Genomic DNA, 72,089 nt, shown 5'->3' on the forward strand with positions numbered 1-72,089 from the left:
GCAAAATCCCTTCTTTCCAATTGGCTACATTCTTCTGCCTGCTTGACTGGAAAAGGAAAGGGGACGAGGCAGAGGGAAATAAAAATATTAATATTTTTAAAAAATCAAGGACTCCAAAGAAGAATCCAAGAACTGCTCTGTCAAGAGTGTCCTCCCTGCCATCAACTCATAGACAATGACAGTTTTTGTCCCCCATGTAGCAGGAATATTTTATCTCAGATCTGCTGTAGATGTGTCTTCTTGAGGCCAAAGGAAATGCTTGCAAGTACAGATTTGCATCTATAGAGAATTTCATGATTGCCTCTATTACAGAGGGGAGGTGGGATGGGGGTAGGTGGGCATTTTCAATGCCTTCATTAACCTGCAGTTGCTAGAGCTGGACGATTGCCTGAAGGGATAGTTTTACTTTATTTTATTTAAGTTTTCATGGCTGGTCAGATTCAAATTTTACTCCTTTTGGCTTAGCTGCCTTTTTTTCTTTTAGAGAAGAAAATTTTGCTTCCATGGGAAGTAGATGTATAGAATTATCTTTATAACTCCCCTCTCTTCATATATATATATATAAATTTAATCATCCATAATATAATATATATTTATGTTGCTTCTATAATATTTCTATACTTCTGTAATATGATTTACTTAATTATAAATAAGTCTGTGATTATAAACTTCTATAAAATAAAACATTCAAATTATTATTATTTTTTAAAGATTTTATTTATTTACTGACAGAGAGAGAGAGCACAAGCAGGGGGGAGCAGGAGAGAGAGAAGCAGGGGCCCGATGCAGGACTTGATTCTAGGACCCCAGGATCATGACTTGAGCCAAAGGCAGATGCTTTACCAACTGAGCCACCCAGGTGCCCCTAAAACATTCAAATTATAGGTACGCAATTTTGTAGGCTCAATAACATTTCTCGGATAAGTTTCTTAAGGTGGCTTCTTAAGAACAGAGTTATCTCTTTCTATTCCATTTTCTCTTACAAAGAGATGCTATACTGTAGAATGTTCTGAGCCAGCCTGCCCAGGTTTTAATCCTCACTCTGCCACTTGCTAGCTCTGTGGTTTTGAAAAATTTGCTCAGCCTCTGTACTTCGGTTTTCTTTTCTACAAATTGGGAACCATGATAGCAGTTCCCGCCCCACTGGGGAGTGGTGATGGTGCGGTGAGTTCATGCACACATCGTGCTTAGAATGGTGCCTGGCCCATTTAGCAGGTGGTAACTATTATCCTTTGAACATCTCTGTTGTTTGATCTGTATTTTAAAATATATAAATATAACACAATGTTGGAGAAAACATATAAATAATTGCCTCACTCTTCTGCTGGAAACAAGCAAACACACCCAACAAACCCCAAGGGTCTCTCCTGAACCCAGCATGCAAAGTCTGCGGTCACGATTAGGACGCTCAGAGCGCTTCAGGACCCCTGCTCAGCCCAGGCTCTGGCTTAGGCTCACGTCCACCTCCTCAACCCCACGGCTTCACCTCCATGCACACTCAGTCATTCCCCAAACACATCACCTATGTGACAGCTTTCTGCTTTTCTGACTGCTGCCCCTCCGTAGGAGACTACTGCTCACTTTGTCTGCCTCTTATTTTCATTTTTTAAGGATATATATATATATATATATATATATAGCAATTCCTTTGTGAAGTCTTCTGTCTCCCCACATCAGAGGTAGTCACTCTCTTCTGTCATCAGCCCAGATAATACTGAAATGAACAAGCAAAACTCCAGAGTTGTGTTTTGACACTTATTTCCTCTATCTTGTTTTATAATTAGTTGTATATTTGTCCTTCTCATTCAGTTGGGGGCCACAATATCATTTTTCTATTGCGGTTTTTCCAATTTTTTCGTGTGAGAATTTTCGAACATATAGAAAAGTCAAAGGGATAGAGTGAAACCCACAAACACACCTTTTATCCAATATATGTTATCATGCGATCTCATTTACTTTATGTGACGTATATTTTATTTCCACTGAGCCATTTAAATGTAAATATCAGACATCAGGACCCTTTATTTACCCCTAACTACTTCAGCACACAGCTCTCAAAAACAAGGATGAACTCTCTCATAACCAGCGTGCCAAGATAGCACCTAAGAAAATCAATGGTGAGCCTCTAATGCCACTTAATACACAGTCCCTAGTCAGTTGCCCAATTGAGCGAAGACCGTGTCTTCATTCCTATTTACATCATACTGGAAAATAGCATTTTCCTTTGAATTGAAGAATCTGAGTACTGCTGATGTCATTAGGAGTCATTTTCTTGCAGAAAGTAGCCACTTCTGTTCCACTTTGAGACTTGTTTCTCTAGGCCTTCTTAGCCTTGGCTTTGATCTTCTTTCTGCATCTCTCTCGGTTTCTGTCTTTCTCTGTCTTTCACTTAGAGATGGGGATTTTAGGGAGACTGAACTGCATTTTCTTTCTACTGGTACAAAAATCCAATTCACTTTTCAGAAAGTTCTAGTGTGTGTGTGTGTGTGTGTGTTTGTGTGTTTTGTAAAGTAATAGTCCTTCAGGTTGTGACAATACAATCAACTCTAATCTGGGGATTGGTTATTCAGCCTGTGGATTATACAGAGATTTTTCTTCTCTTGTTTCCTTCTGCCTGCCTCCAGGCTATTTCACTGCCTGGAGTATTTTTGCAACAGTGGAAATCAAAGGAAAGGAAACAGTGGGTATGCATTTCCTTCGGTTTTTTAGCAACTCTGGTCAAAGGGCTGGTAGTGATGGCGTCTCAGGCTGAGTTAGGTTTGTGGATTATGATTGAATTTTCCTTTCCCAGAATTTCCTTGTTGCCAGTAGTAAGAATAATTAAGAGTTACTTTTCATCAATAAAGTACATTAAGGAATTTGAAGAGTTTGTGTCAATAGAAGAAATGATTTTGATAAGAACTGCTGATCGGGAACTGATATTGTCACTAAGGGAACGAAATGGAGTCTGTCATGATTCAGAGATATCCTTCGTGTTTGATGTGTCCAACGCTAAATCCAGTTCCTTAATTAGGCTAATAATTCATTTCTCTGCCACCATTTTGCTTTTTTGTTTTCATGACTTTGTGACTTTGTATGAAGTGCTTTAAGCAAAATATCCAAAATATATTAGAATTACTGAAAACATATAATTATGTCTTCCTGGGTAGCTTACTGAAAATGGATTTTTTTTTTGTTGCATTGTATTATTTGTAAAAGCAAAGGCTGCAATCAAGCTTTTACACCATGGGATCATTGACTCTAAAATTCCTGTCTTAGTTTACTAAAACATAAACCCTGAAATAAAAAGTACCAAAGTGCTTTGAGATCAATTTAGAGTCAGACAGTCCATCCCAGAAGAAATGCAGTCATTGTTGATCTTTATTCAGCTCAGAAAAGCAAAACGAAAGGCTAACATGACAGAAAAGGTAAATGACACTGGAAAGCAGCGTGAAAAATAAAGCCAAGATTTATTTCATCAAAGTATAGATATAGCTAAGTAAGCATCAAAGAATATATGCTTTATCATGCTAATCTGTTTGTTTTCTCTAGCTCTCTTTTCAAGGCATGAAAGTTAGCATTAGTTGGTTGGTAACATGTCCATTGTCTGCCTTCCTGTCCTGAGAGAAAGCCCGTGAAGGCAGAGACTGTCTTATCGGTCACCATGTCACCATGTCCCCAGTGCCTGGTAGCCAAGGGCCTGGCTCATAGCATGTGCTCACCAAGTGTCTGTGGAATAAATGGATTCCTGAATCTTGTGTAGCTAGATTTTTTTTTTTATCTTAAAGCTCAATGATTAAATGAGTTTATGTTAGATTAGTTAAGATAGTTCTTAAGTATAACTCAGTTTTTGTTGTTGTTTTTCAAAACTTACTTTATTTTCCCTATTTCTGAGGTAATCTAGCAAGATGTTATTATGTTCAAAGCTCCCAGAGTTAGGTGTAAAATAGAAAGCAGGCGTCTCAGAAATCACCCCAAGATTCTTTTTTTTTTTTAAGCGATGCTCTTTTTTTTTTTTTTTTAAGATTTTATTTATTTATTCGACAGAGATAGAGACAGCCAGCGAGGGAGGGAACACAAGCAGGGGGAGTGGGAGAGGAAGAAGCAGGCTCATAGCGGAGGAGCCTGATGTGGGGCTCGATCCCATAACGCCGGGATCACGCCCTGAGCCGAAGGCAGACGCTTAACCGCTGTGCCACCCAGGCGCCCCCCAAGATTCTTTTTTTAAAATAAATATTTTATTTATTTTTTTGAGAGAGAGAGAGAGAGCACGCGTGTGCCACACAAGAAGGGGAAAAGGGCAGAGGGAGAGGGAGAAACAGGCTCCCTGCTATGTGGGGCTCAATTCCAGGACCCTGGGATCATGACCTACGCTGAAGGCAGCCGCTTAACCGACTGAGCCACCCAGGCTCCCCCCAAGATTCCCCTTTAAAATGAAAACTGCTCATGGATATCCCTGTCATTCCAAACGTTGAAAGAAACAGTTGAAGCTCAAGAGAGAGGCGTTTCTGCCCAAATGTGTGCTTTGAGTTACTCTGAGTTGTGCTATTGTCTGTGTCTGCCATGTAGGAGGAAGGAGTAAGAAGTTGAGCATCTCGTGACCAGTGGGACACGGAGAAGTTCTCCACCTTTTCCGTAACTGGACCGTAATGGGGCTTAATCGTTGTGTCTGCGGCACTTCCTCCATCAGCACACCCCTTGGGCTGTGATCGTGGTTTAAAACATGCTGCTGAAAAAATTGTAACAGGCGTTGGATTATCCAAGTGATAGATTCTCCCTACCTGTAGTTCTCACGATTAGAAAACAGCTGGGAAACCTGTGACGCGGATGCGTAGTTCAAGGTTATTGAGCACTGTTGTCTTTTCTCTGCTCCGTGAGCAGTCATAATATACTTTTTAATTCACAAAAAAAGGAAGTCTAGATTGTTTCAGAGAAACAATCAGCCCTGTGTTAAGGACTTCAAAGAAGTGTATTAAGTTTTGAATGATAGTCATAAAAATAAAATATTTCATATGAGTTTTGCTTTGAATTTCTTACAAGAATATGGCTGGCCCTTTAAAAAATTCCATTTTCACCTAGGTAAACATTCAGCTTCGTTGACAGGAGCTGGTGATTTCTGGGGTCTCCCTCATCTTTGTTCATTTTAGCAGCTTCCTTATTCTTTCAGCAACGAACTATTCTGAGCTCTCACTGGTGGAGCTTGACCTTGCAAATGACAGAAATGACCTTAGTGGTTTTCCCAGGCTCTCAATCTCACAGCTGAGGCTCATTGTGCACCTAAAGGAACATCAAATTGCTCCAGCTCCAGTGATGTATGATCCTCTGGAAGCCATTGGTCACAGGATCAATGAGGTCAACAGAAAAGGTATGGCTCCCCCAGTGTTTATTTTATTTTATTTTTTTACATTAAACCCAAGTAGTGCTTTGGAGATAAAAACGTCCCCTCCTAGATCTCCAGGGCCAAGGAAGCTCCAACAGAGAAAACTGGGCAGCATGAGACGGCATTCCCCTCCTACCCTCCAATTATACGATCTTCCTTTCTTCTCTGTTTCACTAAAACAGCACATCCCTTTAGATCTGAGTCTTTCAGGCTCTGAAATTTTGAACCAGGAAGAGAGCATACCATGCCGGGTTCATAGCCCTTTGCTCTAAGAAACATCCAGCTTCCTCTGAAAGCAGGGAGGCAGTATGTGGACACTGTGGTTTACCTTCTTTCTCCCACCAAAGAAGATTCCTTTGTGTTTGTCTGCTAGATGCCTATACATCAGATAGGCTGCTTGCTGTCCAGGTCTGTGGAGGCCAAGCTGGTGATGTCTTGGTTTCATAAAGAAAAGGGCTCAGGTTTCTAATTCCACTCAGACCCTCGAGCAATGCATGGTTCAGGCAGATAAGCCTTAAGGATGACAAACAGGTGCCTGTTGCCCCAAGGGTGGGAAATAGGGAGAATGAGCATCAGAATGTCAGCTTCCCTGGCTTTCTTATGCATCTTTTTGATTTATTTATGCCGCAAGAACTTATCAATTCCTCCTCTGTGTCCAGCACTGAGCTCTGTTCCTTGTCAGTTCAGTTAAAGATGTTGAGCCCCATGAAACTCTTATCAGCTGTCTTCACCCACCTCCCATCTCCTCCACCAACATCAAGAGAAGTGCTCTGACTTTACTATCAGAGAACCTGGGTTTGACTCCGGTTTCTGCCACTTCGGAATATCAGAGATACAGTTTGTGTGTTTTGCTCATCCTCCTTCCTAACAGTACATGATTTCCCTTGAGGGGGCATCTTCCCCTCTTTGTGATTGCTCTTGATGGGAATATAAATCTAGGTGTGCTGCCCTAGAGGGGAGGTGTGACTCAGGAGGCTGGAGCTGTCCTCCAGGAGTGAGGGGTGAGTAGGGGGTGGAGGTGAGGAGGCAGCTTACGTTTGTACGTGCTCTCTGTTCTCACTGCCCTACGTGGAATTTTGAGCATGTCGTTACTTCAGATACGTTCCCTGTGATTCTGCTAGTGGACAGCTGGCTGCATTTCATTTCTGCCTCAATTATGTCTGTGGAGATGGATATTTTCACTTAACTAAAAAGCACTGGTCTCTTTCTTATTTTTGCTTTTTAATCAATGGAAATAATATCTTTTCGGTCTTGCTTAAGTGAGACGTGGCACATCATTCTCATCTTGTTTTAATTTTCCACTGTTCTTCTAGGCATAGTAAGTGCTAAAACTGCTTTTTTTCCTAGAGACAACTTCTCAAGGGGCACAGACTCAGAGTTTATCACATGCACATTTGAACTAGCCTACCTGGATTCAAGTGCAGCTTTCCCCCCACCAATTAGCTGTGTGACTTTAGGAAAGTAACATAACCTCTCTCTGCCTCAGTTTTCCCATCTCTAAAATAGGCTGGTAAAATAGTGCTACGTTGTGGAAATGGAGAGATGAAAAGCACAGTTAGACTTACATTAAGTGCTCAATGAATATATTTGCCAAGATTATATTTGTTGCAACCAACAGAAATGACTATTGTTTAACTTAAGAAAAAAGGAGGAATGGATTGGAAAGATCCCGGGGCATCCTCAGAATTTAAGGCAGAGCTGGTCACTTTGAGTGAAGAAACAGGGAGGGACCCTCAGAAGCAAGAGTTGTTGGACAATTCGTTTGGGCCCTGGCATGAAAGTGATGCCAGCTCCCCCAAGTCTGTAGGGCTCACGGCCCCTCCCTTCACATGTGCGACATCATAAATACCAAGCCACGGGAAAACTGCTGAAACCCCGGATACTTATCACACGGGGGAGACCATTTCAGGCCCAGATGCTGGTTTAGCCTTTTGAAAAAGCATGAACTTGGCATCTCTTTTCCTGCTTATCAAAAATGGAATCGGTGTTAGTAAAAGGCAAAGCCCAGGTCGAGCCTGGGGAGACAAGAGGCCTGCAAAGCCCTGGCTCCTTTTAGATCCTTACTCAAGGCAGACTCCGCAGAGAAACATGATTTTATGAGCCCTGAGATTATGGTAGGAAAATTCAGAAATCTGCAGATTGTCTTTGATCCTCAAGGCATTGACCAAACAGAAAGTTTCCTATCTTCTCCATGATACCGCTACGCGGTAGTGTCAAAATATCTTTGTTTTATATTGTGCTGTTTTAAACACAGTCTGTACTCTGGGGGTTGGAAATTTGGATGAAGGGGACAGATTTGTAAAAAATGTTCTGAATTGCTTTGGAGTTTATAAATAATCGAGTAGATCCTTTCAATGGGTGATTTGCCACTATAATTTAAAACCTTTGAGGGGGAAGCTTTTTGCAACAAAAGTACACTGAAGCAATATTTTATTACATATCACAGTAGTGGTCTATTGAGCTAAACACAATTTTCAAAAGTATAAAAATGTTCACTCTAGCAGGTGATGGTGATGGTAGCTGACACTCACTAGTGCATTACACACACTCATTCACTGAGTTCTTCCAACAAGCCTGTGAAGGAGTCACTGTTGTTTCTCCATTTTACAGGTCAGGGAACTCAAGCGCAGAGAGGCGAGTTAACTTATCCAAAATCACACAGGAAGTAAGTGGCAGGAATGGATAATTAACTTGGGTCATTTAAGGTCACAGCCCAGGCTCTCAGCCAGCACATTCCTCAGTAGTTTGTAGGCTGGGAACATCAGGTTCCAGACCGAGGAAGGAAGAGGACACAGAAACAAAATAAACCTATGTAGTGCCCACCGTATGCCAATGTATACCATACGTACACTGTCTTATTTGTTCCTTCCAGGAAGCCTTTGATGACGGTAATATTATGCCTATTCCATACCTGTTAAAAGATAAACTGAGGCATATTAAACCTTTAAAGAATTTATTTGAACAAAAATCACCTTGAATCAGGCAGCGTCCATTCCAACAGATTGAACACAGCTGTACAAAATGAAAGACTTTAATAGGCAGGAGGGAGCAGGAACAAGGAAGTTATACTGGCAAAAAAGGCAGGTTGGTTATTGCAAAGGTCACTTTCCTTTAATGGATGGCAGGGGCCTCTCAGGCAGATGACTTAGCTCGTACTGATCAGGTGATTTCTGATTTACTGGTTTAAGATTCCATTTGTAGGGGGAGGGGGTTGCCTGGGTGGCTCAGTCAGTTAAGTGCCTGACTCTTGATTTCGGCTCAGGTCATGATGTCCGGTTGTGGGATCGAGCCCCAGGTTGGGCTCCATGCTCAGCCCAGAGTCTGCTTGAGATTCTCTCTCTCCCTCTCCTTCTGCCCGTCCCCCTGCTCGTGTGCATGTTCTTTCTTGTCTCCAAATTAGTTAAAAAAAAAAAAAAAAAAGATTCCATTCATGGGAAAGCTGAAACTGTGATATAGTTAAGTTCCACTTTGGTGACGTGATGCTTAACATGAGGGACTCCATCTGGGGCCTCTTGTCTTGTTTTTAACAAGGGGGTAAACAAGAGCTGCCCTGTGTCATGCCATCAGTGGATGCAGGAAGTGCATGGGGCTGCTATTTAAACCCAGGCATTTTAGACCCCGCATCTTGGGCTTTCTTTAAAAAGCATATCCCCCAGTCTTCTAAAAAAAACCAAAAAACAAAAAAACAGGTCAAACTGTTTCTTCAACTCCTTTAAATGTCCTCCATATTATATTCGGAGGTATTTGTTATGTGTACTGTATCGACCTAATAAAAAAGGAAGGCTCTGAGAAGCAGAGTCTCGGAGGTGTGATTTAGAGATCAAGTCGGGGCAGAGGATCTGACATACTAGCTTCTCGTAATAGTTTCAGCCTGAATTTCTGAGAACTCTTACTCATAGATTGTGTATGGAATTAGATCTATCCACGGGGAGTTTTAGCCCCAACCACTGAACACACGAGTGAAGGCATTTGCCATTTCACTAGTAAAAGGAATGAAATTGTATCCTGACAAGATCTGTGCTCTAAAAAATGAGTTAAAAAAAATTTCTAAGTAATATAAAGTTGCTCATTTTCTTTAAAAACCCAAACAAGCTAATAAAACACTAAGGCTTGCATATGCACAGATGGTTCGGGAACCAAGGGTATGAGGCCTGCAGACTCGTGGAGGATTTGGTCTTGAGACACTGCCTCAATTCTCCTATCTGAAAAATGGGATCGTAATACTGGCTCATTTTATATGACAAAGATGAATGAATGGGATGCCATAATTCTCTACTATGTGAATTAAAATGTAAGGCATTTTGGAATAGACTATCTACTTCTAAAAATAGCCAAAGAAAATCTTTAAAAATGCTCAAAGTCAGCCATAGAAACAGTTTTTCCTGGGGCCCAGAATCTGGCATTTTTCTGACCAAGGACACTCTAAAATGGGGGCTACCTCAGTGTAAGGGGCTTGCATCTGGTTGTTCTGACAAGGCCATTTTATGCTCAGAGGTGTTTTCTAAACACTAAATAACATTATGAACAGGGGAGACTGAGTTGGGCTGGCTTCAGGGTTTTCTTGCGAGTGTCTCCATCACTGTGAGCAAGGCTTAGAAATGCTGCTGGCACCAACAGTGCCTGCAAACATCCTCTCTGATCTCACTTGATAATGTTTTTGTGTGAACTGAGATCCAAGCTCAAATAAAGGAGCATTAAATGTACAAGAGAGTTAATGAGTCTAAGTAGGCCTCCTCCAAGTTAAGTCAACAAATAGACACCGGGGGAAATTTTAGAAAAAGACAGACACAGGCAAAGTAACATAGCTAGGGAAATGCAACAGAAGAGTCAAATAGATTTTAGTTTGTTCATTCTTTTATCTGTTAATTCCATTCATTGTTTTCAATAGCAGCTATTACATATCTATCGTACCACATGCTACAAATATCACATGTGGTACCTTATTTACCCTCCATAATTTATGAGGCAAGGAAGGTGAGTAGCATCACCTTATATGTAAGGAAGCAGGCTCAGAGAGGGGAAGAAACTCAGCCAAGGTCACAGAGCTAGTACGTGATAGAGTCTCGGTTTGCCTGCTGGACGAGTGCTTCAGTTTCAAAGCCACACCTATTCTGCTGGGCCAGCCTCAAACGTTTTAGTGTCAGAATTCTCTGGGGGAAGCTTCTTAAGGGAAGATTCTAGGGTTCCGCCTCTAGATATTTTGACTAGGTTGGTCTAGAGAGGGGGCTAGGGATCTCCTTGATTTGGATGACGTTCTTCCATGATTTCCTTTGATAAACATGGCCTAAATGATGTTGCCACTCGATAAATAGTAGTTCCTTTTGGAACAACTTGGAGATCATCCTCATGGTCAGTTTTGGTATCTTCACCTGAAAACTAAAATAATAAAATCCGCCTCAAGCCCTATTGGGAAAATGAAAGAAGATGCCGTATGGTAAACAGTGTGTCTGACATGTGGAAACTGCTTTGTAAATCATATTTTTCTTTCCCAGCAAAGCAGAAAGAACCAGAATATTTAACATTAATTGCTTCAAAGAGTTGCCAATTTATGAGGTGAATCACTTGCCTGACCGAAATCAGGGCTACTGGACAGAGAAGAGAGACAGGAATGGAGCTGGCCTAAGCAAGGAGTGGGGGGAATGCAAGTACGGTTAATCAGAGCAGCAGAATTAGTTGGGAAATAAACTAATCTTTATTGCTGAAGTCGCCCAGAGAAATCTCACAAGTGCCAACTTCACTGCTGGCCATTGTGTGACTGTGGTCAGGTCATTTCTCTCAGAACATCACTCTCTTCAGCTATAGAGCTGAGATATTAAAGCCTTCTGCATAGTATTGTCGTGAGGATGAAATGAATTAGGAGTACACCAAGAAAGGGGCCCTGGGTGGCTCAGTGGGTTAAGTGTCTGGCTCTTGGTTTCTCAGGTCATGAACTCAGGGTCGTGAGATCAAGCCCCGTGTTGGGCTCCATGCTCAGTGGGGAGTCTGCCTGAGAATTCTCTCTCTCTCTCTGCCCCTTTCCTGACCTGTGCTTGATCTCTTCCTCTCAAATAAATAAAATAAATAAATAAATAAATAAATAAATAAATAAATCTTTAAAACAAAGAGTATACCACAAAGTCAGCACAAAAGAAGAGTTATCTGGCACGTAGTAGAAGTCGAAATAGAAGCTCCGGACACTATAGTCATATTATGATTAGGAGAATTATTATTACTTCCATACCGTTGAACCTGAAGAAGAATACATTCCGTAATTTTTTATAGGAAACCCTGAGGCCAGAGGGGTAGCAGAACTTTTGGATTTTAGAAAAGTACTATGGTGCATAGATTGCCTATCATACAACACATTAGGGACTGGAAAGAACCCTGTAATCACACACACTCATCCTTCTGCAAGGAAATGGATGAATATTCACACTAAGTGGTAAAAGTAGCCTCATGTCAGGTTAGGTCAGGTTTTGCCATCAAATGCTTTACAAAAAGCTTTTAGTTTTTTATATCTTTTTGGATCTCAGAAAGGCACCTAGGGCGTTGTGGACCTAACATTTCCATTAACATTACTCTCCCAGGATGCCGCTTCCCAAATCTATAAAGTGAGCACAGCATTAGTAGCAAGTGTAATCTGATGTCCAAATTCAATACATCTTTTTAAAACTGGCGTTGGACAGATTACCAACCAATGGGATTAATTAGAGGATTAGATTGCACTATTCCTTCTTTCTCTTTTTTGCAAATTTTAAAAAGTGAAGTAAAATCAGAGAAAGTTTTGAAATCAGAGGGAAAAAAGTATCCCCGTTATGCAAACATTTTAAAACACAACTACTATCGTTTTATACACAGTCACTTAGTTTTTATATCAGTTTTTATCTAGACGTAAATAGATTGGGCATATAATATACATTGCTTTAAAAGAATTTGTATCTTCCTATAATATTTTCTGTGGTCACTTTAAAGTTTGTATACTATTACAAATTACCATATTCATGTAATAATTCCCTTATTGGTGGAAGTTTTCACTGTTACCAAAATGCTCTGATGAACCACATTTGCTCTTAGCCAGATTTGTTATTTCCTAGAATTAGCCTTAGTATGGTGATGTCATATTTTGATACAGAAGATGTAAAGATCTGGCACCAAAACTAGGAAGAGTTGAGAGCCAAGTGTAAGCTGAAGGCCTTTAAATTAAAAAACAAAACAAAACAAAAACCAAAACGGAGCCTGGGGGATTATGCCAACGTTAGGTGGGAGAAGAGGGTTATTCAGAGCTAGAGGTGTGAGGAGAAGTGAAATTAGAGAGGTAAGGGGTGAGCAAGGGCCACGTCACAGTGTTGGACAGCATTGCCAGCCGGGTGGCCTCTGTGAGTATGCGGATGGGCTGTGTGCTTTGGTTTACAGGCACAGAAGCAGAATGATACCCTGGAATGTTCCTTTCTTCCAGTATACATTTTGTTTCTGTTAAGTGATGGCTCAAAGTGGGCCTTCTTTTGACCTGACTTTAGTCCCAGTGACCATCTGCTCTCACCTGGACTCCTGCAAAACCATCTGAACCCTTCTCTACCATTCGGCCTAGAGCTTCTCTAATCCATTCCCACACAGCAGCCAAAGGGGCTTCTGAAGTGCAAATTTACTCATTTTTCCCCGGCTTCAGATCCTTCAAGGTCTCCCTGGTGTACCTGGGATAAAGACAAAAGTACCTAATGTGGGTTCAGACTCTTTTGATTATAAGTAATAACTGATCTAATTCAAGCTGACTTAAATAAAAAAGGAAATGTTACTGGATAGTTCTATCCAACAATCCAGGCTCAGGACTTAAAAAATTTAATAAAGATCTGCTTTCTCTCTCCCCCCAGCTTTGCTTCCTCCATGTTGATTTTTCTCAGACGAGATCTTTCTCTTGGCCACAACATAACTGCCGGCAACTCTAATTTACGTGCTGCGGGGATAAACACTTACCCCGCATTCTTTTTTTTTTTTTTTTTTTTTTAAGATTTTATTTATTTATTTGAGAGAAAGCGAGAGAGATAGCGAGAGAGAGAGCACGAGCGGGGAGGAGAGGGAGAAGTAGACTCCCTCCCTGAGCAGGGAGCCCCTTCTGGGACTTGATCCTAGGACTCCGGGATCATGACCTAAGCTGAACACACACACTTAACGCACTGAGCCACCCAGGCTCCCCATTACCCCAGCAGTCTTACCCAGAGCCCTGGGAGTCACTCTGATTGGACGGGCTTGGGTCATGTGTTCTCTCCTGAACCAATGACTGAGGCCAGGGGAATAGGATTTATTGATTGGCCAAAGGCTGGAGACAGGCTTTACCTAGGTTCCACCTCCGCTAAACCACGTGGGCTGAGAGTGGGGGAAGCGCAGATATCTGCAGGAAACCTGGAGCTCTTGCTTTCAGAACGGTGAAAATGTGCCGCGGTGGGTGAGATATGAATGTTCATTATTACGTATATATATACACAAGACTTTACATTGTTTCCTATTTCTCCTGCTTTGTCTGGCACAAGATGCCCCCTTGCTTTCTGTAATCCAGCCACATCAAAACCTTGTATCATATAGCATATCAGACCACCCCCAAACCGTAACTATTCAGCGTTTCTCATTACTCCGTGGAGCAGCTTGGGGGTCCTGCTGATCTGATGGGTTAGGTTGCTGCTGTCCTTACTTGTTCTGTGTCTGTGCTCGGGGCATCGGAGGGCTGGCTGGTTGACTAGGCCGGGCTGGGGCGACACAGCTGTGCCCCATATGATGTCTCGTCCTCTAGCAGGTTAGCTCAGGTTTGTTTGCGTGGTAGATTCGAAGTCTGAGAGAGCAAGCCCCAGCTTTTATCTTGGGGTATCTTGCGGCCCAAGCTTGGAACTGGCACTTCCGCTACAAGTGAGTCACAAACCTGGCTCAGGGCTCAGGATTAGTGGGGGGGGGGGGGACTATCGAAGGGTGTGGCTACAGGAAGGTGTGAAAATTGGGGCTATGACTTCAGTCAACCTTCCAGTCCATTTTTAGTTCTAAGAAACAATGCTTTGCTTCTTCCCCTAGCATTGTGTTTTTGCACCTGCTTTTCTTTTGGCGCAGAACCCCCTTTGCCCCCCACTGTGATTTCCCTGGTTAATTCCTACTTACCCTCCGGTCCTCTCTGAGGAGGTCAAACCACTAAGGTATGTGCATTCGCATGACAATGTAGCTATCTCTTAAAGCATTTATCACGGTTGGATTTTATATTTATCTGTGTGATTGTTTGGGCAATGACTATATGCCCACAGAAGACTATAAACTCCTTGAGGATAGGACTGGATTTTCTTTTTCTTCCTCTTTTCATTTTTCTTTTTTTCTTTGACGTATTTTTTCTTACCATTTTAGACTTGGCACCTATGCTTGGCAAATATTAGGATATCCAAACTATTTGTCAACTAAGTATGTAATTGAATGAATATTATGCAAAAGAGTGTGCTTTACAGAGTGCTCGGAAAAGACGGTTGCCTCTCCTGCCTCATTAGTCCATGTGGCTCTGGGCCCCGTATGTGTTCTTTGCTATACTGTGATAGTGGAAGAGATTGGGGATGTAACTTCTGGAGTGGGAGCTGAAAAGCTATTTTTGTATTGAGCCAAATAGGAGAGGAAATGACAAGTCCAGTTTAATATCATTAAACCACACATTCCTTGTGGTTGCTACAGTTGGGGTGGAAGTAATTTTGTTCACAGATTTCAGAAGCAATATCACCTTTCCTCTATGGTTGTTTTTGGCTGAGAATTAATGGATTCTCAGGCGTATGTTAACTCATTCATTTATTTATTTAACAAATATTTATTGAGGACCAACTATATTCCAGAATTTTTGAATATAATCACGAATCTACACGCAATGGAGTAGAATCTAGAAAAAAAGTGTTTGCTGAGGAAAATTCAACATATGAATACACTTGGAATACTGTTAATGTCCATTTTTTTTTAAAGAACAAAGAGAATCTCTTCCTGAGATTTCTAAAATATGCTTTCTTTAGATATAAGCTATTGAAGAGGAGGTTGAATCACAGTGTCAAAATGAAAAATTAAATCTTCTGCTGAAATAAGAAGAATATTGGAACTGGGGGAGAGAGAGAAATATGATTCAATGTAAATGATTCCGTCTGCTGCAGTAAAAAAATTTATATGTTTCTCCATTCTACAAGTACTTCCATATTTCTAAAGTGATGACCCTTTCATTTTGAACAGGCTCAAGCCTTATATGAAAGCCAGCCACAGAAGTATAAGAACTTTCAAAATTTATTGAGGGACTGCAGCAAGATCACTTATTGAGTGCTAGCTGGGAGAAGGAAACCACCCACCACCGTTACTCTAAGGTGGCAAAGCAAATTGCAGTGAGGGCTCCAATCCTTCACTCCCCCCCTATTCAGGCCCTTCATCATGTTATTTTGCAGCTCCCTCCTGATATGGGCAGCATGACCTCCCCTGCCCCTTGACACTGAGGTCAGCCATGAAACTCTTTGGCCAAAGGATATTAGCAGCCAATGCAAGCAGAAGAGGGTTGACTTGGGTTGGCACATTGGGGCATACTTTTTCTCTTGAACCTCTACCATCACCATGAAAACAAGTGCAGTCTAGCTTCTTAGTTTCAGGGAATGGATGAAGGACATGTGTAGCAGTGCTGGGCTGAATCAGTTGAGTCTAGCCTAGATCAGTCCACAGCCAGCCAGACCCAGAAATATGAATGATCCCATTCATAGGCCACAGATCTGCACAGATGACTCTGAGTTGAGGAGGCATCATGCATCTGGGGCATGAGGTTATGGTTGCTATGCAACAACAACTAACTCATACAGGATATACTGGCCTTCTAGACCTTCATTTGGCTGCTTGACTGAATCTGGAAATGCACTATAGAGTTTGGCAGAATATGCAGGAATTTAAACCTCATTAAGTACTAAGATCAGTGTTCTTACTGAATTCAAGGGTTAAATGGTATAATTTGAAGAGGAGTGGTCTAGGTTCCAGAAAACCTGAATTCAGGTTCTAATTTTGCAATATACTACTCTACAGTATGTTGTGCTTTGGGCAGATCTCTTAACTTCTCTGATGTCAGCCTCTGCCTTTCTAAAATGGGGATAAATAACACTTCAGGCATTTCATGATAATTAACGAGCCCTACACAGGAAAGAAGTATGTCTAGAGCAAAATATATGTGTTGGGGGTCAAATTTTATTCCCCAGAAAGATATGTTGGAGTCCTAACCCCAGGCACCTTTGAATGTGACCTTATTTGGAAATAGGGTTACTGTAGGTACAATCAAGTTGAGGCTAGGTAGGCCCTATTCCAATGCCCCGTGTCTTTATAAGTAGAGAGGGATTTGGAGACATACACAAGGAAATTGGAGTGAGGCACGTGTAGGCCAATGGATGCTAAGGATTGCCACTGAGGATTGTTGGCTATGACCAGAAGCTAAGAAGAGGCAAGGAAAGATTCTTCCTTAGAGTCTTCAGAGGGGACATGGACCTGCTTGATTTTAGACTCACAGCTCTCAGAACTCTGAGTGAATACATTTCTGTTGTGTTAAGCCACCCAGGTTGTTGGGCTTTGTCATGGCAGCCCTAGGAAACTAATATAATATGCATGTTAGGTATTGTGCTGAATTATGCATTTTACAAAGAAGGAGTCACCTTGTTTATGAGTACATGTGAGCCACCTTTGGGGACTTCAGAAATACCGAGGAGTAGCATCTTCTTTTTGGATTCTGAGTTCCCACAGGTGAACTAACTAAGCTTATGGAATCTGAGTATTAATATTAATGTGAACTCAACTGTGCGCTCATAAGAATAAAGCTCAAGGGATTTCTCATTACTTAGTGGAGCAATAGTATGTGAAAATATTTAATGATCACTAATATTTATCAAGTTCCAAGTACTGTTCTCAGTGTTTTTTATATCTTAGCTCATTTAAACCTTCCGATAACACTGCGAGGGCCTGGATCACTCAGGGTTGAATTGAGTCTGACCAGGAAAACCCTATCTTGAATATTTAAAGCGGAGGGGATCTAATACGCAGGTGATGGAATTGATAGGGGGCCAATAAGGAATGTTGAAACACCTTAGATTCACAGGATCAGGAAGCTGCTATCTCATCTGGGCTGGAAGGATGACTAGAGGAGGCATGCTGCAGGAGGCCAGAGGTGGGGAGGTGGGGTCACTGGGTCACGGTCAAGGTTGTAATCCTAGCACACTTATCTTGAGAGAGCTGGAGCTGAGGAGGAAGTGAAGACATTACAGAAAACCTGTCTGAGGAGGAAAGGGGGAAAGAGAGGTATTCTGGCTTTTGTTTCCTCTCACCCTCCACTCAGTCATGCCACCTGCTGGCTGAACCCGCTAGAAGTCAGTTGAGTGGGAGCCTGAGGGGACTACAGAGCAGAACAGGGTATAAACAGTTCCAGGATCAATTAGGTATTTTTGAGATAAAAAACAGGAGTAGAGGGGTAAACTAATATGCCTGAGGTCACTTTGCTGGAGCTGAGATTCCAACCCAGGCCATCTGGCTCAAGTCTGTGCTCTTGATCACTGCCCACGGTGGTGCTGTACTGAATTCCGGAGGAGAGTGGAGGCAGGGACCCCAGTGTGGATATTGTTATGATCGTCCATGGCTCAGGAAGTAAGGACCTGGGTTGGCTTGCTATCTGGTATTGTGAATAAAATAGATTTCTTGGAGAGATATTACAAAGGAAAGAATTAATTGCTTAGGAAAATGTGAAAGGACATAGCATTTGGTCTAATAAAAATATTTGAAAAGAGAGAGACTATTTTTATTATTTATTATTTATTACTTATTTATTTACTTAGAGAGACAATTTATTTTAACTGTAACAGTGTTCAAGTCAGAAAATGAGTGAGGCAGCAAGATGAGATTTAAAAAAAAAAACAAAAAACAAATTCCCATGTTCATTATAACAAATTTCACCTCCGGAAAACAATTCGAGATGCCTCTGAAAGTCTGCATTTTCCTTTTGTGAAACTTCCAAAGTTGTTTCTCTTTTATAGTTTCCTTTTATCATCTGCCTCAAGACACAAGCTGGTTATGTTATTCTCAATAAATAACAGTGTTCTAAGATATTTTTTTTCTTTGCAACTTGGAACCATGAGCCTAAGATGACAGTAGTAAAATTAGAAGTGTTGTTTTATGCACAATTTACTTTCTAGTCTGGGGGTACAGAATAAAATAAGGAATAGTTAATTAATTGGCCTAAGAAACACTGTTGCATTTTTCTTTCTTTTGTTAATGATTTGTTAGCTAAGTTTAATTAAGAAAATCAACAAATCTGCTAGAAACTGATAATTACTTGAATAATGGGTGATACAAATCCATTCTAAAAATATAAGCTGCAAAAAAAGGAAAAACAAGCTACAGGAAGCATAAGTGTTCTTTCTAATGGACATGGCATATGGGAGAGAGATTGCATGTACAGATTAAGTATTTCAGCTTCAGTTTAACCAAAACAAATGCCACTCTGCATGAGTTAGATAACCCTGAATTCCCTTTTACTTCGGTAACTGCATTTTGCTGTGGACCGGAATTACCAGATGATTGCATTAACTGTCTCCTTGACTTTGCTGGTGCGGTGGCTTCCATTTCATGCAGGTGAGTGAAAGCAAAACCATCCAGCAAGTGCCACTTGAGTAGATCTGAGTTTTCCTGCAGCGTCGGAGATAATGACTACCTTCTCTGTGTCAGTAATGGCATATGCAAAGGATATGGGTCTTTGGTTTCAGGCAATGGAAAATATGTTGGGTGCTGATGTTTGGGTGATTTAAATTACACAGCATTGTGAACCTCCCCATCAGTTTAATTTATTCAAGCATAGTTTGGACAGATGTTGGGCAGGACCACCGTAAACAATTCAGGATCCAGTCGGACTGACTAGCTGCGGTTCCTTTCAACTCTGTGATTATTTGAATATATAAAAATCTCAGAACTTTGTCTTTACAAGCATGATTGAATCTTACGGGATTAAAAACAGCCTTATTTTCTATGGGAGTGATTGATAAAGGGATCCTGGAGGAAACAAACATATGCCCATTTGGTTCCACTCTATTTCAGTTCCCATTATGTATATTTGGATGAAGATTCTGGTGAAGGGAATGTTTCACTAACACAAAATGTGCAATTCACCTAAGAGTTCAGAGTTTAGACTACAAATGCAAACCTAGAACCCTTATAGAGGCTCATGAACATAATTACGGGGGCTACCAAATTATATTCCACATTTTGAAAATGTTGAAGTACATTTTAAAAATAAGAAATTTGAAAATCAAAATATCCAGTTGAAAGTTATATATATATATATCTGTGATTAATAGATATTGGGAAATCCAAACTTAAATGCTGTCTTGGTGGAGAAACATTTTTTAAATATAGGGTTTCTGAGAGAGAGAGGTGAGAAAATGTGTCTTTAATGTTTAGAGGGGTTGGAGTCACTGATCTTGTCCAAACCCTTGTTTTTGTCAGATGAGATCATTGGGGGCAGGGGTGTAGAGTGGCTTCTTTAAGGTCACAGAGATCTGCAGTGACCTTGCTTATACTAGACCTGAAATCTAGAGATTTCTAGGGAAAAAAGGCCAGAACTCAACATGTTAAGAACTTTCTGAGAAAGAAATACCAAATCTAGGAAGTTCTCTTATCCTCAGTGACATAACGAATTTATCCAGGACAACTTACATGCATGAAAATATTTTGTCGTAACATTTTCAAAATTATCTCTTCCACTACTGTCAAAACTTGTCTTCAGTAGAGAGTACAAAATACAGGTGCATTTGCCCTTAGTGAACCTGTGTATATATATCCCTTTGTATATGGTTACCTTTTGTAGATAAAGCTTTGAGTGCATGCAGGTGTCAGAAGCTACAAAGAGAGTATAAAGCCAATTAATCTGTTATCATGAGTCTGTAAAGACTAAAAAGAGTATACAGACCATGAACTTTAAAGCTCCAAATTGAAGTGGATAATTGGGGTAAAATATCTACCTAAAGCGATTTATGGAAACCGTACAAATAAAGATAAACAGAGCAGTTAGACATACTTAAATATTTTCAAGGTACTATATTTCATCTCATCGAAGACATTATATTAGCCAAGGCCTATATAGGGAAAGAACCATACCAGGTATTTCTGATACAGGCAATTTAATACAGGCACTCGTTATGCAGGTGTTGGAAGGTTACAAGTGCAGAAAGGAAATGCTAAGGTTCCCATGAACAGAAACTGTAGTAAGTAAGCAGCTACCATGGCAGGGAATAAAAAGAGATGGGTTTGGGGGCCTGAGTGGATCAGTTGGTTAAGTGTCTGCTTTGGGCTCAGGTCATGATCCCAGGTCCTGGGATCGAGCCCCACATTGGGCTCCCTGCTCAACAGGGGTGTCTACTTCTCTCCCTCCCTCTGCTCCTCCACTCTGCTCATGCTTGCTCACTCTCGCTCTCTCTCAAATAAATAAAATCTTAAAAAAAAAAAAAAAAAAAAAGAGAGATGGGTTTACCAAATTTGGGGACTTGGCCCTTTGTGGCTGGTGCTTGAACCTCTGGGGGCTACAATGTGGCTGATGGGGCATGCACAGTCATCTCTCAGGAGCCTGCTCTATGGCTGGTTCTGGAACTGTCAAAGGAGTCCTGAGACTGAAGCTACAGCTGTCTTCTGTTACTGGAGTAATGCTGACAGGAGCTAGACATAGAAAATAAGTGCTTTCCTCCCCTTTCCCACCTTCCAGTCTCCCTGTTGGGTCTCCCGTTGGCAGAGCCTACCAGGAAGCCATGGGGCAGGGAAATGTGGGATCTGTGATTCCCACCACAGAGAGTCCTTAGGGTGTGTTGGTTGCTGAGAGGAAGAAATACATAATCCGCACAGATGCCACTTATCCTAAGATAACTCATTATTTTATCTATTCTTAGGGAGGAAAAACTTGACAAATCACCATATAAAGCTTTAACATCTTAGAATTTTTCATCCCAGTGTTACGGGATGAATTGTATACCCCTCAAAACGCGTGTGTTGAAGCCCTCATTCTCAGCACCTCAGAATGTGACCGCATTTGGAGACAGGGCCTTTAACGAGGTGATTAAGGTAAAAGGAGGCCCTTAGAATGGGTCTTACTCCAATCTGACTGGTGTCCTTATAAGAGGAGAGTAGGACACATGGAAGAAAGACACCAGGGATGGTAGTTTGTTACCATTCTTAAATGGCACTTAAACTCAACGCGTGAAGGGCCAAGAGTTCACGTACTAGCTGAAGTTGCAATGTTGTGAACGTCTGTGAACATCTCTGACGAGGGTCAGGTGCATGCAGGCAATTAGAACTGCATCATAGCAGTAGCCTGGTCAACGGTCAGGTGCAGCTCAATTCCTAAGATCGAAAATGAGAAAAAAAATGTGCATTTTAGGCTTAGTGCATTCCTTTATTCTTTTACCTTTCATGTGCCACAATTCCCTGTCAGTCTGATCTCTCTAGCATCTGGTTTTTGTTTTTTGTAGGCACTTAGTATTCAGTGAATTCTGAACACATGTGTTTGGGTGAATTTAAGGGCTATATTCTTTACGTGGCCGTTGACTCAGACATCCAAGAGGAAATGGATAATTTAGTATTAACTTGCAAGGTAAAAGCAACCTGTGTAGGTGTAATTTTAATACACAAATCAAGGGGCTTCTTACCACAGAAGAATTTAATCTGCCAGCAAATGGAATCCGTACGGTGCTGAGTGAGGGGGGCTATGGTTAAAGGAAGGGAGACTGCAGAGACCCAGTCTTTGATTTGACCGAACTTCGATCTGGGCAGAAACGAGGCTGGAGTCGGGGAGGGGGGCGGCTGCCCAATACCATACAGCAGAAATTTCTGTTATATTATTTTATCTAAAGGTTCAAGCTTTAACATTTAAAATAACTTGCAAATATAAGATTCTGCCATATCCATAATGTATATGAAAATATATGCTTTAAGTTTCTTTCATTAAACTGCCAACTCTTCATCTCCTTGTCCTTATTCATTTCCTTCAGGGCTCCTAGAAAAAAACATGCTTTAAAAAAAAAAAAAATATATATATATATATATATATATATATATATATATATATATATACACAAGTTAACAGAATGTTATGGAGCTATCACAGAGAACAATAATCCTTAGACAAGGGATTTCAGCTTTTACGAGTTTGAGAACAATCAGTAATTTCCTTCTCTGCAGTCCCACTGGGGTGAAATGTTACCCTTTACAAATGCTGTCCCTAAACTGTAATTAAGCAATTATCTTCTAGTTTCCAGCACTGAATTTTTGCTTTGTCTCCTGGACTCTGTTTGAATGGGATTATTTTAAGATGCATTCAATTCTCTGTCCCAGTGCCCAAAACTCTATCACTCTTTGGCTTCTTCATGCATCCTATCTGTTAGGTGTTGTGTCAGACGCTTTTGTTGCAAGTAAAAGGAAATGGGAGTCAAACGGGCTTCAACAGTAGAAGGGATTTATTGGCTCACATTACCAAAAAGTTTAGAGGTGAGGCAGCTCTCAGACATGGTTGCTTCTTTTGTGATTCTCTACACCTCACTTTCCTAGGTTAGCTTTCTAATGCCTCTGGTCATGAGATGGCCACCAGGAGACTGTAGTTTTCCATGGTTACTGAGCAAATTTGCTGAGTATCTATGCCGACTGGACTGCCCCAGAGCAAATCTTTTGTCTAAGATAAATACCTCGTTGGCAATAGCCAATATATGGAAACAACCTAAGTGACCGTTAATGGATGGATGGATAAAGAAGACGTAGTATATATACACAAGGACATATTATGAAGCCATGAGAAAGGAGGAAATCCTACCATTTGTAACAACATGGATGGACCTTGAGGACCCTATGCTAAGTGAAATAAACCAGACAGATATAGAAAAATACCACATAGTATCACTTATATGTGAAATCTAAAAAAGAAAAACAAAAGTCAAACTCTGATACAGAGAGAAGAAAAGTGTTTGCCAGGGGTTGGGAAGTAAGGAGAAGTTAGTAAAAGAGTTCAAATTTGCAGCTATAAGATGAATAAAGGTCTGTGGATCTAATGTAAAACCTTGTGACTCTAGTTAGGAACCCCTGTATTGTATAATTGAAATCTGTTAAGAGAGCAGAACTCAGATATTCTCACCAAGAGGGAGAAAAAAAAGAGAAGTAAGTGAGGTGATGGATGTGTTAATTAACTAGATGGGAGAAATCCTTCCACAGTGTGTGTGTGTGTGTGTGTGTGTGTATAAAATCACCACAATGTACGTGTTAAATATCTTACAATTTTATTTGTCAATTATACCTCAGTAAAGCTGAAGTTCTTTTATTTTTTTTATTTTTTATTTTTTTAAAGATTTTATTTATTTATTTGACAGAGATAGAGACAGTCAGCGAGAGAGGGAACACAAGCAGGGGGAGTGGGAGAGGAAGAAGCAGGCTCATAGCGGAGAAGCCTGATGTGGGGCTTGATCCCATAATGCTGGGATCACGCCCTGAGCCGAAGGCAGAGGCTTAACCGCTGTGCCATCCAGGCGCCCCTGAAGTTCTTTTAAAAAAGAAAAAAAAAAGAAAAAAGTGTATTTGGGTTATCTGGAAAATGACCTTTGACGAAGGAGTTGGGATTTCTATGATTGGTTTGACCCATCAGATCCTTCCCTGGAGCTGGGTTTGGTGGAGGAGGATAGACAGATACTGGGGAGCTAAAAACAACACATGCTTTAGGCTGATGATTATTTTACTTTCCTCTTTGTATGTTTTTTTCTTACACTCTGCAATTTTTGTTTCTGATCTTTTTTTTCCCCTGCTGATCCTGAATGCTGCCATTTTGGTTTGGTTATCAGCTAAATGCTGGGTTTTAACTGAATGTAGGTTCCTTTCCTTCCACTCTGTGAGCACACAAAGAATGAGACAAACCAAAGCAAGTTTTCATTGCTTACTCATTCATGTTGATTCTCATGCTCCCTGGACACAGAGGCTAGCGGGAGGAGGTGTGATTGGCCTATCTCAGCAGCCTGCAGCTCTGAAGGTCCTGGTTTGGCCTCATTTGGTCAGGGAAGTTTCAGCAGTTGTGGCAACAGGCTGCAAGTGAAACAGATAAAATCTATTCTGTCTATTCTCAGGGTGCCAGGGAGAGAGAGCTGGAGGTTTGCCCATCTCATGGGATATTCAAGGAAAGTCAAAATTGTTAAGAATGGCCAAGAACTGGGACTCCTGGGTGGCTCAGTCCATTGGGCATCTGCCTTGGGCTCAGGTCATGATCCTGGAGTCACGGGATTGAGCCCCACATTGGGCTGTCTGCTCAGCGAGTAGTCTGCTTCTCCCTCTGCCCCTCCACCTGTTTGTGTTCTCTATCTCACTCTCTTCCTCTCAAATAAATAAAATCTATCCTTTCTTGTATCTTGATTCTGTCAGGCTTTGACTAGTTGGGGACCAGTCTAGGGACCATGCTTTTATGAGTATCACCTAAGCCATCCAGTGGAGCCAAATAGTTATTTATAATATATTAGCACATTTAATTTATATATTGCTATATTTTATTATAAACACTACCAGCCATGTTGATCTTTTCAGAATCAAGACTCAGTGAGTCCAAGGATTAACCCTTTGTTCATTTAGTATTTTTTAAAAATCAGAATAGCATAGGTACATAGTTTTGAAATCAAATAATACTGCAAATCTAGTAATGAAAAAGATACCCTCAAATCCTCCCATTCTCACCTCTGAATATAGCCACTATGAACTCTTAGGTGGTGGTTGTTGCTGTTGTTGTTTTGGATATTTTTCTCCATATATAATATAATTATACTGCTACCTTTTGATTTTCTACTAAGAGAGTTTTGTTTTCTGACCCACATATCCTAACCCCAACTGACACATTCATGTCCTCTCTTCGTCCCTATCCCACTCTTCCTTTCTCCTTGACTCTCCTAATACAGTATAGTCATGTCATTATGTTGTTTTAAATCAATACTGTGCTTCAGTTATTATATCTATGTAAGTATCACTCCTAGCTGAGCCAACTTGTGTAGCATGATTGCATTTTTTTGCTTGGTGTTTCAATAATTTCTCCATCTTTTCTGTTGCATAGTTTAATCCTCTGCTGTCATGAAGTCTGTGCTCCCTCCCATCTGTATCCCAGTCTCTGCCCTTAGTGTATAAAGCTCTTCTCCACACAGTCCAGCACAGCAGCAACCTATTGACTCCATTTTCTCCAGAGAAGTCTGTGCTGAGCCCCGTGTCCTCTTGCTCTATCTAGGACTTCTAGTTCCTGAGGCTGCTGCATATCTGTCATCTGGGGACTTTCTTTTTTCAATGCTGGGATTCCTAAGAGAGCAAAATATTAACATTATCTTGGAAGGTGCAAATGGATTCTATCAAAAGTCTGTCCCTGCCACTGTTGGTAGTCACTGGAAAGGACTCAAGAACTAGAAAATGAATATTAAAGGCATGTTTTATCAGAGGAAATGGGACCTATGCAAGGTTCATAGTTGAAGCAAGCCAAAAAAATGTTGTGTTTTCCATATTATTGTATCTTGACCGTGGATATTTAGTGTTTCTGTTGGATTTATCCAAGTATATTACTCTTTTATTTTTCCTTCCCATTTTTTCTTCTATTTCTTTAGTGCTATCTACGCAGCTTTGTGCACCAACTTTTATATCACTTCTGTGATCTATTTGACTTCTGGACTTAAGACCTCAAGGTTATCGTATAACTTTTGTACTCCTTCAAACTTTTAAACCTTTGGTTAAATTAGTAAAGCTGAAAATAGATGACAATCTTGATGAAACAAATGTTCGTATATGCACACAATTAATATAGTTACTTTGTGTACTATTTTGAGTTCAAAATCACATGTGTTTAATGAAGCACACGATCAACATCCTAGCCTTCATTTCAAAAAGATTAGAAAGATATGTGCTCGGAAGTACATACATGCTTATGAAGTTATTCCCTGTCAACTATTAATGTCAATATACATCAATTAACAGATTTGATTTTTATAGTGTCACTGGATGCCTCTCTGTCCACTGACTGATGTGCTCCTATGAAGTTCACCTCTAGCTGAACCTACCTGAATATGTCTAAAACATACTCGAGCATATAGATGTATAAATATGGAAAGAGATAGCTCGATACATGGCACCTGATTTGTGGAGCATTTACTGTGTGCTAGGCACTGTTCTAACTGCTATATTTGCATTAACATCATGAATTCTTATAATCTAATGAAATCGGTATTGTTATGACCTCCATTTTAAAGACAGGAAAACTGACGCATAGGTGTCCAAAGCCACCTAACTAATAAAATGGTAGGGCCAGTATTCCAAACCCCAACTGCCTGACTTATAGCTGGAGTTCTCAGTTACCCCACAGTACAGAACATGCGTTACAACCTGATAGAAACCAAGAAGCTGTTGATTGGGTCGATGTGGAGTGTCAGTTTTCAAGCACCGCATAAACTGGCAGCTCAAGTCCACTGAGCACACTGAGATGTGACATAACCATACTCCTTCCAGTGGCAGTATCTGAAATTTCCAGTCAGTCCCCATCCTGGTCAACAGTTGATATGGTTGGTGTTTCTCATTTTAGGCATTTTGTTGGATTGTCAATTGTGTCTCATTGGAGTTTCAGTTTGTATTTCCCTGATGGCCTAATGAAGCCGATCATCTTTTCATTTATCTATTGGCCCCTTGGATACCTACTCTTTTGAAGTGTCTGTTCTAATTTTTTGTCCATTTTTCTTTTCTTTCTTTCTTTTTTTTTTCTTAAAGATTTATTTATTTATTTTAGAGAGAGAAAGAGAGTGCATGCAAGCAGGGGAAGGGGTAGAGGGAGAGAACCTCAAGCAGACTCCCTGCTGACCATGGAGCCCTGACACGGAGCTCGATCCCACGACCCATGAGATCATGACCTGGGTTGAAATCATGAGCCAGACCCTTAACCAACTGAGCCGTACAGGTGCCCCATCTTTGGTCCATTTTTCTATTTGGTTGTGTGGATGATAATATTTAATGGCCTAATAATAATTTAGGGCCATATTTTTAGGACCATGAAGCAATCCCACTTCTGTAGGGCTGGATATTTTGCTGTATAGAGTTGTTGCAGCTGAATGTAACTGTAGTTACACAAAGTTGCATAGGGGAAAAAAATGCCTCCCCACGTTTCTCCAGAAATTAAAAGCTGTCATGAACAATATATATTTTTGGCAACTGGTATTTAACACCTGACATGTTAGTGGGGCATTTTTTTTTCTATCCCAATTGCCATATGCTCCCAGGTGATAACTCTGAGAATGTTTACTTTTTCGACAAATGCTGACCTGTCACCACTTGACATATGGTGAGTGGTAGGTGGACCTTTGCTTCCCTATAGGGCATCTGCTTCCCACTGATTTCCTGGAGAGGTCAGCGTGCTTTTGGTCATATGCCTATCTCAGCCATACAACAGTGACACTTCCCTTCCCCTGGGGCAAGAAGCCCAACCCATGTCAGCGGCCACACCAGTTTTTTTACTTGGCATGAATTGGGAAATGACTTTTTAAAAGTAGAGGTTTGAGTGCTGTTCTATCATTAAAAGGCAGGAGTAGAAATAATAGGGACATTAGTGGTAAATATACATGAGTTGCTCAGCCTAAATGAAAGTCATATTTCTTATTGGCAAAATGGGGATAATTATACAGGAGCCACCTTTCAGTGTTGTTGTGAGGTTAGAGATACTGTATACAACAGGACCAATCTGGAGAAGTGTTTCAACTGTAAATAAAAGGCATAAAAGGCCTTGTTTCAGGTTTCTATGGTGCATGGAAACCACATCAAAACTTAGTGGCCTTAATAGGTCTCAGAAGGCCAAGGTTAAGGCTAGCTGGCATTTATCTGGAGGCTTGAGGGGAGGAATTCCACTTCCAAGTTCATTCTGGTTGTTGGCAGAAGCCAGTTTCTTATTGGCTCTCGGAGAGGGTGGAGTGGGGGGCATGGTGGGGAAGGGGACCACTCATTGCTTTTAGAGGCAGGTGCCTCTTTATCTTTAAACCAGCGAGAATGCATTGAGTCCTTCTCAGGCTTTAAATCTGTCTTCTTCTGCCACCCGCCTGGGGAGCTGGACTTTATCTTATGGGTAATGAGGGAGTGGAGACTTGTCACATTTCAGTGTGTTCAGTGGACTTCCAGCTGCCAGTAACTAGATCTCTGTGCCTGAGGATTTTTCTGGAACCGCAAAAAGCCGCTGTTCTGCCTGTGTGTGAAAATCAAGATGTACTGTGGACTTAACGGCCATCAGTCACTGGCTGAACAGCCCTCCAGCCATGACTGATGGTAGTGTATAAATATCCCACATCCCTCAGTGTATTCGTTTCTTAGGACTTCCCTAACAAACTACAATAAACTGGCCCTGAAACAACAGAAATTTATTCTTCCACATTTCTGGAGTCTAGAAGTCTAAAACCAAGGTGTTACAAGGACCATGCTCTAAGACTGGCTAGAACCCTTCCTTGCCTCATCCTAGCTTCTGCTGTCACCATTGTTCCTTGGTTTGGAGCTGTAGGAGTCCATCTCTGTCTCCATCTTCACGTGACGTTCTTCCCTCTTCACATCAACTTATAATGGCACCAGTCATATTGGATTCAGGACCCACCTTATTCCAGGATGACCACATCCTTACTGACCTAATTACATCTGCAATGACCCTATTTACAAATAAGTTTACATTCTGAGGTACTGGGGGTTAGAACTTCAACATATCTTTTGGGGAGACATAATTCAACCCATAACACTTAAGGTGGGAAAATTCTTCGGTGTGAATTTTATAACATTTCCCAGTTTCTCCAGAGGATTGAGCTTCAGTCGTCCACTGTGGTAGCTGGTTCTGTGACACTTTTATTGGCTGCCTTCCCTTCCCCCATCTCGTCCCTCCTCCCTGCTGGTGTTCCCTGTATGTCCTAAGTAAGCTTTCTACACTCAAGTCCTTATCTCAGGGGACCCAAACAAAAATAATTTGTTTCTGGGGGAACCCAGACAAAAATAACAAAAATAATAAAGATTTTTGAAGGAGGACTGACCTGTTCAAAATTCACCTTGAACTTTAGTTGACAGTGTCACAAACTTTGAGGTTGAAGGTGACACACAGAGGGCCCTGGGGTTAAATAGAAGCAGTGTGGTGCCATAGCTATTTCCACTCTGTACCGGATATAAAAGAGACAGACTCTGTTGGTGTACAGGACAGTGTCTTATTTTCTATAAATCCTGTTGGTACCTGCTTCTTAAATTCTGCTTCGAATCAGAAGGTTGTATGCCTCCATCAAACACAATGACAAACAGCTTTGAGCCCTTGATTGTGTTATCTGAGATTTATACTGTTTATAAAAACAGTCCTGGCAGTGGTTCAACTGTGGTCAATTTAAGGATCATCTCTTTCTCTGGGTTAATCTCAGGGTTTCTTACACTCTTAGCTTACCTAAGGATTCCTAAACATGTAATTTCCAAAAAACTCTCCTTGACCCAATTCCTCCATCAATTTAACTTAGTGCTTATTAATACACAATTATTAAGGAATCATAGCTTTGTCTAGGTCCCTTTTACTGGGGATTGTTTATAAGCTGATTCTATTCACTTGGTGGGCAAATGATGGGATTCCTTTGATGCATGATCTGGGGAGTAAAGAAGAAGTGAGAAAAAGGAAATGGGGTGAAGGAGTCTTGGCAAATGTGTTTTGCTCAGTAGGGAGGGATGCACTGTATCAAATGGAGCTCAATTCCTAGTGGAGGTTGCCCTTAATTTTATAAAGCATCTGTTCTACCCCCAGAGATATATGTGTACATAACTGATTCTTAGTATCACACTAGACAATTACACAGCCAATACCTTATCACTTGTGGAAGGATTGTCATGTCTCTGGCATGCTCTTCTTGCGGGATGCTTCATGGTGTTACTCAGAAAGCAACGCTATATTGCCCGAAGTCAGGAGCCATCCGGGCATAGAGGGAGTGCTCTGCTGGACATGGCCACAGACCAAACAGGGAGACCCCATTTTTCTTCCTTAGTCAACACATAAAGGAGGTGGCCAGAGGTTCACCTGGAGTGTTGGAGAGACAAAGAGTCTGTAAAGATTACCCGGAAAAATAATGTTATATGCCTGCTGATGCAGAAACCAAGGATTATTTTCAAATGCAAGAAAAGGCCCTGAAATAATACAATAGCCACCATGAGTAGAGCTCCTATTCTGTGCCAAACATTACATGTGCCTTGTAAGTGAGCCTTAGCACAATGCTGTCCAACAGGTGTGCCCACAGACTGAGATAAGAAAACAGATGTGGGGGCGCCTGGGTAGCGCAGTCGTTAAAGCGTCTGCCTTCGGCTCAGGGCGTGATCCCGGCGTTCCGGGATCGAGTCCCACATCGGGCTCCTCTGCTGGGGGCCTGCTTCTTCCTCTCTCACTCGCCTGCTGTGTTCCCTCTCTCGCTGGCTGTCTCTCTGTCACATAAATAAATAAAATCTTTAAAAAAAAAAAAAAGAAGGAAAACAGATGTGAAATGAGCTCCAGGTCACAAACTTGTAGGAGGCAGAACAAAGTGTTCAAAACTAGGTTCGTGTGATTCTACAGATCTGGTCTTCACAGGACACTACCATGTAGTGTCTTCATACAGAATAGAGCAAGAGAAGGCCCTTTGACATGTCAAAGAGGGATAGCCGGCTTGCAAAATGGAAGAATCCAAACCAGACAATTATCGTAATAGAAGTTCAGGATTGTTACCAGGTCCCTAATAAAGGATCCACCTGGGCTGGTCTTAGAATCCACTGAATGTTGTCATGCTTATAAATTAATAAGTCTACTTTTATCATTCAGGAAAATGCATGCATTTAAAGAATCTCTTCCAAGTCTTATCCCAGTTACTGATCTTGCTCAATACTGGGGATCCAAGATTCTAGTCTTTAAAGTGGGCCAAACCTTTCAATGGGTGGACGTTGATCCAGACTACGGTCAGCACAAGCCTCGTCCCTCCACACACTGAAGTTGCCTTCAACAAACAAAAGTTTCTGTCCTCAAAGGACTTCCACTTGATGAATAACCACCTTACATTTACGAGAACAGACCAGATGCCTCACTTTTCCATGCAAACTCTGGCAGGTTGTCACACAATGAGATGAAGAGTCTGCAAGTTTATAAGGGGCATGCGCTGGACTTCTCATATTCCATAGAACATGTCATTGACTGATGTGACCAGATAGTCTGTAGCGAAATGCTCAGCGAGATTTATAAAAGGGATTAGCATTTAAGCAGGTAAAAATAGCACCTGTGGTCATGTCAGGGAGACCACAATTTCTAAACATTATTAGGGGTCATCAGTCTGTTTCTAGACGTAAATTGCTCACTAGCTAGGTCAGGAAGAAGTCTCCTCTGACTACTGCCAGCACAAGATATTGCAAGTCTCCTTTCCCTGTCCTCAACCTGGCCTTGGTAGTTAGGAGCTCCTGCTCCATGACCCATAATTCAGTGTCTGTAAGCAGCACCAAATAGAAAGTGTCTGTAATCAAGCTTGCGGGAGCTGTCCCAAGGCTGAATTTACCAAAGGGAATCTTTAGAAAGGGCAAGAAGGAAAGCAAAAGTATGCAAATAGAGCCAGGCAGGGGGAAAGATTAAATGTTGCTATTTGAATGCATAAGTCTCTTCATGTTTAGTAAGTACTCACAGATCTAGGAAAGAAAGTTTCAGAGAAAATAGTTATAAATAGTACGCTATCTGAGCAGCTTGTATATCCTGAGGCCAGCACTGGGTCTCTGTATTTACATTAGCACAGGAGCCCTTGCTTTGATTTCTGATTGGGGATTTCAGTGTTTCCGGATTTAGGCTGCTAATCGACACTCTTTTACTCGGTGCCTACTACGACCCTTTCTGATATTATCCTGTTGAGTTTCTTTAGGTAACTATTCTGCATCCCTCCCATGTAAATCCAGGTACTTTGGGTGAAACTGTCCTATTCCTTGCTCCCTGATCCAGGAGGGCCACGAGACTCAGACTCAACCACTTGGCATGTTCCACAACTGCTTAATTTTCTAACTCCGATTAGTCACAGAGGCACACATGATCCAGTTGGTCCAAAAAGACTCAGCTGTGAGATTTTTTTTTTTTTTTCCTTTTCTTCACTATAACCGTTGAGAAGGAGAATCTCTTTCCTGTCAGATTGGCTTCTGAGCTGGTAAGATGTAGACCTGGAGTAGTAAGCACTTTGCCATCATGCAGGAAAGTGGAGTCCAACAATGGAGAGTGAATTCTGATGACAGCGTTTGAGCTCCTAGATCTTGCTATACCTGAAGCTGGCTATCTCTGCACTTTTAGGTACTATTCTAATAGTTTCTCTTTTATTGCTCAAGCCATGGTAGGTTAGGCCATTTTCAACGTATAGGTAAGTTGCTAATATACTTCTCAAATCTTTTCTGGAGACTTGAATTTGTCCCTAAAGCTCAGTCACCTTGCCAGGGTTCCTGCTGTTAGACCCCCCTGATTCTGAGGATCTCCCTGGATCTTCTACCCTGTTCTTTTACATCAGTGGTTCTCAACCAAGAGTGAGTTTGCCCCCTAAGGGACATGTGACAACATCTGGAGACGTTTTTGATTGTCAGTTTTGATTGGGGTAGGAGGGCAAAATCCAGGGTGCTATGAAACATCCTACAATACACAGGAGAGCCCCCTACAGCAAAGAATTATCCAGGCAAATGTTAATAGTGACTGTGATATAGTAATTTATAATAAGAAATACATATTTGGTCTTCTTCCTGGTTCCTAGCACAGAGCTCTTAGAATTTCCTAGGTGGTAAGAGCAAGGAGGGTGTCTTCTGTTATGTTAATGAGATGACCTTTGGAAAGCCCCTACCTGGGTAGCTTAAGAATGGGGGCTGGTTACCAGTGAAACCATCCACGTGATTAGAAGGTTGGACCTTTCAGCCCCATCTCTGATCTCAACAGTGGGGAGAGGGGCTGGAGACTGAGTTCACTGACCAGTGGCCAATGATTTGATCAGTTGATGTCTACATGATGAAGCCGCCATACAAACCCCAAGCGTTCAGGTTTGGAGAACTTCCTTTGGTGAATGTGGAGATGCAAGGAGAGTGTCCCCCCAGAAAGCATGGAAGCTCCACACACTTTCCCACGTACCTTGTCTTATGAATCTCTTCCATCTGGCTCTTTCTCGTTTTTTCCTTTTATAACAAACAGATAACCTTGTAAGCAGACTCTTTTCCTAAGTTCTGTGAGCCACTCTAGCAAAGTGATCAAAGCTGAGGAGGGGGTCGTGGTAACCTCTGATCTATGGCCCTTTGCTCAGAAGCATGGGTGACAGGCTGAACTTTAAATTAGCATCTGAAGTAGGGAAGAGGGAATCTTGTAGGACCAAGACCTTAACTTGTGGGATTCAGTGCTTCTAGGTAGACAGCGTCAGAATTGAGTGCAGTTGTCTGATACCAGCTGGTGTCCCAGAACTCGCTTGGTGTGGGGGAAAATTCCCATATCTGGGATCAGAAGTGTCAGAGGGAATGTTGTAGCATTCAGAGTATTGTGTGTAATGTACATGAAAACAATGATGTGTTTTTTTTTTCACAGTACTGCTGTTGAGAAACTGCTTTAGATATTATAGTCTATCTCCCAGGCACTGGCACTTGCCTCCATTCATTGATTCTTTGTTCAAAACCCATACATTAGGGGCCCTGAGCTGAGTTTCATATGGATGACACCGAGGCAGCATGGTCAAGGCCCAGTCCTTGCTGTCAGGGAGCTGATAGAAGTATTGGACTCCACTAGCCTTGTCCTCTGGCTGCTTGCCTCAGGGAACCTCCCAGAACCTCAGATCCACCCTGGGACTCTAGTCTTGCGGCGTTGGACATCCTGACGTGGTCCATGCTGTTGCCTCTTGAATCAGATCATGACAAGTCACATTCATCATCCCAAGTAGATATTTGGAGCACAGCAATGCATCACTTGTAATGACAGCAGAGAATTTTCTCAGATTGTGTATGGTCTCAAAGAATTTCAACTTTTTCAGTCTTTCTTCTTAGTGTTTTGTTGTTGTTGTTGTTGTTTTGGCTTTGGCGGGAATCTTTCTCAGGAGGAGCCGCAGACCATAATTACATCTTTGTGCCTCCATGATGTGGTGAGTAATGGATGTTAGTTGAACAGAGACCATTTACAAATATAGAGGAAATGAATGCAAATTTGCTGTTCTGTCTAGAGTCTCTGTAATCTGTAATTTTGGAATGCTGCTGGCTAATGTCTGGTAGATAATTCTCCAGGTGTCCCTTTAACCTGATTATGCTGATAGGGTATTTCCAAGCTCAGAAATGTAATCCAAAGACCTGGCTTTCTGTGGAACCAGGGGCTGTGGGAAGAATCACAGGCGTGGAGGTATTTTCCTCGGTGAATCAAATGGACAGAACAGGTTGCTGCGGAAAGCTTTCTGACTGCTATTTTGAAAACCTGGCCGTGTATTTTTAGCCTGCACAACCTCTGTGCTGACACGTTTCCTCCCGGGGACACGCAGCGGCTGCTAGGGGAAGGGAAGCCCCGCACCGTGTTCTAGTCCTGGAACAGCAGGCCGCGCGGACAGGCCAGGAAAGCCCTTTTGAATTCTAGCCGCGATAATCCTCGAGTTTACATGGCCATACACTCCAGCTTTGCAGTTATTTTTTTCACATAAAACAAAGGTGCCCTGGGGTCAGGCTGGCTGCTTAGCAAGTGAGGGCAGTGGAGGTTGAGGTAATAAAGGAGAGGACGCTGTGATCTAATAAAGGCGAGTCAGGGCGTCACCTCTTTAGAGCAGCGTGTTTATAATTCACAGCTGGAGCTTCTGGAGGAATGACCCCACTGGGTTTCTTCATTTGTCATCATTAAGTGGCCCTGCATCCCATGAAACCAGAAACCTAGCTCAGCCTTCCATGATTTCCATGGTGTTTCAGGGAGGTAGGGACAAGGGTCCTCATGGGCTTCTAGCTGGATCATTTGTTATGACTTGAATTAGGATGTCTTATTGCTTTGATCGTTTATGTACTCCAAATGGTCCAAATTAAAGAGATCTTCCTCTTTCCTCTCTTTCCTTTTATTTTGTGCTCATGCACAGCGGATGATTAAAATGTAGTCCAGTTTTCTCTTCTTGAGCTGGGAACAGTGATGAAGATACTAAATTATAAAAGGTATAAATAGAGTTGCCTGGGCAGCTCAGTTGGTTAAGGGGCGCCTGGGTGACTCAGTTGGTTAGGCATCTGCCTTCGGCTCAGGTCATGATCCCAAAGTCCTAGGATCGAGCCCCGAGTCAAGCCCCGCATCGGGCTCCCTGCTCGGTGGGGAGTCTGCTTCTCCCTCTGCCCATCACTCGGCTTGTGCTCTCTCTCTCTCCTTCCCTCTCTCTCTCGATGTCTCTCTCAAATAAATAAAATCTTTTAAAAAAAGGCATAAATAATGACTAAAATATATTCCACACCTCCTATGTACCAAGCATTAACTTGTGTGTACTATATTCATTATCTAATTTAATCTCTATGAAGGAGGTACAATTATTATTTTCATTTTGTTGATGCAAATGCCATAAGAGCTGTGTCTTTTGTTCTTAGTCACTACTGCATCTATCCTAGAATAGTACCTGCATTGTAGACGATGTCCAATTAATATTTGTTGAATAATTTATAAAATAATGATATAACTCTGGATAAGAAAGATGGAGTAAGTTTTCTTGTCATTTATTTCCTTTGGCTGGGGGGCAGAGGGTGAGGGAGAGAGAGAATCTTAAACCGGCTCCACGCCTGGTGCAGAGCCTGTCACAGGGCTCGATATCAGGACTCTGAGATCGCGACCTGAGCTGAATCCAAGAGTCAGATGCTTAACTGACTGAGCCACCCAGGTGCCTCTTCTTGTCACTTCTCATGATGGTAGACCATGTTTTTGCACACACCTTCTGACTGGATGAAATATTGATTAGATAATCTGTTGGAAGTAAGAAACAGGTAGTCACCAAGTCAGTTCTTTTTCAGAGAAGTCACAAAGCGGGCATAGGGACATGAGCCCCAAATTGATGCCTTCTTTCCCCCTTGAGGAAGGTGCCTTCTAGAGCAGGGGAGGAGAGCCTGAGAAGCTGAGAAGAGCTTTTGGAACACGTATGGGGCTGAGATACAGACAACAGAACTCACTGCCCACCAAGACTCAAAGGCCCTGTAAACGCCCTGAGGATGCTGAGGTCCTACGCACCTGATTCTAATCCCAGCCTCACCACTTTCTAGCTAGGCATGTTAGCCATACTTTTTGTGTATGTGTGTGTTATTGATATACTTTTGTTGACACATCAGCGTACAACCTGATGAATTAATGCAAAGTGAACATACCCATTTAACCACTATCCAGATCAAGAAACAGAACCCCAGAAACCTTCCCCATGCCTTCTTTTCCCAGACAACCATTATCCTGACCTCTAACGCCATAAACAAATTTTGCCTGCTTTTGTTAACTTTTATATAAATATCTGACTTTTTTTCATCTGCTTAGTGTCTAAAGGACTCATCCATATTGCTGCATGTGGCCATATTTCATTCATTTTCTGTTGGTGTAGATAATACTACTTGTAGCCCAGCATAGGGTCGGTTTTGGTAAATTTCCACATGCACTTGGAACGGGTACTCTGCAGGTGCTGGGTGTGGTATTCTATATATAGCACTTAGGTCACGGACACCTCGTGGAATTTGTACATACTTTGTTGTGTTGTCCGACTCTTCTCTGTCTTTACTGATTTTCATTGTTTTCCCTATCGATGACTGAGAATTGCATGCCTAAATCTCTCATTATGAGATGGAAGGGACATTAGAAATCACCTAGTTTCATTTCTTAATTTTACAGATTGTAAACTGAAGCCAAGAGAAGGAAACAAATGGACTGAATAAAGTCCATGGGCCAGCAGTGACCGAGGTCCTCTACACACGTGATCCCATTCAGTCCTCACAAGAATCTTATAAGGGAGGTAAATGCCATGCCATTTACAGTGAGTTTAAGTAACTCGCTCTCTCTCTCTGAAGGCTCAAACGGACCACGTTATACCCTAAGGTTCAGCACCTTGCCCACGGATTCACAGAAACTTGGACCAATCACCAGTTATTCTGTGGGCATTAATCCAGGCTGCTACTCAGTGTTTCAGGAGCTAGTACGTTGAGAGGAAAAGAAATCAAGGCATGGGCGTTTTCCCCCAGAAATTCACAAGGAAATGGTGAAACCAGCACGTAAGCGCACAGTTACAGCACGGACTCAAGGGAAAGCTTCTCATGTCCTATAGATAAGTTTGGATTTCATCTCGAAGACATTGGGAAAACCATGAAGAATTTTCACCAGGGACGGAGGTTGAGCATTAACTCCAGTGAAAGTTGGTGGCGGCCTGCTCTGTCATTGTGGCAGTGGGGATTGCAATCAGGGTATTGGTTCAAAAATCTTGTAGGAAATAGTCCTCTGAACAGGCAGAACAATGCTTTTTCCAACTTGAGAGCCTCTGGTTGCCAGTGTAGATGTGTCCTCTGGAGAAGCATTTGTTAGCACTGGAAAAATCAGTGCAGATGAAAGCAATTCAAATAGTACTTTTATAGAATGACCGAACCCCTCCTTTCTCCTTCTCCTTGCTTGAGGCCATTCTGCTTGAGGTGGGAACGGGGGCTTCCCAGAGGTAGAGCAAAGACCCAAGAAACCTTGGAAAATTTCTGAGCTTAGAGTAAATTTGAGCATGAAGAATGGGGTATGTAGGTGGGGGGATACTTCTCATCCCTGAGCACACCCTTTCCCACCAAAATTTCGATTAGTTTGAGAAGCCCACTTCGTGATCTAGATGTGGCTATTGATTCCTGTCCAGTAAGTACATGACCACGCACGTTTCTCATCCCTTCTTTGTCAGTGCCTGCTCAACTCGGGGGCCCTCCGGACGCTCCGGTGTTCCTGCAAGCCCGCATTTCTGAATTGAGCCCAAAGGCCAGGTGGTCATATGCAAGCTCTCGTTCCTCTTACCTGCAGTAGGTCTAGGTTCCACACCCTTCCTGGCTTCGGAGTGAATCTCCTTTTGGGAGCACTAGACCTTTGTCTGCCTAGCAACTGGCACACATCTCAGCTCACACCCCAGGATCCTTCATTTCCCTAGCTTCCACCCAAAATTCAGTTTTCCAGTTGTCCTTTAAGAGTTGTCTCCTGTTTTTTCTTTTATTTTAACCTCTCCAAGTAAGGATTTAAAAAAATAATTCTGGTTTTTTTTTTTTTTCCTGTTAAAAGCAAAACTAAAAATAGTGATTCTGGGGGAATGATTTAAAATGATCACCGTGATCATGAGTGTTTGGACTTGCTTTGATAGCACAATGTTATTGCTGCCTGTAAAGTATTTGATATTACACAAAATGCCGCCTGTCTATTACATTCTAATAGAGTAGCTTTGTCTCCTAGCTTTACAGTTACGTCTTAATAATAGTAGTACATTTCTGACTTCTAGACTGATGCACTGTTGAACCCAACAGAGCCATGTTTTAGATCGCGTTCGAACTAGTGCGTGGGGTTTGTGATAGCTGTGGCCACATCATTTTTCTGGAAGACTGTACTTGTTGAAACACTGAACCTATCGTAGTAAATTTGAGGATAAACAGTAACAGAGAGTAGCAGGTGACCTTTCAAAAGGATAGATACATTTCTGGAAGCTTTTGTTGCCTGGGCTTGCAGTGAATTCTCTCACCTTGGTTAATCATCTCTCAATAACTTATCTTTCAGATTTTCCAGATTGTCCCTAAATTATGTCTCACTCTTGGAATAGTTGATATTCAGAATCTCCGAATTGTAGGTCTCTTGGTGTGAGCTATATACCAAGAACTTTAAAAATCTGTAAGTGACCTTTGCCTGCCTTCCTTACTCTATCTAAGCCCCAAATGTAGTGAAAGAAATCGCTTATTTTTAGGGACTGGAAGAACTCTTTTCTCAGTGGAGGAGGTATTTTACCTTCCACAATTTGACTTAGCTGGTCCACAGAATCCACAACTTAATTTCCCTTTTAGCAGGAGGGTGTTCTGTGGTCCCAAGAAAGGAAAAGGACCCCAGGATGGCAAAGCTGGGATGGGTGCCAAGGTCTAAGAAATCAGAGGCAGGGTGTGTGTGGGCCGGGGGTGGGTGGAGAGTTCCCAGACATGAGGGAAGCTGGGGCCCAGACGGAGATCTGTAACTAGAAGAGAGAAAGCAACAGAGTTTGGAAATGAATGAAATTGATGGGGAGTCGAGGGAAATGGGAGGGCCCCCCATGGTCCCTGTTTTAAACGCCATGCTGCTGCTCAGACCTCCCTTTGCTAATAAAGGTCTTATTCTCCCAGCCGCCGATAGTGCTGCTTAGAGATGTCCCTCAGCTGTCCGTCCTCTTTGGGGTTGGGCAGCTCTCTTTCAATGACTGACCATGGCAGGAGTATAAAGGCTCCATCCACTCACCCCAACTCAGAACAACGCTCAGGGCCCTTCCCAGTTCCAGAGCTCCCACTGGGTTGAGTTGACTGAGCCTTTCCCTGGGACCGAATCACAGCCCAGCTTCTTCCTCTGTCCAGTCCTGTTCCTTCCTTCCCCTTCCACAGGTGCTGATTCCAGAAGCATTCTGTAATAAACATCCTACATGTTCACTTTTGTCTCAGTGACTGCTTTCCAGGGCACTCAGTCAGAGGCAGTCACCTAAAGCCCCCTTTTGTGTTTGAAGTTTGTCTCTATGAACAGCCTAGATGGAGATATGAGGAGGGTCAAATAAGTTGAAAACTTAAACAGCAAACTAGAAGCTCAAGGTGTAATGGTCTTTCATGGGCTTGTATGGCCTACAGTGCTGAACAATTAAAAAAGGATTGCCTACGTGGGAAAACTCAAGTGTGTATGGCCTTAGGGACATGCAGACAAAGGCCTTGACCTTTCCTAGTTTAGGTCACACCTAACCTCAGAAGAAATAAGAACTGGACCTCCGGGAGGCAGCCCATTGAAACTTGAAGCCAAGGATATGAACAGATACTGGTTCAGAGAGTAAACTGAGGTCGATAACGAGGAATCCATTAGGAGGGGGGAGGCACAAAGAGACAAATGAGTGGTGGTTAAGCTCCTTCTGGATGCTGAAGTCCACTAGAGCAAGAACTGGTATTCAAAGGAGTCACAACAGGAAAAATTCCTTAGGTTCCCTGAAACCTGGGAATCAAAGAAACTAATCAAAGAGAGGGAGGTCATTAGCACCTAGGATTTCTATGGAAGGAGGAACTTCACCCACAGCTTGCTGCTGAAGGTCAGACAGATGCAGCCGGCGTCCTGACAGCCTGGGAAGAGCCCTGGCAGGCCAAGACAGAGGCAGTGTCCTTAGTCACTGCCCCGCCTCTGCACATCTACAAAGCCTGGCTCTCCAGCCTCAAAGCACGGAGGGCGACCCGACCAGGTTGTGTTGGCCCATAACTCTTTATAGCATTTACAACAGTGTTTTACAAAATGGAGTGTCGTGAGATGGGCACAGTATATTTCTTTTCTTGGTTCCTTCAGAGCAGATTACAAAGCTCTGGACATTGAACTTGGTACACTTGCAAATTAGTTCTGGGTATTATGTGGTCAGGTCCTGCCCTTGCACCCATGACACATTTTTTTTTCTCCTTTAAATTCAGTTCCATGGATATGTACAGATATATTCATGATTAATATAGGATAGGTCAACTGTCTAAAAGTGTTAGTGTGAAAAGTAAGAATGATGATTTTACACAGTGGACTCAAGCTTTTCAGTACATGACAGATACCAAATTTTAGGATGTTTTGCTAGCACAAAATTCAAGATGACACGAGCCAAGACAGAAATAATTATAACACAGTCTATATCTCCAGGACAGCAGCATCTTGCTGCATCTATAAAAATGTCCACACTATTCATGTTGTCCTCCCTTAGCATCAGACTTTGTTGAATAGAACGACTGGCTTCCCTAATGCTAGCCTCTTGTATTTGGAGGACTGAGTCTCCATGTTTCAGAAGACATACACTCTTCCAGCTTCACATTTCCAGTGCCTCTGCCCCCTCGCCCTAACATCACCACAAATGTATGTATACGCAGGCAGTAAAAATAAGATTTTGTTTGTTGATCAGAAGTACAGTGTGCTGGTGCAAACTCTAACTGAAGTGTTATATGTAGTATTTTTGTTGACCATATTTAATAATGTGAGACAATCTACAATTGAGTATGTTTTTTTTTTTAAGATTTATTTATTTATGGGGCACCTGGATGGCTCAGTCAGTTGAGCATCTGCCTTCAACTCAGGTCCTGATCCAAGCCCCACAGCAGGCTCCCTGCTCAGCAGGGAGCCTGCTTCTCCCTCTCCCCCCTGCTTGTGCTCGCTCTCTCTCTCTATCACGGTCTCTCTCAAATAAATAGATCTTTTAAAAAATATTTATTTTAGAGCGAGAGAGAGAATGAGAGAGCGTGAATGAGGGGGTAGAGGGAGAGGGAGAGAATCCTCAAGCAGACTCCCCACTGAGCATGGAGCCCAATGCAGGGTTCTATCCCAGGACCCTGAGGTCATGACCTGAGCCTAAACCAAGAGTCAGACACTTAACTGCCTGAGCCACCCAGGCGGCTCTGAGTATGAATTCTTTTTTTTTTTTTTTTTTTAAAGATTTTCTTTATTTATTTGAGAGAGAGACAGCCAGCCAGAGAGGGAACACAAGCAGGGGGAGTAGGAGAGGAAGAAGCAGGCTCCCAGCAGAGGAGCCTGATGCGGGGCTCGATCCCAGAACGCTGGGATCATGCCCTGAGCCGAAGGCAGACACTTAACGACTGCGCCACCCAGGCACCCCTGAGTATGAATTCTTAACTGCTTTATCTCTCCTCCTCTCACTGTCCTGATTAGTATTATCTTGTTCATTTCCACAGATGAAAGAAAGGGAATGGGGGAAGAGAACAAATTCCTGGGGTGTCTGTTTTTTTAAAACTGATACCATTACATGCTTAAAAGATCATAGTCTGGTAATATGTATATAGTTTAAAATACCACATAAAAGGCACTGTATACCTAATCAGCCTCTTGTTTTTTGTTTTTCCACTGAGTATTTTATACTGGAATGAGATCCATTTTAGCAGGGCCTTATTTAAAAAAAATAACTCCGTGCTACTGGATTTTGTGAAGCTATCATGATTTATTTAATGAGACCCCAAATTATGAATATCTAGTGTACCCTTTGCCACTGCATACAAAGCTGCAAGGAATGTTTGTATATGAATTTATAGCCTATCAGCGACTTATAAATATCACATCTGAATTTCCCCGAGTTCTGTACAATCCTCCTGGCTCTGCAACACAACTTCAGAGGTCAATGAGGAGAAACTAGGATACTAGACCTTGTGGGGGGTTAACCCCCCATTCTCACACCTGCCATGGCAACCTCCAGCTGCCATGTTTGTTTTTCATCAATGCATCACTCCTTGGCATTTCCACTGACACATCAGACTGCGTCCCAGTTTCCTGCTTGCTGCCAGCCGTGCTTTTCTGCCTTGAGCACTGAACACATTTCTACTTATCTTTTAAAACCTATTCACACATCATCAGTCCTAGGCAAGCACCTTCCCTCTGCTTCCAGAATTAATCGCCTTATTTGCATGCCTTCTACCGTGTACACATTTCTGTTACTGCCCAAATAGCAATTTATTATAATTATGTATGTACATGTTTGACTTCCCTATTGGACTCTAAGTTCCTGGTGGATTGGGACTGGAACTTATTTGTTTTCCCATCTTTAATGTTAAGTAGACTATCTCTGTCATCTAAACCCTTGACTAATGTTTGCTAAATGGCACAGGAGAAAATTCTAAGTGAATTTGGCTGTATTTAAAAGAGAAAAACATTTGAGGCTCAGAATCAATGGTTAGTTTTAGATCTTTAGGAGACAATGGGGACCTTCGTGGTAGAAAAGACCCTTTGGAGAGATGGTGATATCAGCTTGTCTTCCTGCCTACTCTGTGTGAGCTTTGGCATTTTATTTTCTCTGACATTCTTCAGCTTGTTGGCATTGCAATGTCGGAGTTTTGCTAAGTGAATCAGAATATTTCAAGTTATAAGAAAATAAAGTTGATAGAAGGCACAACATGGATACCAAAGTAAAAAAAATCTTGGGTAAGAAAGAAAGGACAAGCAAAAAAAGCTTAGGAGACTGTGAAATATTTATGTGTAATGAAGTTTGAAAAGAAACATGTGTCTGAATGAGATTATCCAGGGGGAAATCCTTGCTCCAAGTATGATGAATTATCATTAATCCTATTGGCAGAAATCATTTATTTCTGCTCTCAAAGTGTGTGTCAAAGACTCATTTTTAGTTTTTAGTAGAATTATTGTCTAAACTTCCAGCATTTAAAAATAATACTCTGAATTGGCTGGTTTTTTTAAAATCACAAGTTATAGGAAAATAAATCCTCAACTTAAAAAGAAATTCACTTCAAAATGCCATGTTTGATTTTTAAAAAGTAGTTTATACGATGCAAAAAATCAACTTCAAATTAAATAACATTCCTGATAATTGAGCAGAAATTTCTCCCAAATAAAAGCATTTTAAAGTCAAATTTGTAGTTATTGCTATAGCAACAAACAAGAATTTATAACCATTATATTAATGAATGACTCAATGTTTTAGATTTATAATCAGACGAAAAGATAATTTCGTTTAGTGTGAGCCCAGTGTTCTCTCTTGATGTCCCTCTTAAGCTTATTCAAAACCCTCTTTCAGAGATAATTGACATGGCATTACTGTTTTTGAATTTTTGCATATGATACAAAATTGAAAAAGTACAAAAGAGTAGACAGAGAAAATAAAGTTTTATCACTTCCCTATTTTTAAGGACCTCACCTCTGTTCCCAGAAAGCAAGCAAGCACAGAACCTATCTTTAATGTTTTTACTATATATTACTGTATTTGCTCATACTTCACAATGGCAACATACTGTATACACATTGTTCTGCTTTCACGTTTTTGCACTTGAGAATGCAGATCTTTTCCTAATATGCTAGAGAGAGCTGTTTATTTCTAAAACTGCATTAGATTCTACTCATTGGTTCTATTACAATTTATCTTAGTCTTCTATGATGGACTTTTGGATTGTTTGCAATCTTTTACTTGTAGCAAATATAATGTAAATTCGTCACTTGGCATCAGTGGGAGTAGGAATGTAATTACTGAGTCAAGGAACATGTAATTTTCAGTTCTGATAGATAAAACAGAATTGCTCCCCGTAGAGGATAAACCAGATTAATATTCCTCCCAGCCATAAATAAGGGTGCCTATTGCCCATATCATTATCAGTTGGGTGTGTTATAAACTTTTTTAATCTTAGTAACCTGAGTTATAAAAACTGTATCTCCTTATGCTTTTAATATATAATTCTTTATAAAGAAAATCAGGCATTTTCATCCAAACAGAGCCATTTGTGTACCTTTTTTTATATTATTTATTGGCCATTAAAATAAACATAGCTTTATTGAGAGATAATTTATACGCTCTACAATTTTCCCTGTTGTAAATGTGCAGTTCAGTTCAATGATATTTTTAAAAGTTTTTATTTATTTATTTGAGAGAGAGAAAGAGAGAAAACACAAGCAGGAAGAAGGGCAGAGGGAGGAGCAGACTCCCCGCAGAGTAGGGAGCCCGATACGGGGCTCAGTTCCAGGACCCAGGGATCTTGACCTGAGCTGAAGGCAGATGCTTAACCAACTGAGCCACCCAGGCAACCCTCAATTCAATGTTTTTTTTTTTTTTTAATTGCTGTTATACGAACATTGTCACACTCTAGTTCTAGAACATTTGCAATACCTCAAAATGTCTTCTTATACCATTTGTAGAAAATCTTCTATCCCGCACCTGACCTGGGAAATCATTGACATGCTTTCTTTCTCTTCAAATATACCTTTTCTGAATATTTCATATGAATGAGATCATATAATATATAGTCTTTTGGATCAGGCCTCTTTTAGTTATTATAATGTTTTAGGGATTCTCTAAACAGTAACATGTATCATCAGTACTTTGTTCCTTTTTATTGCTGAACAGTATTCCATTGTATGGATATGCCACTTTTTATTTATTCATCATTTGGTGGACATTTGGATGGTTTCCAGTTTTAGCTATTGTAATACTATGCTTTTAAAGTATTTTATATTTGCCTACACTTCCAGTTCTTCATCCAGTTCTTCATTTCTTCTGTATTTGAGTTACCATCTGTGTCATTTCAGGCCAAAGGATTTCCTTTTAACATTTTAAATGTTCTTTTCCTCTCTTCCCAAGAACTCCAAACATAAGAGTTAGCTCATCAAGAGCCTCTCACCAAGGGTAAAGAGACTTTGCCAAGAAGACAGGCCAGTACTTAACTTGGAAATCAAGGTCTCTTCCTATATTTAGGGGGAATTTGATTTTGACCAGTGAGAGAAAGTTTAATTCAAGTATAAAGTAGGATCCTGACCAACAACCTATATCCTAGGTTTGGGAATGCTAAGTTCAATGAGAATCTTGACACATCCAGAATGGGTATATGCTTGCATAACTTGTTTTAAGAAAACAGATAATCCTCTGTAATTGCTGATAATTCAGCCCCATTGGGTAAATACGGGGCCAAATTTACTGGCCCAATTTGTACTGTAGGTCAGAATTTCAAACCTATGATTAAATTTCCTACCAAAACTATGTCTTTGGAAATGCATACCTTGAAATTAATGTCTGTGTGAAGGTTTGAGCTAAATTATGTATTAACCAGGGGGAGACAACAAATACAACAAAGAAAAATTAAAACAAAATCTAATAGTGTGCTGCTTCATTTTTGCATTGTTGACAATAAATAAAGCTGAGAATAAAAAGAGGAGAGGACGATTGTCTTGACAAGACACAAGACTGGTTTTTGTAATAGACTTCACTCTTAAAAAGAAGCATTCTGTTCCAGATTAAGTTGTGGCTCTGCTATTACATGATATTACCCATGAATCCCTTGCTTGGTACTCACATTATTTGAGTACTGACTCTATTATTAATCATTCTGAATATTATCATTACTGTTACCAAGGCATACAAAGGGTTTGTTTTTAAGTTTCAGAAGTTCTATTTTAAATCTTTTGCTCTACATTTTTCTTGATGACAATTTCTTATTTTTCTGAAATTCACATTCTTCTCTTTTATTTTCTGAGAAATGTCGTGGAGTATTTTATTTCTGCTAACTTTTTCCATGATGTTGAGAGCTGCAGAGATTTGTGAAGCTGAAATAACTTCCTTCTTAATCATTTTCGACAGTTCTTTAGTAACACGTGCATGTCATTTCTCAGTTCCGTTGATTCATTGTACTTTAGAAATACTGCTTTAAGGTTAGTGGATGTTAGTTTCATTTCGTGGCAGGAGAAAAGAGTACAGAGGAGTTTGACAGCTATTTTAAGACAATGGGAAAATTTTATGTGTATGCAGGGTGAGCTGAATAGAGGTTTTTCATGCATTCTGCTGTTGTGTGAGGAAGCAGGTCTACCAAAATGGTGCATCGTAGGTTGACAATTTTTACTACTTGTGGAAGTTTCTTTAGGAGCCATGGGAGTGGAGAGATAGTTTTAGAGGGCAGAATACCTTCTCTTTTCCTAGAACTCTATTGGATTTTGCACTAAGAGTTCCGCAGAGTCAATATAGTGCCCTGAGAATCGTCAGTGAGTATATAGTGATTCATCTCTATCCATCTCAGCATCACATTCTGTCGTATGATAACATTATTATAGAAGTTAACGTACAGAAGAGCTAATTCTATTAGTGCACTGCTTGAAATAGGCTACTTAAGAACTCTGATCCCATGTCCCCATCAAATTTGCATCATTAAACAGAAGATACATTTAGCAGGGGAGATGAAATTGGGTGGGCATGATATATTGCTTCACGGGACTTAATAGATGCTAGTTTGTAGAATGTTCAGTTTTTGCTGCAGCTGGTATAGCTAGAATGGCATTGGTTGGCTCCCTATCTGGAAAAATGCCAGACTATTGATGAGTTTCCCTCCCACACTGAAGACATTTATTCATTCAACTAGTATTTATTGAGTTTCTATTATGTGTATTAAACACCATGTTAGGTGCCACATCTAAAATAAACTGTTAAGTAGTCAAAACCCATTTTCTCATAAAGCTTTCAGACTTGTGGGGGAGATAGATAATAAAATAATGACACAAATAAATATGTATGATATATAAAGTTGTATAATGGTATAAAACAAAGACGACTGGTCTGGAGGCTAAGGGAAGATTTCACCGACACCAGTGAAGGGTCTGTGGTGGAGGCAACTGATTCAGAAAGAAGGAGGGAGTATGTGCATAGGCCTCATGGGGGAATGAGCATGACTGGTCCCAGGAACCCAAAGCAAGACTAAGATGGCAAAGCAGGAAGTACAAGAAGCAGAAATGTAGGATGTGAGAATAGAAAGAGAGGCAGAGGCCAGATCAGGAAGGATACTAAAGGGTAAAAAGGAGCTCGGGCTTTAGAAGCACTCCCAACCCTAACATTCAGGAAAATAGATTCAGTTCTGAATCACCAGTTAGGTAGGCAAATTCTTAGCTCAAGAGTTTTTCAATAATTGAGACTCCCTCTCTTGGAGAAGTAATAAAATAAGTGATTTGTGCATTGTTCATACGGCTAAAGAAATATTCCTAATATCCACAGCAGGGAAAGAAGAAAAAAAAGCACTTTTGCCTTTTAGTGTGGTACTATATTATCCATTTCTGAATGCAAAGCTAATTATTCGTCAAATTAAAGCCTATTTTTACCAGTAATATTATTACCACTTGGAAATAACCGATCACCTTGGTTTGCAGGGCTCTGGTATAACAGTGGAGAATAGAATTTTTCATATTCAAAGGGCTTGTAATAAAGGTAGTTTGGTAGGTTTAGAATTAGCTTTCAAAGTAGAAATATAAACAGAGCAAATAAAAAATTAGTCTTTTGCTCTTTCCTGCTGTAGTTTTTAGCTAGCATTAATGTGAGAAACGTCTGAATGCTTATGTTCTAGTAGGCACAGTTTGATGATGTCCTCTTGGTCCCCATAGACGAGAAAAAATATATAAGTGAATCGCATGTTTGTAGATGGGGCAAAAGCGAAGACAACTTGTTTGGGTGTCTGTGGACTCATTAGTTGCCCGGACAAGACAGTTAAGGGTTATTTTTATTTTCTTCAGTTTTTTTTGACTCAGATAAAGTAGCAAAGAAACTTAAATATAGCTTAAAATACAGCATCATTACATAGCAATTTTTCCTGATAGTCTTTGATTTTTTTTTTTTTTTTGTATCTTAAATGTTAAGGTAAAATTTATCCTTCCCCTCTTCCATTAGGGAAGTTAAGGAGAAGCCCCTTTTTCTCCACTCCCACCCTGAATGCCTCACTTGGAAGATTGACTTCACAGATGAGGGTAGATCAAATCTGAAATCTCATGCCCCTTTCAGGACGCCCTTGCTGGGTGTGAGACCACGTGTTGAACCTAGGTGGGAGAATGAGCCAAGTATTGTTGTATAAACATCCCTCTTTGAAAGTCTGTGACTGGGCAGAATTTCTCTTGCGGTGGATTATGTCCCAGTGGATTTGGTTCTGACCCTTTGAAGGCTTTTGTGCCTTTCCGGGTTGGTGTTTCCATGTGTCCCTTTTATGGGTCATGTATCTCTTCCAGGAGAAACTTGGGGCACTGATCCAAGGGTGACGTGTCACAAAAGCCCATGATGTATCTGGCTGAGCGCATTGGAGATCAGGCCTCATTCTTGCATTCACCAGCCCCTTAACCATACCCCCCACTTCACCCACTTTGCCCTTCTAATTTCAACACACAACTTTTCTTACTATTTAGTTACTGAGGAGCCTCATTTTCTGTTCTCAAATCCTGTGTACTATGCTCATATATTTATCACGCCCAATAAAATGCACTGTGCACTCACTTCAAATAAAAAAAAAAAACTATTGAACACATATCATGTGCCATGTACTCCGACAAGATTTTATACACATTCTTATTCAATGCTCTCAGTAACCCCACAAGACAATGTTATTATCCTGATTTTAGAAATAAGGAAACTGAGACAAGTCAGGTCAAATAGCTGGTCGGTGACTAGGAAGTAGGAGAGTCCAGATTTGAATTCAGGCAGGCCACGTTCAAGGCCTGAGCTCTGAACCACTTGACAGTACTGCTGTAGCAGGTAAACTCTCTCTGCTGCATCACCAATTAATGCTGTTTGAGCATCTTAGCTTCCACTTAACAGAAAAATAGAAATCACATAGCATGAAATCTCTCAGAAACATATCTGGACCTCTTCCAAGTAGACACAAGGAGAAAGAAGGGCTGACATGATCAAGTGGAGCCCCTGTTTCTAATTTATTTTTTCATGAAATAAGAAAAGTACGGAGGAGGGAAGTGTTTTAGAAATGCTACTGAAAGGAATTTTTGAGATTTAACACCAAGTGTCGGTGTGATTTGTCCTTCCTCCAGTGCTGAGATATGGTACTGAAACAAACTGAGAAGGAAAAGATGGTGCTGGCTTTCACACTGAATGGATGTAATGTGGAGCCATTATGATGGAGGATCTGGGAGGGCCAGGAGGAAAGAGGAGGACTGGAGTCCGGTCTCCATTTTACTCCTCCACAGGACAGCCCTGAGTAGTTCAAGACCTGCCTCTGTGGCATGGTGTTAGGTGAGGGAAGGAAAAACAGCTAAGCTGCTGGAGGGTCATCTCTGTACCAGCCCAGCTCTTGAGGCCCTTCTAAGCCTTGGAGTCTATGAAATGTAAAAGCAGAAAGAACAGCCATTTGAACCCATTTCTGGGTCAACAAATGACTATAGGCCAGATCTGGTGAACAAAAGATAGAACAGAAGTGTCCCTGTTGTTCACCACTGCATAATTTATTTTCCATATGTATGCACAATTAAAACAAACTTAGTTTAAAAAAAAAATAGCATCAATCTTTTTGGAAGAAGTTTGGGCACAGGAGAGCCCTGCCTGATACAGAGAGAGTGACGGGAGCTAGTTGTAGCTCATGAGGAAAAAAACTATGATTGTCACTGGTGATGTGCCTGGTGCCTGCTCTGAATGTCCCTCCTGTTATCTCCCGAAAGCACTCATCTGTGATTTCAAATATCATTAAGATTTTCATGGTAAATTAGCTTCCAATTATTCCTGGTCTGTCTGAGGCCACAGCATTTCTGCTTCAGCACGACTGCCAGCACACTCTGATGGGACAAGATGCAGACGAGCCATTGAAAGTAGTGTGGTTATCTTTGCCTTTCTGAGAAGAAAAACGCAAAGATGGCGGAGACTCTGTATAGTTTACACGACTCTTCGTGGCCTGTGCCCCAGAGAGCACTGTTTGGTGTTGTTCGTGATTGCATTGAACATCTCTGGGCTCGAGACCCCCACTGGTGAAGTCATCTTTTGATCTGATTGGTGTTTAGAGCCCGTGCTGTTCTGTGAAGAACAAGGCTCAAGATATCTCGGGCCCACTGTTCTAGTGAGTTTTCTCTGGTTTCTTTAAAGTAACCAAACGCAGCTCCATGTCTCCAGCACAAAGAATCATCAGTGATTTTAAGCTTGTTTCATGGGTGGCAGCAGGAAAACATCACAACACTCTCCTAGGACAGTTGTATTGATCTGCATCATTTCCGTCAGGTTTCCCGCCATGTTGTGGAATGTTTAGAGAGCCGAGCTACAGGAGACCTACCTGCATCAGTGCTCCTTGCTTTCTTATTCAAATAAAAGAAAAATGGAGTCGGGTTGCCTCATGCTGGGCTGGCCCAGATTTTGTGTTTCATCACAATTTTATGTGCTTCAGAGAATGAGTGAATATAAATATATCTTTGACAATGAGGCAGATTGTCACAAGCAAGAAAAGTGAAAGAAAGAGGGAAGATTGGAAGGGAGGCAGAATAGAAGTACTTTGTCAGTGTACAATAGAAATGAATGAGCGTGGTGCTCTTCCTGTAAGAGACTCAGACCTATCCTAACAAATTTACTGTCAGTGCTTTGTAAGGACTGGATTTGAAATTTTACACAAAATCGCATACTATCATTCAATAATTACATTCAGTATTAAAAGTGAAATTTGTCCTTTTCCCACATACTGGAAAACTAACATCATTATGTATACTTTTGAAATACACACCTGTATATTTAGAATTTGTGATGAATTAGACAGGGGCTGACCTGAAATTTTGCTCCCTGTCAGGGGATAAACAGATTCCTTATTCTGTATATAAGCTTTTGAACAATATTTCTTTTTTCCATTGGCCCAACATTACTGACAATATTCTGAGGAAATGGATGTGTTTGTGTGGGCTGATTTGTAGTGAATGATCCATTTGTCACCAATCTGGGTGATGAGGTGCTGAAAAAAATGTGTAGAAAGAAGGTGAAATCAAAAAAGAGAGGAGTAGAAATGAGTCAGCTCTTAGGAATCAGCAGATGTAAGAAAGCAGTGAAGACCTCTGTTCTGTAAGAATTATTTAGGATTGTGGTTTGCAGTGTTACAGATTCAGGGTGGGGCAGAGAAAAACATACTCATTCGAGCATTTCCTACAGTTAGGCTGCTTTGTATATATCTTCTCATTTAATTTTATCATCTTACCATGAGAAGCAGCATTTTCAAAATCCTTCTTCATAGGACATGACATAAACTGTGAGATTATGTAACTTTCTACGAGTTGCATGATGAAGAGTGGGGAGATAGGATTTGAGCTCAGGTCTGTCTGACTTCAGTTCCTTGTTTTTGTGGCAGAAGGTATTTTCCAAAGGTGGCCACAATATTATCTCTGATCTCACCGGCTCTTTTACATTGTGACCTTGCCCATTAAAAGATGGTATCTATTTCCCTTCGCCTTGAATCTAAGCTGGCCTATGACTCACTTGTAGCCATTAAAATATGACAGAAGTAACACTGTGTGACTTCCAAGGCTAGATCAGAAAAGGCCTAAGGGCCATGCAGCTTTTGCCTGATTCTGTTGGGACATGTGCTCTGGGGAAAGCCAGTTGCCATGGTGGAATTCTTGCTACCCAGAAACTGCCATGTTGGAAAAGCCATCTTAGAGGGTGCTGTCAATAGTCCTAGTTGAGTCCAGCCTTCCAGCCATCCTTGCCAAGACGCACATGCAGTATGGGAAGCCATTCTGGATTCTCCAGACCAGCGTAGCCACCCCCTGAGTGCCACCGAGTGACCCCAGTCAGTATTCCAAGGAATAGAATAGCTGGCCAAGCCCTGCCTGCATTCCTGACCCAGAGAATAATGAGGGATAACAGATTTGGGGTAGTTTGTTACACAGCTGTGGTAACTGGAACACCTGATAACCATATGGTTGCCCTTTGCGCTGAGGCAAGACCAACAGAGGAATGACCTGGATCTGAGTGATGGGGAGAACTTTGACAGACTGATGTGAGGCTAGTTAGAAACTGGTTGAAAATGATGAAAAGACAGAGTTTTCCGAGCTAGGTAGAGAAGGACATGGGCTAAGAACAAACTGGTAGGAAAATCTAAACTTTAGAACAACTACAGATAAGATGTCGTATCTTTGCAATAGCTCCAAATCCTGTCTCCATTTCCTTCTCCCCTTCAGCAATCTTCTCCAATTCTAGAGTTACACATTTACTTAAAGTCAACTCCATCATTTTACCCTTTACTTTAAAATACTGCTCACTCATTTATGTCCACAGAGACAGCCTATATTCTCACTTTGTCAGATCAGACTGTTCAGTCCAGTATAAAAGCTAAGAGTCAGGGGTTTGGAATCAGGAAGACTTAGGTTTGGTTAAATTTCTAATGAGAAAGCCCTGTTGTCTGTCAGTGTTTTTGTGTGGTCGATTCTGGATATGCAGCATCTAATATGACCAAGATAATGTTTTCTGGAATAATGTGATTCTTCTATGGCAGGCATCCTTATAGACAGATAACTCATGTTGATGCTTTATAAATTTTCTTGAATTTCTCAGTAAATTTTACTATTGGTTACCCTTTCCACAGATAATTGAAGGCCTATCTGAGATCCCAGATAGTTATTTATACCATTTGCTCAACCAAAAAAGGTATCAGGGAGGTGTCTGTATATTAAAGTTGCTAGAGGAAGTGCCCTAGAAGATTCAGGGTTCCATTGCTCTCCCAAGTTCATGGACAATTGCGTTCTCCAAAGCACTCGTGAAAGTCCTCAGGCCTGCAAATGCTGTCACATAATTAAAGGTGAGGACCCCCCCCCCATTATTATAGACTTACGATTGGTAGAGATTTAGAAGACAGTGGTAGAGTTTGTCGGGGACTCCCTCATCTTTCACCACAACAGAAAAGTCCATTTGTGTCCCACTGTATTTGGTGAGTGACCTTGTGGGGAAAGGTGGTGTCTGCTACAGTGCTGATAGTACTTTGTGACTAAGCTCAGTGCCGGTATCATACAGCAAAGCATCAGTGGCAAGGAACTGTGGACTTAGCGGATGCCGGGGCAGGAATGCGCAGCTTTGGAGATTGTTTGGAGCGCATGCTCAGGGTTAACACCATAGATTCTGAAGAGACCCTATCAGAGGGTGGTAACCCAAGAAAGTTCATCTGGACTTTTTGGCTTGCTATTCGCCTCACTTCTTTTCCAACACGCATTGTCTATAATTTTAAATGAGCTTTTTGTATCTGATTTACTATCCTCAGTCATTTGTGAATTTGGCATCTTCTTTTAATTGACTTAGAGATGACTTTGTCCCATGTTCTACTTTTTTCTCACCATTTGCCTGGTTCTGAGAGGCCAGCATATCATGGCATTTGAGAGCTTTTTCTTTGGCCTGGATCACTTGGGTTTGATCTAAGCCTTGGCTTTTGTTTTACAATCGTGGGCAAATAATTCATCCTCTCTCAGCATCGTATTATATTGCTTGAAAAGTGGTTTTAATAAATGTACTTGCACAGGGGTGGTTATGGGAGTTAAAAAAATACTGTATATAATACACCATAATCAGCCTCTATTGTTGCTCTTGTTGTTTTAAGTATGTAATGTTGGCCCATTTTCTGTTTTCAGCTTTGCCATTCTGCCTTACCAACGTCAAGGGCTCCCAGCCCGTTTCTTTGCTAATCACCCCAAATAGGATAGGTTTAATAAGAACACTGTAGTTCAAGTGTACTATTCCATATTCACGAGATTTTTGTAAGGATCTACAGAACAAATCTCTCAGAAAATGAAAATGGTGGCAGAAAATAAAAATCCTACAAGAGAACTAAACTAGTTTAAAAAAATTTGAAGTGGTTTCATCATACATTGAAGATGAATTGCATGAATTGTTATTCTGTACATTTCCTGAGGGCAAGGGTCATGTCTGCCTTGTTCATTGCCGTATCCTTAGTACCTGAAACTGTCCCATATATACAATGTCTTCGGTAAATATTTACCGAATGGAGGAACAAATCGCACATACGTTAGAAGGTTTGTCCCCATACGAGCAGTATTGTCTAAGAAAACAGCTCAATACAGCTCTAGAAGATCCATTCATTTTCCCCTTCCTCCTTCCCTCCCTCCCTTCATCTCTTTCTTTTTCTTCTTTCTGAGACAGCTGGAAACAATGTGGGCTGTTTAAAATTTTCCCTTCAGTTCCCTCTCTGTTGCTTTCGCACTCAGGATATCATCAAAACACAGTTGTCAGTCTTGGGATTCTTTTTAAAAAGAACATGAACCATTGGAATATTTCAGGGGCGATAGAAATTTCAGACTGAAAAGTGGAGACTTTGAGTTCGTGATGTAGCATTATTTTCTAAACAGCAGTGGAGAAGCTTGGTCAAAGTTAAGGTTGGCACACATGTTTCTCTGCGCATAAAGACTAGTGTGGCTCTCCACTGGAGATGCTAGGAACAGGTGGGGGACAATAAACATAGTCCATTAGAATAGGACAACAGGCAGAGACGCCTGTAGAAAATGAATGTGGGAAGCAATGTTGTTGGCTAGTTTTATATCAAAATGAGAGACCCCTTCTGTCTTGCACAGGAAGTAGTCTTACGAACTCTGTTGCAAACATGCCGGGGCCTGGGATCTCTTGCCCTGGAGATTTTGAGTAGGATGTTCCTCCTTCATCACAGAAATCCTCAAGATCATGGAGTATCTTATGAGAGAAGTATTAGAACTCCTTCATCATGATTTCTTAAAACAGAATACAGTCTCTCAAGGTGACCCTGCGTTGTATAGCTTCAGTCTACATCCTAGAATCAACATCGAGATCATAGGCTGTTGGCCTTCCCGGCCTGAGCACTGCTGGATATGGCGGGATGTACCTTCTCCATGCCTTGGTGACTGTTGACCAGTCTGTTCACTTTGGCGTCATCATATTTATCCATCCACCATAGGTCCTACTCTCCACCTAAGTATCACCGATGGCTCCTTCTTTAATAGCACAGATGGGGCGACATGCTGATTCTGCTGAAGTCTTCTCTTGGACCATCACCACCGTCAATGCCACTAAAGACTCTGCCATTAACTGGACATGTTGGGATCCCACGGTATATTCTCCAGTAAATCCCAGACTTCGTGTCTGAGTGAGCTGATGTAGCTTTGGGGTAGAAACGGCAAAGTCCTCGATGGCCTTTATGTCATTTATGTCTGATTAGTACTGGTGAGAAGTACACGTTCGGGGATCCTAAGAGTTTATCCAGTATCTCAGTCTAAACCGAAATGAGTCTGAACCTTTTCTTCTTTGTTATATCCCCCTCTCCTTGGAGTAGTTGGTACAGTGGTTCTGGAAGCCTGAGTGGGTACGTTTTGCCATAGAACTAGCTGATGCTGGGGCTCAAAGCACAGGGGAAACAGAAAAACTGTCAGAAAGCTGAGGCCCAGAGGCTGAAAGGAAAGTCAGAAAGTCTCCCAGTTGGGTAGGTCTGGCCCTGGCGTAGAGAGATCTGTGGCTGGACTGCTTCGGTTTGAATCCTGACCCTGTCCTTAGTGGTTTTTCTAATATTATGAATCTGTCTTTACCTCAGATTGCTGTATTCAAGGAGAAAATAGCAAATTCAGTGATGTTTGTGTATTTCATATACGTGTTAGCTGCTAGTGGTATTTTTACTATTATTATCATGACTACACCTCGAGGTACAACCAGGGACTTGAGGTTCAGCTCTCATCCTGTTGCTACTCAGATGGGGTCCAGCAACCAGCCCCCTTGCCTGGGAGTTTGTTAGAAAGGCAGAATGTCACTACCATGATGGGTAGTGAGGAGGGCATGTGTTGCATGGTGCACTGGGTGTTATATGCAGCTAATGAAGCATCAAGCTTTACATCGGAAACCAGGATGTACTGTATGGTGACTAACATAATGTAATAAAAAAAACATTAAAATAAAAAAAAAAAAGAAATGCAGAATGTCAGGCTCCACCCATCCTCCTGACTCAAAATCTGCATTTTTTAAAATGTTTTTTTATTATGTTAGTCACCATACAGTACATCCCTGGTTTCCGATGCAAGGCTCGATGATTCATTAGTTGCATATAACACCCAGTGCACCATGCAATACGTGCCCTCCTTACTACCCATCACCAGTCTATCCCATTCCCCCACCCCTCTCCCCTCTGAGGCCCTCAGTTTGTTTCTCAGAGTCCATAGTCTCCCATGCTTCACTCCCCCTTCTGATCACCCCCCCTTTCTTTATCCCTTTCTTCCCCTACCGATCTTCTTAGTTCTTATGTTCCATAGATGAGAGAAATCATATGATAATTGTCTTTCTCTGCTTGACTTATTTCACTTAGCATTATCTCCTCCAGTGCCGTCCATGTTGCAGCAAATGTTGAGAACTCGTTCTTTCTGATAGCTGAGTAATATTCCATTGTATATATGGACCACAACTTCTTAATCCAGTCATCTGTTGAAGGGCATCTCGGCTCCTTCCACGATTTAGCTATTGTGGACATTGCTGCTATGAACATTGGGGTGCATATGGCCCTTCTCTTCACTATGTCTGTATCTTTGGGGTAAACACCCAGTAGTGCAATGGCTGGATCATAGGGTAGCTCAATTTTTAACTTTTTAAGGGACCTCCACGCTGTTTTCCAGAGTGGCTGTACCAACTTGCATTCCCACCAACAATGAAGGAGGGATCCCCTTTCTCCACATCCTCTCCAGCAATTGCTGTTTCCTGCCTTGTTGATTTTTGCCATTCTAACTGGCGTAAGGTGGTATCTTAGCTGCATTTTAACCAGGCCCTCTCAATGATTCAGGTGCACAGTGAAGTTTGAAGAGCTCTGGTCTAGATCAAAGGACTGCAGGTAGAGCAAGAGAACTGGTGTGGGGTGGAGGTTAAAGGATTGAGATCAGTGTCCCGAAGGAGACTTAACTGGCTTATTTTCACCGGTAGGCAGGAACTGGCAGAAGGGATGGTTTGCCCTGGTTTTCCTGCAGGGAGGGGAACAGGGAGACGAGAGAACTTAGAGCAAATACTGGGGCCCACAGCTGGGCTTTCTGTGCAAGAGTCGCACTTACGTTTGCTTAAGAATAAAATGAAAGGCTCTCGGAACTGCAATCCTAGTGTAAGGAGCAGACCTCAAAGCCTTGAGTACTCTCCCAGCATCCAGTTTGAGACTTGAGCTGATCAGGTGCCAGGTGGAAGGTCATTGTTGATTATTTACCAAGCATCCTTGAGAAAAAAATTTTTTTTTACTTTGTCTTACATTCTCCACCTTTTTACTCTGAGCTTCATTAGAGGATTCATGACAAGAAAAGAGACGGTGCTATGTAGAAAAATGATCTTTACCGCTGCAAAGTATATCCCTGCCAGAAACGAAAAATGCTGCAGCGCTTAATTAAAGAGCATAGAAAGTCACCAAATATTAACATTGAACCGTGGCCTCCGCCTCTCACTTTTTGCTTAAGAATCTCACAGGGGAGAAATGACAGCAGGGAAGGCAGTCTGAATCTTCCTTCCCAGTCCCCCCCCCCCCCCCAAGTCCTCTGAAGAAAGACATTGTTCAGCAAATTAACAGGTAAACAAGATTTTAAGAAGAATGTTTAAACTGCTTAATAGAACAAATTGTTTTTTAACATCCTTAAGCAGCTGTTGGAATCATCGATTTACATACGCATAATGAATATGCTAATTGCAAATCTTTTTCTCCTCATCATTAAAAATAGGTCTCCCTTGGGACTTCTAAAAGACAGCTCACTGTGATTCTGGTTGTAGTTACTATATATACTTGGGTGCCCTCATACACGTATCTTTACAATATATTTGCTTTTGCTAATTGGGTTATGTCTTCCATACTCAAGTAGTTGAGTCTGTGAAATTCTATATGTGAACATGTAGAAACTTGCAAATATGTTTTAAAATCCATTGTCCTGCAAAATAATTTAAGTAGTGCATGAGTTTTTCACTAGGCTTCCCACACTTACTTAGTTTATCTGAGTTTTAATGTATCCTATGGAAGAAAATAGAGTCCAGATAATTATAATATTATTGCTTGGGTCATCATTTCAATTATTACTGATGTTCCGAGACGTTCAAGGTACAGTATTTTTAAATATAACCCATTTCTTTTGAATCCTGAACCTGTGGGCTTTATTAATCTGCATGGCTCATTTGCATTAATATGAATGGAAATATTGAATAGTCTGAATTATTCATCACTTAGAGATGTTAATCTGAGTACAGTTGCCTCCTTGAAAGTACCAAACACGTATTTATTTTACTTGTTTTCCGTATGAGGCAGTTCAGACACTTAAATGTAACAATCAAAAGTAAATCTGAGAAGACTCAAGGAAACAGGAGTAGATGGTAATAGGCACCAGGTAAGATAATTATCTCAGTCACTGAGTTTGACTGTAAAGTCAAAGTGGCTAGAGAAATTACAGAGGTCATCTTGGCTTACACGGTTATGTCATCATCCATTTTGAACCCCCAATTTAGAGCTTTGAGTAAAACACTTCACAAGTGATAATAATTTATATTTTAAGAAACTTGATATGGCCTGATTATGAAAATTCAACTAGGAACATTACAAAGTGACCATGGTGACAGGATTCTGAGCTGTGACTGCAACATAGGTGCTTGAATAATTAAGGTGAAATCAATTTGGGGGAATAATTCAAAGCAATGATTAAGATATTGTCTGGTTATGTACAAAATTGAATCATGTGTTTATGATTCCGAAACCCATCTTTATATAATGATTAATAAATAATGAACTGATTTGAACATATGAGGGAATGAAAAACATTAAAAAAAACTAGAATTGTTTCTGACTTCATTAATATGAAAATTTTTCTCCAACACTGGTTTCCTTGCAGTTCTGTTAATGAGCTCTCCTCCCTACCCCACCCCCACTTTTGGGGTCAGGATTAGAGAAGTTTCCACTGAGTTTCATTTTTCCTTAAACCAATTAAGTATCTCTTACAGAGTATGAGCTAAACATGCTTTCTTTGCAGCCTCATCAACTTGTACTCTGGAGATTATACCTTTTGTGAACTAACTTTCTTTGTGACTTTCTTCACAGCTCTTGATTCCCATTTTTTTCTGTTTTGTTTTAAACCATTGTCCTTAGAAAATAAGTGAGCTTTCAGAGTTGTCGTAAGTTTCAAGTAATTAGAGGTATTTTAGTAACAAGCCATGCTCTCCTAATTCATCCTTAGAAGTCCTTTCCCTTCCCCTCCTGTTCTCTTCATTCTCCTTGTCTTTCTTCTGTAAGCCTATTTACATAGGTGTTTTACAATCACATCTAGGTTTATTAAAATTGAATATGAAAAACTAGCATTTCATAACCTGGGCCAGTGTTGCATATTATTCACCTGTAAATAAATCTTGAAGTTAAGCATAAAGATGGATTTATCAGGTAGACATTAATATAAAGGAAGGATGTTGGGTGACATAGGGAATGATTTCTTGACTTATAAATTGCTCAAACAACTGGTCATTCTAGTGGCCTTACAAAAACATAGGTGATATCATTAAATGTTACCTCAGTAAGATTATTTTAGGTATGGCTGGTGGTCTAATTTAATAAAAGGATGAGACTTGAAAAATCTATGGGAACCTAGAAGAATAAAGGGCATATCTTAAGCATGCATTTAGCAAGTTGAGTGAAATCATAATTAAATTTTCCGTTAAGTGTCTGTGAAACCAAAATCAGAGTATATAATAGATCTTAGGATTTCTTCTGAAATTATTAACAGAAAAGAATGAAATGCTGCCAGTGACATAGTGCCAGGCCGTTCACCCCTATGAATATATATGTGTACATGCAGTGTGAGCATAAAGGCACATAAACCCCAATGTGGTATTTGAATGTATACTCCTGTCAGAATTAATATGATAAACAATGTGTTTTCTTGCAACTAAAAATGAGGGCAAAATGAAAAGAGGAAAAATGAAAATCTCCCTCACATGCTGAGATTAATAATGGGGCATTAAGAAGAACAGGAAGACATTTTCAAGAAAGCAGCATGAAGTCGAACCGACCTAGACTTTGATTGAGGGTGGCATGTCCTTTGTAGTTTTCTGCTCTCCATCTCTACCAGCAAAATAGGCTTCTACTACTGCTTCCACCTCACTGTTGTTCAGATTAGCCAGAAAATTCTATGGCTTCTTTTGACACAATAGATTTTTTCCCCCTATTCCCTTCCTGCAGTGGTTACCAACATGGCAAACAATTACGAATCTTAAGGTGAAAACAGAACATCCATACAGAGCTGAGCATTTTTTACCCCAGGGGATTATTGATTTGTACAGTGACTTTTGTCCTTGGTAATCTCAATTTTCAATGGTGTACAAATTTGTACGTATCAGCTAAACTCCCGGGGGCCTTTCTTCAATTAATAGATACTTTATTGGGAAGCCTGTCTTTCTCCATAGGACTTCACTCTAGACATTTGAGATTCCAAATATAGACAAAATGAGATTTCAAAAAAGTAAATATACTAAAATGATGGGCTAATGTCAAAGTCAAACTAGCCTCGTGATTAGTTTGATTAAAATTGGGAAATCAGATTTTATTATGGACGCTCACATAACACTCCAGAACAGCTTTCTTCCTCTTGGTATTGTGGATATTCTGGGTTGGATAATTTTTTTTTTCCCTGGGGGGAGCTCATCATAGGAAGTTGAACAGCATTCCACAACTATACTCCCTAGATGTCAGTAGCAGCCTAGCTGCCAGTCATGGCAAACCAAGACTCTGCAGAGAGTGCCAAATGTCCCCTGGGGGACAAAATCAGACTCTGGTTGAGAACCACTGTTGTGAAATATTCTGTGACTCTCTTGCAAGTCACACAGGAAATGATGGATTCTTACAGCTAAAAATGGTATCTGATCCAGGATCCCTCATTGGGCAAAATTGTTTTTTTGTTTGTTTTTGTTTGTTTGTTTGTTTTTTTTAAAGATTTTATTTATTTATTCGACAGAGATAGAGACAGCCACCGAGAGAGGGAACACAAGCAGGGGGAGTGGGAGAGGAAGAAGCAGGCTCATAGTGGAAGAGCCTGATGTGGGGCTCGATCCCACAACGCTGGGATCACGCCCTGAGCTGAAGGCAGACGCTTAACCGCTGTGCCACCAGGCGCCCCTGTTTGTTTGTTTTTAACAGAACTCAGTTTCTCATTTGTGACACCTAAGTAATCCTCCGTTCTTCTGGTCTGATATGACTGCATTTGTATTTTCTGATGCTAAAGTCTGGTAGGATGACATGACAGTACCTCCAGGACAACTGCCAGGTGTCTCTTGCCATCAGGGCTATGAACTTCTACGGTCATTGTTATCTTCTGGCATCCTATCTGTAGCAGCTCAAATCTGGTTCTCCTTTCTTCTACTAATCTATTTTCTCTCTCTTTTAAGTTGTAGTTGATATATAGTATCCTATTAGTTTTAGGTGATTTGATCAAATCATGATGATTTTCTACATTTTTTCTACATTTCAAGTGATCCTTATGTCAAATATAGTCACCACCTGTCACCATACAAACTTACATTATTGACTATATTCCCTATGCTATACATTATATCTCCTTAACTTACTTTATTTTTTTATACCATTTTATTTATTTGAGAGAGAGTGAGTGAGAGAGGGAGGAAGAGAGAAACTGAAGCAGACTCTGCACTGAGCACAGAGTCCGACGTGGGGCTCGATCCCATAGCCTTGAGGATCATGACCTGAGCAGAAACCAAGAGACGGACACTTAAACAACTGAGCCAGCCAAGCGCCCTTTAACTTACTTATTTTGTATATGCAAATTTGTACTTCTTAATCATCTTCACCTATTTTGCCTACACCCCAACCCCTCCCCACTCCACTCTGCTGACCAATAGTTTCCTATATCTATGAGGCTGTTTTGTTGTTTGTTCATTTTTTTTCAGATTCCACATACAAGTGAAGTCATATGGCATTTGTCTTTCACTGTCTGACTTATTTCACTTAGCATAGTAACGTCTAGTCCATCCATGTGTTGCAAATGGCAAGATTTCATTCTTTTTTACAGCTGAGTAATATTTTATTGTCTGTGTGTGTGCATGTGTGTGTGTGTGTTCATTCATCTATTGATGGACACAGGTTACTTACATATTCTGCCTATTGTAAATAATACTGAAATAAAAACAGGGGTGCATACAACTCTTCAAATTGGTATTTTCGTTTTCTTTGGATAAATGCCCAGAAGTGGAGTTGCGGGATCATACGGTAGTTCTATTTTTAATTTTTTGAGGAACCTCCATACTGTTTTCCATAAAGGCTTTACCAATTTACATTACCACCAACACTGTGCAAGGGTTCCCTTTTCTCTGTGTCCTTGCCAACACTTGTGATTTCTTGTCTTTTTCATTTTAGCCATTCTGGCAGGTGTGACATGATATCTCATTGTGGTTTAATTTACATTTCCCTGATGATTGGTGATGTTGAACATCTTTTCATGTGCCTGTTGGCCACCAGTATGTCTTCTTTAGAAAAATAATTCAAGTTCTCTGCCCATTTTTTAATCACGTTGTTTGAGGAGTGCCTGCGTGGTGCAGTAGTCAGTTAAGTGTCTGACTCTTTGTTTCAGCTCAGGTCATGATCTCAGGTTCATGAGATTGAGTCCTGGGTGGGCTCCACACTCAGCGGGGAGTCTGCTTATCCCTCTCCCTCTCTCTCTGCCCCTTCCCCCATCTCTCTCTTTCAAAAATAAATAAGTAAAATAAAATGAAATAAAATAAAATAAAAATAAATTAAAAAATCAGATTGTTTGATGTTAAGTTGTGTAAGTTCTTTCTATTTTGTATACTAACCCCTGTTGGATGTATGATGTGCAAATATCTTCTCCCATTCGCTAGTTCCCTTTTCATTTTGTTGATGATTTTCTTCACTGTGCAAAAGCTTTAGGTTGCTGTGATACCATTTGTTTATTTTAGCTTTTGTTGCTCTTGCCTGAGGAGACTGATCCAAAAAATATTGCTACGACCGATGTCAGAGAGCTTATTGCCTATGTTTCCTTCCAGAAGTTTTATGGTTTCAGGTCCTACATTTTTTAAAAGATGTTATTTATTTATTTGACAGAGAGAGAGACAGCCAGTGAGAGAGGGAACACAGCAGGGAGTGGGAGAGGAAGAAGCAGGCTCCCAGCGGAGGAACCTGATGTGGGGCTCTATCCCATAATTCCGGGATCACGCCCTGAGCCGAAGGCAGACACTTAATGACTGAACCACCCAGGCGCCCCTCTTTAATCCATTTTGAATGTGTTTTTGTATATGGTATAAGGGAGTGGTCCTGTTTCATTCTTTGGCATGCAGCTATTCAGTTTTTCCAACACCATTTAATGAAGAGACTATCTTTTCCCCATTGTATACTTTTGCCCTTTTTGTCATAGATTAATTGACCATATATTTATGTGTGTATTTCTGAGCTCTTTATTCTATTCCGTTTATCTACATATCTGATTTTGTGCCAGTACCATAATGTTTTGATTATATCTTTGTGATATAGTTTGAAACCAGGGAGCATAATACCTTTAGCTCTGTTGTTCTTTCTCAAAATTGCTTTAGCTATTAGGGGTCTTTTGTGGTTCCATACAAATTTTAGGATTCTTTTTTTTTAGTTCTGTGAAAAAATGCAGTTGGTATTTTGATGGGGATTTCGCTGAATCCATAGATTGCTTTGAGTAGTAGGGACAATGTTAATTTTTCCAATCCATGAACATGGAATATTTTTTCATTTACAGGCGTACCTCCTTTTATTGCACTTCACCATATTGTACTTCACACATAATTGTGTTTTTTAGAAGTTGAAGGTTTGTGGCAAACCATGTATTGAGTCTATCAGCACCATTTTCCCAGTAGCATTTACTCGTTTGATGTCTCTGTGTCACATTTTTGTAATTCCTGAAATATTTCAAACGTTTCTTTTTATTATATTTGTTATAGTGGTTTGTGATCAGTAATTACAAGTTGCTGAAAGCTCAGATGATGATTAGCATTTTCAGTGGTAAAGTTTTTTTTAAAGATTTATTTATTTGAGAGGGGGAGAGAGAGAGAGCAAGGGGAGGGGCAGAGGGAGACGGAGAGAGAGAATCTCAAGCAGACTCCATGCTGAGCGTGGAGCCCAGTGCGGGGCTCCATCCCATGATGCTGAGATCGTGACCTGAGCTAAAACCAAGAGTCAGACACTCAACTGACTGAGCCACCCAGGTGCCCTGTGATAACATTTTTTAGTTAAAGTAAGTACATTGCTTTTTTTAGGCATAATACTATTGCACACTTTATAGACTACATTATAGTATAAACATACTTTTATATGCATTGGGAATGGGAAATCAGAAATTCATTTGACTAGCTTTATTGTGATATTTGCTTTATTCTAGTATCTGGAACCAAATTTGCAGTATCTCTGAGGTATGTTGTATTTGTGTCATCCTCAGTTTCTTTTATTACTTTCTTATAGTTTTCAGAGTACAGTTCTTTCACATCCTTGATTACCTTTATTCCTAGGTATTTTATGCAATTATAAGTGGGATTGTTTTCTTAATTTCTCTTCCTGATAGCTCATTGTTTGTGTATAGACATGCAACTGATTTCCGTATGTTAATTTTGTATCCTGTGATTTGACTTAGTTCGTTTATCAGTTCTAATAGTTTTTTTTGTGGAGTCTTTAGGATTTTCTATATATAGTATCATATCATTTTCAAATAGTGACAGTTTTACTTCTTCCTTTCCAATTTGGATGCCTGTTTCTTTTTCTTGCTAATTTCTGTGACTAGGACTTCCGTATTACGTTGGATAAAAGTGGTGAGAATTAGCATCCTTGTCTTTGTTCCTGATCTTAGACGAAAAGCTTTTAGCTTTTGACCATTGAGTATGATGTTAGTTGTGGGTTGGTCATATATGGCCTTTATTATGTTGAGGTACATTCCTTCTATAAGAACTTTGTTGAGAGTTTTTAGCATAAATGAATGTTGAATTTTGTTAAATGCTTTTCCTGCATCTACTGAGGTAATCATATGATTTTTATTCTTTTTGTTAATCTGGTATATCACAATGATTAATTTGCGGATGTTGAAACAGCTTTGTATCCCTGGAATAAATCCCACTTGATCATGGTGAATGACTCTTTTAATGTATTGTTGAATTTGATTTGGAATAAGTGCCAAAGGCTAGGTACTAACTCTTGGAATGTTTGGAAGAATTCATCTCTGAAGTCTTGACTTCTGATTTTTGGTAGTTTTTGAATTAATAATTCAATTTCATTACTTCTAATAGTCTATTTAGATTTTCTATTTCTTTGTGATTCAGTTTTAGAATATTGTGTGTTTCTAGAATTTATCCATGTCTTCTAAATTTTTCAGTTTGTTCGTGTATAATTGTAGTAATCTTTTACGATCCTTGTATGTCTGTGATATCAGTTGTACCATCTCCTCTTTCAATTCTAATTTTATTGATTTGGGCCCTCTCTCTTTTTTTCTTGATGTGTCTGTCTAGAAGTTTATCTCTTTTGCTTATCTTTTCAAAGAACCAGCTTTTAGTTTCACTGATCATTTCTATTGTGTTTTTGGCTTCCATTTCATTTATTTCTGCTCTGATCTCTATTATTTCCTTCCTTCTGCCAACATTAGTCTTTGTTCTTTTTCTAGTTTCTTTAGGTGTAATGTTGGATTGTTTATTTGGGATTTTTCTTGTTTCTTGAGGTAGACCCGTATTGCTATGAACTTCCTTCTTAGAACTGCTTTTGCTGTGTCCCAGAGATTTGTGTTTCCATTTTCATTTTTTCAAGGTATTAAAAAATTTTTTTTTCTCTCTGGTTTCTTTGTTAAACCACTGGTTGTTTAGGAACATATTACTTAGTCCTCATGTGCTTGTGGCTTTTGTCCAGTTTTCTTCTTTATTGATTTCTAGTTTCATGCCAGTGTGGTCAAAAAAGATGCTTAATTTAATTTCAGTCTTCTTGAATTTATTGGGACTTGTTTTGTGGCCTAACATGTGATCTGTCCTGGGGAATGTTCCATGTGCACTTGAAAAGAATATGTATTCCAAAGTTTTTGGATGAAATGTTCTATATGTATCTGTTAAGTCCATCTGGTCTAATGTGTCATGTAAGGTCAATGTTTCCTTATTGATTTTCTGTCTGGATGAATTGTCCATTGATGTAAATGGAGTATTAAAGTTCCCTACTATTATTGTATTACTGTGAATTTCTCCTGTTATGTCTGCATTATTTGCTTTATATATTTGGGTTCTCTCATGTTGGGTACAGAAATACTTAGAATGTTATATCCTCTTTGATTGACTCCTGTATAATTATGTAATGTCCTTCTTTGTCTTTTGTTACAGTCTTTGTTTTAAAGTCTATTTTGTTTGATATGAGTATTGCTGTACTAGCTTTCTTTTCATTTCCATTTGTATGGAATATCTTTCTTCATCTTTCTACTTTCACTCGGTGTGTGTCTTTAGATATGGAGAGAGTCTCTTGGAGGCAGCATATAGATTTTTTTTTTTAACCACTGACCTTTGCTGAAAATTTTGAAATAGTGGTCTTCCAGCTTCATAAAAATTACTCTGTTTGAGATCCCTGGACCTCATATAAGACTGATAACTTCAAATCTAGAGACTTCCTCAATTTGCATACTTCTTTCTACAGTATTGGTTCTATTGTCTACCTCGTTTCTTTAAATTCTTGTGTCTCTGAACACCTCAGCACCTCTTCCATTATTCTTAATTTTTTAAATTGTATTTATTTATTTGAGAGAGAGAGAAAGGGCACACATGGAGAGGGGGAGGGGCAGAGACAGAGGGAGAAGCAGACTCCCCGCTAAGCAGGGAGACTGATGCGGGGCTCAACCCCAGAACCCTGAGACCATGATCTGAGCCCAAGACAGACACTTAACTGAGCTGCCCGGGCACCCCACATCTTCCATCATTCTACTTTTAAAATAAAGATGGTTTTCTCCATGCATTCAGCTTCCTTTTCTTTTCTCTAACTTTGGGCTCTTCCCAAGATTTCAGTCTTATAGTTCTCCATGTGTTTTCTTTTCTTTTTGCTTTTTATTTTTTATTTTTTTAAAGATTTTATTTATTTATTTGACAGAGATAGAGACAGCCAGCGAGAGAGGGAACACAGTCAGGGGGAGTGGGAGAGGAAGAAGCAGGCTCATAGCGGAGGAGCCTGATGTGGGGCTTGATCCCATAACGCCGGGATCATGCCCTGAGCCGAAGGCAGACGCTTAACCGTTGTGCCACCCAGGCGCCCCTCTTTTTGCTTTTTGAACCTTCCCTTGAAGATAAACACTTTTTGTAGCACAGTCTCTTACATCAGTGCACATGTCTCTCAGAATTGGACTTGAGCTACCAAGGCCCAGCACCATTTTTTTTTTTCCTCTATTACCCCTCACCTCCATGGGAAAAAAAGTGAACACATAAGAGATTATGGGGCACCCGCCCATCATTTTGATTTTTACTTGCCCTAGTCCCCAACTTTAGAATTTTTAACTTATTATTTCATAAAAATAATTTTAATTTCAATTACAATTTGTTATTATAGATATTTATCATTTTCTGCATCTATATAATTTTCCATAGTTTCTTTTACCATTGTCCAAAGAATACTGCAATTCACAGACTGGTAGGTAAATGCTTGTTTACTTTTTTATTGTTATTTTCCCACAGGATACATTCCTTGAAATAAAAGCACTGATTCAAAGAGCCTATAGATATTTAACGGCCAATCAGCATTGCTCAGAAGGGATCTCCTTGGCTTCATGCATCAGTTGAGTAAGTACCCAAGAGGTTCTTGTTATGTTCCAAGTCCTGTACTCCTTTTTCTAGCTGCTTCTGTATCCAATCCATTTGTCATTCTACTAAGCTGATTTTGCTTAAACCTTGTTTGCATCTGTCATTTTCCTGCTTGGAAACCTCTCACATACACTTAGGCCTTATGGGTAAAGCTGAACTTTCTAGACTGCTAGCCAAGCCCTGCCTGCCGCCTTCCACCCAAGTGCGTGTGCAAGCATGTGTGTGTACACACGTAGAGCCCCAGCTTTCTTTTCCAGTAGGATTTCCACTACTCTCCAGCATCACCGTTCTACATCTCTTTGGGTTGATATCCTATTCTCCTGACACCACATACTCATTTCTGATTCTGTATTTTTGCATTCCCACCCACCACTCCTTCAAAGAGCTGGAAAGGCATTCCAAATGTTCTCCTTCTCCAAAAGTACAGTGTATCTCAGTGATAGCCTTTCTCCTCAAACCCAAATTGTCCTGTCTTTGCCAGGTTAATTGGTGGAGCCAATTAACCACCACTTAGTGTTATTTTGTGGTTCAAGTATACTAAGCTCTTGCTAGGTAGGATTGCAATAATTTTCACCTCTCCTTCTGAACAGAATGCCGGGTACTCTGTTTTATGGCTCATAAATGAATTCGACATTTTTTAAGCGTCTACTATGTCTTAGTCACTGTTCTCAGTTCTGGGAATACAATGATGCTATATTAGGTATGGTCTCTAGCTTCATCACGTAGACAATCTAAGAGTCTAATGTTTTTGCTTTCCAGACCTACCCATTAAAGCATACCCTGAATACTTGTATTTTCCTCAGAGACTCAATTTTGGGCTGTCACTCTACCCCATCTCAAAACTGCTTTGTGATAAGCTTATTTCACAAATAGACAAGAATCTGGGAATTTAATGAGTAAATACAGCTTAGATCATTATTTATGAAATTTAATTCTGCTGCATCTGGCCTTTCTAGTGTAATAAGTGAAAGTATTCAAAGAATTGTAGGGCTGGTGGAGCTGGATCTCACAGAGGGCTTCTCAAAGTCAATTCTGGGGCTATCCAGAAGGATTATTACATTTTAAAGAAAAATGCATACAATATCTTCTTATATCCTAATTTTCCAGTGTTAAATAAGATTTACTAAATGAGAGTAAACATAGATTATATAAAAACATGTAAAGATAACGGAACTAGATTACAGCTGTGAAGGATTTGTACACTGAGCAGAAAAGCAATGCAAATGTGATAACCTTTTTTTCAGTCCCCAAAATATTGTAATGGATTCACTTTGGGTGGTATCTCAGCTCTGAAAAGTCCTTTGATTGAGAAAACTGGAAATCCCCAGCCTCTGATGAGTACTGTTAGATTCTGTTTTGCACTGTGAAATATGCAATTTTGTCATGATCTTAAATTTAAACTATAACAGCATATCTTTATATTTGAGAAAATATCTTAATGGAGAGGTAAGTACTGAGATCTCTTTGGGTTAGTAATCTCCATTGGTATCAAAATCTCCAAGAACATGAGCAGGAAATGGGAGAAGTGGTTAGGGAGACTTTATACTTTAATTTGTAACAAAGAATACACAAGAAAAGAAAGGGGAAATCTCACAAGTAAAGGGATTAGGTAAAACTACAACTCAGGTTATAAATGACTGGTACGTTTCCTTTGGCTAATCTAATAGTGAACTCAGGTAAGAAAATAGGAAAAAAAAACAAAAACAAAAAAACCCCACCCATGTTATTAATAAAAGAAGAAAGAAAAAGAAGCAATAATGATGATTTATTCACAAATTCCCAGGGACTTAATGAAGAATGTTCTTGGGCATAATGAGATGATTTTGATTGTGTTTATTTATCACACTTTCTATTTGAGATGATCTAAGGAAAAATATGAGAATAAAAATAATTAGTGAATGTTTTTCAGATTTAACAGTTTATATCTGAAATTTTGAATGATAATTTAAACTGGGGAAGACAGAGTTTTGGAGGTTGAATTGTTACTTTTTCTTGGTTGAATTCATTGGAAAGTTAGAAAATGTGTTATTTTTAGAGACTAGTCTCTGAAAATACAGAGGCAATGTTTAATAGGATGTATAATAAATAATATAAATATATATTTATAAAATTACATGGGTCTAAGGCATAAGGAAAACTTGTGGCTGATATAATTTGCTGCATTTCTACTTTTTCTCTCTCTTTATATTACAAAGCTGAGACAATTCTGTGGAGTTCTGAAGTTTTCAGAAATTTCTGTATACCTTTTGTTGTTTTTATACCCCTTGAACATCAGTTTCACCTTGTCTTCACAGTTCATGTGTTTCCAAGCCCCAAGCTAACCCTGTCTCCCTGATAGAAATCACATATGTATCAGCAACAAATGGCTATCAGTGGATTGTGAGTCCAACGTGGTTTCACACATCTATTTACAAAGTCAAAATTTTTTTTTAAGTGGAGGTACAACATTTTGCTAAATAGTACATTTTGTTTTCAACCTAAGATGGTATTCTCTTTAGACCTCAAAATCCTTACCAGTGATTGAAAGTGCAAGGAGTTGGAACATGGAGGAACTTTGTAAGGGTGAGAAAGTCCTAGGTCGCAACTCGGGCCCGTGAGAGTCACTGTGGTTGAAAATGCTCAAAATGAGGCTGCATCACCACCTGGAAACTGAGTGTAGTTAAAGGATGTTTTACTGTGTATGTGGGAACTAGATTAGTAGTTTATTTTATCTTTTTTTAAAAATCTCAGTTTCAGAGTTTATATTCTTCAATTCTCAGCTTATGATCATCACCATCCAGTCAAAAGAGTTCTTTTTGTTTTGTTTTTATTTTATTTTTTTTGTTACTGTGCACAGTATTTATTAGTTGTTTATTTATCAAGAGAAACCATTCCATCACCCAATATTCATGTTTCATAGTTCAGGAATACAGGTGAGTGACACACTTCCATGGAACTCAACCCAAAGAAATTCTATACATCCCAAAATCGCTTTGCACCCTGCAAGATACCAGCCTTCTTCATTTCTTCAAAATCTTTCATGAATCATAGTTTCAGTAGAAATCTGCATATGCCTTCTTTCTTGGTGCAGTCACAGCAAACTTATAGAAAGCTGCAATCCCCAGGGATATGGTGACTGCTCCAACAGACGCTTGGCCAGAAGGCCTCTCATCTGAGGTATCATCCAAGCCCTGGAAGTCGTGGCCGTTATTCTCCTCAACACCAACCTCAAACCCAGTGTCCTTCATAACTGATAGAACAAGAGTTCTTTTTTTTTTTTTTTTTGAACATTTATTTCATTTGGTCCTCTCTTTCTTCCCTAATCCTTACCTCATTTTATTCCCTTAGATGGGAACTTACTCAAGTATGTGTAACTTATCCTCAAATATCCATTTATTCTTAAAAATGTGTAGACTTTATGAGCATGCATGTCTTAAATGTGCACAAATGGTGTTATTGAGAAATCTCATTTACTTTCCTAATGTAGATATTTGATGATATTTATTTACAGTTGATTATATCTA

Source organism: Ursus arctos, unplaced genomic scaffold (assembly GCF_023065955.2).
Source record: "Ursus arctos isolate Adak ecotype North America unplaced genomic scaffold, UrsArc2.0 scaffold_20, whole genome shotgun sequence".
Classification (NCBI taxonomy): domain Eukaryota; kingdom Metazoa; phylum Chordata; class Mammalia; order Carnivora; family Ursidae; genus Ursus; species Ursus arctos.